General features: G+C 57.2%; 8 protein-coding genes across 8 annotated transcripts in view; 3 read left to right on the forward strand and 5 right to left on the reverse strand.

Moving 5' to 3' along the window:
- Positions 1-1569: 1569 nt before the first annotated feature.
- VOLCADRAFT_65912 (uncharacterized protein) lies at positions 1570-4229 on the reverse strand (the record flags this gene model as incomplete). The annotated part of the gene is made up of 5 exons (XM_002955400.1): positions 1570-1748; positions 1940-2105; positions 2558-2797; positions 3308-3437; positions 4075-4229. Coding segments are annotated over 5 exons (870 nt in total), but the record flags the coding sequence as incomplete, so codon positions are not given.
- Positions 4230-10078: 5849 nt separating this feature from the next.
- VOLCADRAFT_119051 (uncharacterized protein) lies at positions 10079-13007 on the reverse strand (the record flags this gene model as incomplete). The annotated part of the gene is made up of 5 exons (XM_002955401.1): positions 10079-10158; positions 10688-10811; positions 11463-11513; positions 12313-12443; positions 12746-13007. Coding segments are annotated over 5 exons (648 nt in total), but the record flags the coding sequence as incomplete, so codon positions are not given.
- A 380-nt stretch (positions 13008-13387) lies between these two features.
- Positions 13388-20128, forward strand: VOLCADRAFT_119052 (uncharacterized protein; the record flags this gene model as incomplete). Its single annotated transcript, XM_002955336.1, has 11 exons — positions 13388-13492; positions 13971-14035; positions 14583-14704; positions 15639-15762; positions 16381-17317; positions 17558-17818; positions 17849-18189; positions 18778-18887; positions 19126-19331; positions 19603-19762; positions 20073-20128. 11 exons carry the CDS (start codon positions 13388-13390, stop codon positions 20126-20128), a joined length of 2487 nt encoding a protein of 828 aa, XP_002955382.1.
- Positions 20129-22033: 1905 nt separating this feature from the next.
- VOLCADRAFT_106786 (uncharacterized protein) lies at positions 22034-29602 on the forward strand (the record flags this gene model as incomplete). Its single annotated transcript, XM_002955337.1, has 11 exons — positions 22034-22392; positions 25971-26107; positions 26324-26353; positions 26420-26524; positions 27200-27250; positions 27386-27443; positions 27804-28053; positions 28415-28493; positions 28711-28839; positions 28996-29180; positions 29581-29602. The coding sequence occupies exons 1-11, from the start codon at positions 22341-22343 to the stop codon at positions 29600-29602; spliced, it is 1098 nt and encodes a 365-aa protein (XP_002955383.1). The 5' UTR covers positions 22034-22340.
- A 555-nt stretch (positions 29603-30157) lies between these two features.
- VOLCADRAFT_96298 (uncharacterized protein) lies at positions 30158-40488 on the reverse strand (the record flags this gene model as incomplete). Its single annotated transcript, XM_002955402.1, has 15 exons — positions 30158-30556; positions 30932-31449; positions 32088-32364; positions 32939-33076; positions 33334-33438; positions 33842-33898; positions 34423-34585; positions 35504-35523; positions 36307-36381; positions 36513-36632; positions 36820-36967; positions 38491-38716; positions 38877-38945; positions 39600-39678; positions 39835-40488. 15 exons carry the CDS (start codon positions 40486-40488, stop codon positions 30158-30160), a joined length of 3048 nt encoding a protein of 1015 aa, XP_002955448.1.
- Positions 40489-42033: 1545 nt separating this feature from the next.
- On the forward strand, positions 42034-46267 carry VOLCADRAFT_96299 (uncharacterized protein; the record flags this gene model as incomplete). The annotated part of the gene is made up of 5 exons (XM_002955338.1): positions 42034-42066; positions 42765-42867; positions 43173-43312; positions 45232-45334; positions 46146-46267. The coding sequence occupies 5 exons, from the start codon at positions 42034-42036 to the stop codon at positions 46265-46267; spliced, it is 501 nt and encodes a 166-aa protein (XP_002955384.1).
- Positions 46268-54967: 8700 nt separating this feature from the next.
- On the reverse strand, positions 54968-56874 carry VOLCADRAFT_106787 (uncharacterized protein; the record flags this gene model as incomplete). The annotated part of the gene is made up of 2 exons (XM_002955403.1): positions 54968-55870; positions 56817-56874. 2 exons carry the CDS (start codon positions 56872-56874, stop codon positions 55398-55400), a joined length of 531 nt encoding a protein of 176 aa, XP_002955449.1. The 3' UTR covers positions 54968-55397.
- Positions 56875-62726: 5852 nt separating this feature from the next.
- The window catches only part of VOLCADRAFT_121422 (uncharacterized protein), a gene marked incomplete at its 3' end in the record, with an annotated part of 13764 nt that continues 6926 nt past the window's right edge, over positions 62727-69564 (reverse strand). Inside the window, exons 7-18 of the mRNA XM_002955404.1 lie at positions 68620-69413; positions 68091-68326; positions 67775-67869; positions 67126-67288; positions 66280-66458; positions 65819-66003; positions 65378-65509; positions 64680-64821; positions 64309-64387; positions 63883-64058; positions 63183-63281; positions 62727-62831 (exon numbers count right to left, since the gene is read on the reverse strand). Coding sequence (XP_002955450.1) covers positions 62727-62831; positions 63183-63281; positions 63883-64058; positions 64309-64387; positions 64680-64821; positions 65378-65509; positions 65819-66003; positions 66280-66458; positions 67126-67288; positions 67775-67869; positions 68091-68326; positions 68620-69413 — 2385 coding nt within the window. The remainder of the gene's footprint in view (positions 62832-63182; positions 63282-63882; positions 64059-64308; positions 64388-64679; positions 64822-65377; positions 65510-65818; positions 66004-66279; positions 66459-67125; positions 67289-67774; positions 67870-68090; positions 68327-68619; positions 69414-69564) is intronic.

Below are 69564 nucleotides of genomic sequence, written 5' to 3' on the forward strand. Positions count from 1 at the left end.
GCACCCGTAGCGGCAAGCCACGCGGTAGGTGCCTCAGGTCCACTCGGTTGCCGTACATGTCACGCGGCTCAACGACGAACGATGCAGGGCTCCCCACTGCAGCGATACGTCGCCCCGTGCCGATGATCGTTGTGGCGCGGGCACTTGGCTTGGCCCCCGCCACTCGTAAAATGTACGGCGAGTCTGCCACATGTCGTACAGCTCCTTCCTCTGGATCTGAGGAACGGGGAGTGGGGTCCTCTTCTGCGAATCCCGTCTAGGGCGCGCCTGTCTCTCGCCCATTGCCCCTTTGTTGTGCGCAATTTGAGCGACCGACAGGTCCGGCTTTGCTAGGGCTCCAATCGCAGACCGGAGGGGGAGGTCAGCGGATTGTTCCCAGAGGGCCTTATCTCATCTGGCGCGGCGTGTTCGGGGTAAAGGTGGGAAGCTTTACTCCCAGTTGCCCGTCTTCAGCCTTTTCTGACCATTTGCCAGTTCACACATTCACAACGTAAGTGCAGGGTCCCTTACCCCGGCAATTCGGCACACGTGTGGCCCTCATCAGACAACACTGCGCGAACCAGAGGGCACAACTACTCAGGGCCCTCTTCTCAAACTCACCCTCTAACAGGACGTGCAGCTCAAGGATGCCTGCCACACAAGTTGTGTACGACACTTCGTACATCCCGTCGCCGCGGTCCACTACTTCGCCGATAGCCACTACTGTCGCCGCCAGCTGCTGCGGCTGCTGCTGCTGGTCCCCTAGGGGGCCCGGGGAAAGGGCCGACAGCTGCAGCTCCACGCGGAAGTGATCACCGCCAGAAAGCCTTCGGTTGCCCAGGTCATCACGGGCCTGTAGGACGGAACGGCAGGATGCCCGAGCCACCCATGTGATCGCCCGTGTCTGTGTGTGTGTGTGTGTGTCTGTATGCGTGTCTGTGTGCATTAGTTCACCCCGCGCGCAGCGGCACGCACCCGCACCAGCTAGGGTCCCGAGGACGGAAGAAGTGTGATAAGGGGTCCGGGGCACACACGGGGGAGTTACGACTACCCGGACCCAGCATCCCCCAGCTCCTCCCTCCCTCCCCGGTTCGTATGGCCTTCATAAGGCCCTTTCCTCGAAGACACAAGATCCCGGCTCACCTCGATGATCAATCGTGCCGTCTCCCCTGCCACCGCTCGGTTAACACCGGGACCCGCCACTCGGCACAGGCCCGGTTCCGCGGCGCTCTGTTTGCCGTACACACATACAGGCGCACATTACCGTACACGACCATTTGAACATCAAATAGTTGGTACACGCTCCCTGGAGCTTGCGTGAAGGAGGTTATGAGATGACGAGTCCTAAGATTTGCGACCAACTCTGGAAGTGTCCAGAAGGATGATAAGACCCCGATGCAGCCTCTACTGCCGCCCCAAGCTGGCAAGTTTGTAGGGGTTCCTGGGCGAGCATGTGTGGCCTCAGGCGCGCATGGCACCTGGTTCGACGGCTACCGAGCGCGCACGGCGCTGGGTGGACGGCTACAGGGCGGTTACGACACCTCACAAGAGACACCGACGTTTGTGACAACCCACCCTATCGCGCGTAGACTACCATAGCAATGGAATCAACGGCATTGCATTTCCGTACACTGCTACCACCGTACTGTCGTACGCTGCGCATACCCGTACCTGCACCCAGCAATCCTCCTCCCAGCGACCTTGAAACCTGACGTTGTCCGCGAAGACTGCGGTGCCATAACCGTCCCGCTTGTCGTACCGCCATTCGCCTGCAATTTGGGTACATGGGGTAGTACGGGCGTGGTTGGGATGGATGAGGAGGAGCACCGCAGTCTAAACATCAGGAAAACGCGGGATCTAAAGACGGAAGATACACCGGTGCGGCCGGCACTGTCTCTCTTCTGCCTGTCTGTCTGTCTGTCTTTCAGTTTAAAACGGCACGCCTCCTTGAACGACTCACCCTCGTACTTGTCGCCACTGCCGTACATGCAGCTGCCCGTGCCGTGCCGAACTCCATGTGCCCAATCGCCGACGTACTTGTCTCCACAGGCGTACGAGCAGGATCCTTTGCCATGCCGTACATTGTTGAACCAGTCGCCGGCATACAGGTTGCCTTGCGAGTCGCGCTCCTTTCCTGTGATGGAAATTACAGCATGGCGGCGCATTGGCGGTGGCGTACTGTGACAGAGGTCGTTTTCCGAGGCATGCCGCGACACCGGCGGTCCACAACACACAGCAACCTCCTCTCCTCTCCTGCCCCCTCTGCCTGCATTTCAATCCAACGTTCCAGCTGTAAATGTCTGTCCACTCATTCCCGTTTAACTTCGTTCGCTGTTTATCAACTTCTAGCCGAACGTCCAGCAGCCCTAATGCTCCACACCCCGCCCGGCGCCAATGGACTCAACTCACCTTCGCCCTGCCGCAACCCAGATACGAAGTCCCCGAAGTACCAAGCACCACCCGCATCCACGTCTGCCGCCGCCATTGTACGCGCGTGCCTGCCGTTGCCGTTGCCGTTGCTGCCGCAGCCGCCAGGACCAGCTCCGGTCGCACCCTCTAACATTCCATGGCCATGAACGGCGGGGCCTCTTCCATCCTCCTCCTCCTCTTCTCCCTCGTCATCCTCATCAGATACAGCCGCTAGCGCCGCCCGCTGCCGCCACTCACCCTTGCCGTGCCAGCGGCCGTCCCGCCACTCCCCAACGTAAGCGCTGCCGTCGGCGTAACTGCACTCCCCCCAGCCGCACTGCACGTCATCCTTCCAGGCTCCCCGGTACCGCAGCCTGCCAGCCACCACAAGAGTGCCTCGGCCGTGGCGCTGCTGGCCCTTGAAGCTGCGTAAAAGAATACGAGACAGTAGACCAGATCGGGACACACAGAAAAGGCGGCGGCAGGATAGGAAAGAAGAACGCAAAAAGATCAGCAGCGCTGGAAAGTTAGCGGCGACGGCGTGTTGTACGGCATACTGTGTCGTACCATGGGTCGTATATACTGTTGCTCGTGTACTGTGCTCGGTCCTACCTGCCGGTGTATGTGATGCTGCCATCTGCGGACTTCCGCGTGCCCCGCACCCGGGAGCCCCTCGCATAGCGCCCTTCAAAGTAAGATCCGTCCGCATGAGTGAAGTGACCCAGGCCTGCACGAACGACAGCAGCAGCAGCAGCAGCAGCAGCAAGAATAGCAACGAGAGTGCATTACAAGAGCTACGAACCATCAACTATCCGCACAATGGGACCTTTTGGGCGGGACTTTTAACCAGCTTGCCGTGAGACGCTGCAAAAACGATGCTGGCTGTCGATACTGTACAGCACTGTATCGTACCATGTACGGCATCGTTTTCCCACTGGCCCTCGTATATTTCGCCACCCGCTCCGCGCATGAGTCCCCAGCCATGCCGCTTGTTGGCCCGCCACTCGCCCTCGTACTGGCCACCCTCGGGGAAGTGAGCCCAGCCGATCCTGCCGGGGCGATGGCGGGTGGAGGAGCTGGCGTGTGGAGGAGGTGCCATGTACCACCTCTCCCCAGACGCCGCCAAATGGTGTAAAACGCAATTGCCCGGACCAGGGTGTGAGTGTGGGTGTGAGAGCGGGCAAAAGGATCACCGCCACCAACGCCTGTAAAACCCACAGCACGTACTTCGTGGGCGCTACAGGTTGCCTGTACAACACGACACTGCCGCCACGTCTCAGCACGAACAACACCGCACAGCGGGTTCGCGGGGGTTTACGATCAGACTGCGTATCGCAATGTGAGCGCAGGGAAGGGACTCCACGAGCTGTTCCTTATTAGCGTTGCTGAACAGAGCTATTAGCAACGGCAACACCTGCTGGCTGCCATCTAGGCAACGGCATCTCCCTCCCAATCCTTACAAACGCGAACACCCTGGGCCTAGACTTCTAGGACAGCCAGTATCAATGGTCCGCATCTCGCTGGTTTGGCGTGTATCTGTAAACGTCCTATAACCTAATACGAGCCTGTAGCCTCTTCTATAACCTCCTCTTCCTTTTCTCCCATCTGTCTCATCACATCTCTAGTCAGTCCTAAACGCACCCAAAGGCTGCCCGCCTTTGGCTCGTGACATTCGACTCTCCTCACCCCTCCGCCAAATCCGCCACCCAGCGACCCCGGTACTGAAATCCGTTTGCGTTGGTGTACGAGCCTTGGCCGTACCGCCGGCCGTGCCGCCATTGGCCGTCGTACGTCTCTCCCGTGCCGTACACCATGCGGCCCTGTCCGTGCGGTCGGCCGAGATCGTCTGTTGCGCCCTGTGACACCAGATAGGTAACGGCCGTACGGCACGAAACACCTCAAGGGGTGGGGGCCGGGTTGAAAAAGGGGGGGAAAGAGCCCATGCATGCAAGCGATTTCCCTGGCCAAGAGACGCCCCCATTTCTTAATCTGCCACTTCTCCTTCGCTTCCTCTGCATCAGCGAATGTACGACCTCGTACCTCATACATATCCGTCCCGCAGACTCTGTTCTGTATCCCTTGGTGTTGCTGTCTTAGTTCTTGTGGCTGTTGCTGCTGCTGCTGCTGCTGCTGTTCTTGAGCTACAGCCAGAGGCGGCTGCTTCTTTGTCGCATCGGTCGGCTGTAGCAGCGGCGGGGTCATCCTGTTGCCTTCTTCAGAGTCAGAGTCGAAGATGGACCGTCAACACGCTGGTCTGATCGCTGATGCTACTGCAAACAGCAGCCCTGAGGGCGTTGAGGGTCAGTTGCACGTGCGGCTGCTCTCTCCTGTTGCTGCTGATGTGAAAAAGGGACGGGACCGTGAGAACTAGACACTTTACGAGAGGGAGCGGAGGCAGCAAGCAGCGGTAGACGGAATTCGCGGAGGCAGCAGCGGTGAAAGATATAAACGGATCGGGCCACCCAACGTTTTCCGCGCCCACACGCCTCCTGTGCTGCGTGGCTGCCTTGTTCCGCTTTATGCCCCCCTCCCTTACCGTAAAGCGTAGCGTACTGCGAAATGGCGAGTGGTCGGGTCACACCAAGTTTTGTGTGCCTAGTACCTCGTACGCTGCTGCAACCTTTGCAACCGCGCGACGGGAAGGCAAAGAGATACCGCCTGGCGCCCCAGTGGGAGGATGTTGTTGTTGTGGTGGTGGTGGTGGCGGTGGTGGTGATTTCAGTGATGCTGACGGGGGGCTCTGTCAGCCTGCCGGCCGGGAAGGCTATCTCTTCCGTTGGACAAGTGCAGCCTTGGTCGCGGGTGTGTATTTGTGTGTGTGTGTGCTTTGCGCGAGTTAGTCTTCTTGGTGATGAGGCCCAATCGATGCTGCTAGGATATGTATAGTACTACTCGTATTCCTCAACGACTCCTTGGCTAAAGTTTTCTGCGTTTTCTTCTCTCCTAAAGCACCGCATGCGCGTCCTCCGTGCGCAGCAGTCGGCCCTTCCCAGACTGGAGGGGGGACCCACACTCTCGGATGCTCCCCTGCCTCGGACACCTCCCGTGTGATAAACCCAACAAAACCGCCGAAATGCAGGAACCTGCCCTGTAAGGCGTCTGCTACCTAAAAGTAACACAAGGAAAGGAAAAGACAACTTTAGTTTCCGGAAAGCAAAAGATAATCATAGTTGGTTATGGCACTTATTATAATGCTATTAATTGGGAGGGCAGGGAACCGCTGTGTACACGCCCACCGTTTCCTCCTCTAGGCGCCTGTCAGACTGCAGTTGGGTCGCGGGCTGAGGAACACTTCCACCTCGCGCTCCCAAACCGACTTCCCAGAAGCTTTGGCCCAGAAGGCTTTCGAAAGAGAGGACTTGCGTGCCGAAAAGAAAGAGCCCTCTGGATTTGCTGGCGCACGAGGGCGCGCAAGGGAAACGGTTTTCAGTGCTTTTGATGACGGACGGGAGAGAGCGCCGGCGCTCCATCGTCCCCTCCGGATTCGGACACCCGCGACAAGCCCCTAATTGGGCGGGATATGAGCTTAAATAGGAACGGACTTCCGCGTTCTTAGTCTCCCGCGCGAAAGAGGTCATCAGCACCAAATCAGCACGACGGCCGCTTCACTGGTTAGCAGTTAGTACCGTTCGCAGGTTTTCCTCGTAACAACCGTCGTACAATACAACCGCCTTTCCTAACGAAAGAATCCTAACCACCACCGGGTCCTACCGACGTCCCGGTCGCAACCTTCGTTCCGGAGTACGGCAATATGAGGATTAAGACCCCGGGCAGTGCGACCACGTACCAGGGCGCCGAGCTCCTCCCTCTCTTCCCCCCGCATACACACGCATACAAATTTAGGCACGCTTGCCATCCTGCTGCATAAAGGGACCACCACCAGGCGCACACACACAGACACACACACACACGCAACGTGCACAGCCGTTCCCCCCCCCAACACACACACACATCAGCATCCTCCGTGGAGCCCGGCACAAGCGCAAAACACGTCGGCACAAGCGCAAAACACGTCGGCACAAGCGCAAAACACGTCGGCACAAGCGCAAAACACGTCGGCACAAGCGCAAAACACGTCGGCACAAGCGCAAAACCAACCGCGTGAAAGATAACACACAATCCCGCCCACCCCCCTTCCCCCACCAGCCCCAAAATACCCTCCCCCCCGAAGCCGCACGTACGGCCCCCTTCCCAATGCACCAAAGTGCTGTACGGGAAATGGCCCCTGGCCCCTCCCGGGACAAAACCAGCCCGGCCTGTGTCGGGCGCACTCACACACCCCAAGCCAGAGGGACACACGCGCACACGCACACAAGCCCGTTTGCGGTGCAGATCACAATGACGACCTCTTCTCTCCTCCACCACACACGCACAACCACACGCACACGCACACACTCAAAAAAGTCCTCCTGCCCTCTACTTCCGTCTGCTCTTCCGCTGCGGCTTCACCTCGTTGGGGTTGTTCTTCCAGGAGGTGGCCACTAGCCCGGGGGGCGCCTGCGAGGGCGAGCGGGGGCCCGGGGGAAGAGGGGGTTGGTTGGGGGACATGTGGCAGGAAGAACCACTGGGCGGGGGGTGGAGAGGGGAGACGGGAGAGGGATGAATGCGAAAGTTGTCTTCAGGGTCAGCTGCATGCACAGAATGAGGATGTGCAGAGAGGTGCCGACGGACGCAAGGAAGCGGGGAATCCTGAAGCTGTTTAGGAGAGGGAGAGGGAGGCGAGGATACGGGGAGAGGGGTTTTAGGGTATTTTCCCCCCCCACCCCAACCCCCCCGGGTAACCTCCCAAGCAAACCCCCACTCATCCCACACCACTCAAACCCCAGCCCCACCACGACATGTGGTGGTAGTGAGCCTGCGAACCCGGAGCTCACCGCGCCTCCACGCCCGCCGCCGCTCCTGCCGCCCTGCCGGTGCCCGCTCTCACTGCCAAACTCCGGGGCGAGTGGGTCCGCCGTCTCGCCACTAACCCCGGCCGCTGCCGCCGCCTTCTTGGCCGCCCCGCCAGCCCGGGGCTTCAGGCCGCCGGTGCGAGCCAGGAACACGTCCTCTCGGAGCACTGGATTGGAGCGGGCGCCGCGGCCGCCCTGGTTGGTGGGTAGGTGAGGTAGGAAGGCGAGGTAGGTACTGTGAGCGTGTGAGGATAAACGATGCGGGTGCGGGTGCGGGCTGCACGAGAGCTCTGGACTCGCAGAGACGTGACGGGAAGAACGCTGAGCGCAGCAAACCAACAACGGTGACCAAGTACAACCCCAACAACGAATGAGCAGATGTAAATGCAAATACACGTTTCACCTCCCCCTCACAATGCCCCCCTCACCCCCCCTCCCCCTTGGTTGTGTGGTGTGGTGTGGTGTTGCGGTGACATCCAACCGGTGTCTCTCTCACCTTGGGTTTGGGCAGTGAATACCGGGTGCCCCGCAGTACGAACTTCTTCCGTACACCGAAGAACTCGGCTCCCCCCGGCCCCACCGTCACCTCCACGCGGTCCAGGGTCATGTTGCCGCAGCGGGGGCAGAACAGCCGACCCGCCTCCTTGGTCACGAAGAAACACGCGGAGCAGCGGAGAGCCCAACGATTCACCCTGGCAGCAACCGGGGTCGGGGACGCAGTGAAAGGAGGAAGCGAGTCGGGGTTCGGCAAGACGTTTGTTTGTTTGTTTGTTTGTGTTGGAAGGTAAAGAGCTGAGGTTAAGGCCCACTCCAGGCAAAGTATGGGCGTATGGGAAAGCGGTCGGCGTGGCTGGGTAGGTGTTCTAGAGGGTCCAGAGAGACGGGCCTAAATGCACCCAGCACCCCAGCATGGAGGGTGAGGGTGACGGCTGTCAGCCCCTGGCAGAGGTCAAGGGGGCTATGTACCGGAAACAGCACGCTGGGTGTATATGTATGTATGTTGTTACAGGGTGGTTAACTTCGCCAGCGGCCCCCTTTCCCGGGGCAGTCCCTGCTCTCCCCTGCTAGAGGGGCACCCTAATCCGTCACCCCATCCGACTTCAGAATATATTCGTTGGGTTCGGCAACTCACCACCAGCATCCAACCAAATCTAGCGGATCAACGGCGCATCAACTTAGTTCCTGGTCAGCTCGCAAGTTGATATTATCACGTCCTACACCGTCCATATGATGGGGGGCCACCTCCCATTTCATCACTCCTCAAACACCCGAGGAGCCGGCAGGCGGATTTGAACCCGGGTCGACTGGGTCGACTGGGAGCAGAAGTCAGGCCTTAACTTCTGCCAGCCGCCTGCCGTATATGGCATATGTTTGGAGGCGAGATCCGGTTACCAGGAGCCCTCAGGACTGCTCTGGCTGCTAGCTCCCGGATGAGCAAGTAACCCCTCTTACTTCCCCCCTCCCCTACCGCCGGCCCCTCCCCCCGTTGCATCCCCCCTCCCCCCTCCCCGCTCCCTGCTCCTCAACCCCGGCTCTAAAGCCCATAACAGGTACACTCCAGCACGCGGCCTTTACCTCCTTTACCCTTTCCCCCTTCCTCCCCCTCCCCCCTCCCCCTCCCCCCAGCCCGAGGTGCCTCACCTGGTGATTTGCTTCCCGTCCCGGCTGACCAGTCTCAGACCCATCTGCAACATCACGTTCTGCATCGCGAAATCCGCGGTCACAGTGAACACGTTCGAGGTCGTGTTAGGGAGCAGCTCCAAATCCGTACCGGCCACTGAAGCTGCCGCCAACGTCTCCGTCTCCGTCGCCACCGTCCCCGTCACGTCGGTAACGCCAGTAGCTGTCGTACCAGCCTCGCTGACGCCATCTCCGTCTTCCTCGGCCTCCCCCAGCTCCCCCTCCCCCTCCTCCTCGTCATCGTACCCATCGTCAGTCACCAGCTCCAACCCCTCAATTTCCCCCTCGCCTTCCTCCTCCTCCTCGCCCTCCTCCTCCTCGCGCTCCTCTTCATGCACCTCCCCGTCAATCCCCTCCCCCTCCCCCTCCCCGCCCTCCACCGCAGCTCCATCCGGAACTGAGCCACCGCCACAACAGACCGCACAGGCGCCCTCATCTCCACCTCCTCCTCCTCCGTCACCGGCAACGGCCCCCGGAGACTCGCCTAAGCTTTGCTGCGGCTGCTGCCGCTGCTGTTGCGACTGCTGGGATGGTGCCAGAGCCGTCGTAGCAGCTGGTGCGGGTGCTGGTGCGGCCGGCGCCCGGTCCCCCGCCCCACCGGATGCCGAGGGCGCCTCCTCGGCCGCACTCCCCTCTGCGGCGGGAGGAGCAGGGCCACCTGCTACGACCTGCTGCTGCTGCTGCTGTTGTTGTCGATCAAGCCAGGCCTGGTGCCGCCGCGCCTTGCGCTGCTTCCGCCGCGCCACGTTACGGCTCTTGCACGCCGTCTCCCAGCCTCCGTCGTCCTCCTCCTCCTCCCCCTCCTCACCATGGCCACCGTGCTGCTCCTCCTCCTCCATCTCGCCACCGCCATCCCCACCCACACCAGCATCCTCAACACTTCCTGCCCCGCCATGCGTCTCAGCTTCTTGTTGTTGCTGCTGCGGCGGCTGCTGCGGCTGCTCCACAGGCGACAGCGCTCCGTCCGGTGCCGCCGCAGCAGCTGCCGCCGCCGCCGCGGCAGCGAAAGTCTGTTGCGGTTGCGGCTGCGGCAGTGGCAACCCCGGCAGCGGCAGCAGTTGCTGGAGGCCGTTGTGCCGCTGTGCTGCAGGTGCCGCTATCCCCCCTGCCCCCTCTACCCCTAGCCCTAACTCGAGCCCGTGTCCGGGTTCCCCCAGTGACAGGGACTGCACCGCTGCGATGATGCGGCTCTGACCCCCTGAGGAACGGGAGGTGGAGAGGGGGGAGAGGGGGAAGAGGGAATTACAGAGGGATGCAGAACTGAAAGGGGGGAAATCAGCTGCGACCGATGTCCCAAGCATAAGGAGTCCGAGACCGGGACCGGGGAGTTGGAGGGGGAGAGGGAGGGGTTTGAGCGGAGACCGAGAAGGGGGTGAGGTTGGAGACAGGCATGCGGGTGAGGTCGGTCCCAAGCGTGCGGCCGTGGGCCCCAAACACACACATGCACACACGCATGCACAGGTGGGGACCCTTCCCACCGGCCCCGTCCCAACCCGCCAACCCGCCTATTTTAGCCCAGCCGCCACACCACCCTCCTCCCTACCCGGGCCCCCCACACCGCCTAAGACACGCGCACACACACACACACAGTCTGCGGGCCCACTGAATTCCAGCACCCTCAATGCGACGCAAAGAACCCAGATATCAACAGCTCCGATAGCAGCGGTAGCAGCAGCAGCAACCGCTACATCTGTTCCGCAGAGAAGTGAAAACGCCGTACAACCTACCCGTCGCGTTCGTGAGCAGTTCCTCGGGCGCCTCATCCACCACCTTCCACTCCTCGGGGTTGGAGACGTGGCCCCAGCCGGGGAGGGGCCGGGGACGGGACCTGAGCTTGGGACGAGTGCGGACCTGAGAACCGCCGGCGCACAACCGCCGTCACGACAACCAGACGACAAGAAGAGAACGAGGTGGAGGAGGAGGAGAGAGCGGAAGACCGGAGCGGAAGAGAGGGAGCGAGGGCAGGTAGAGCTTTAAGCCAAGTGCCAAGTGATGGCGGGCGGGGTCAAGAGTGTGGGCGTTAGAGAAAGGAACTGCCCAACGGGACGGGCCTTTCCAGTCCGGGGGGAGGCGGGGGGAAGGGAGAGGGGAAGAGAGGGGAAAGACGAACCACACGCGATTTAAGCTGCTGCCAGAGTAAGAAAGTAGCAACCGAAAGAACTGACCGAAAGGCGTCCGTGGCGACTGTGACGACTGTAACCTCGGGGTGACGACTGTAACCTCGGGATGAAAATTTGACGTAGAAGTAGGAAGTCCTACCTACCTAAGCCGCCAGAAATAATATAGCCAAACCGTAAACTAGTAGGTGTAGAAAAAGTAGTGAAGGCGGCGAGAAATTTTTTTTTGACGTAGAAGTTGCGTAAAGTTGCTGACCAGGAGAGAAAGCTGCATTGCTGATACTGAAGGGCTGCCGGTATGCAAGTGTTCCTCCCAACCCCCCAAAAAAACTAGAACGCGCGACTGACCCGACCGACCCAAACTAAACTATTCCGGCTAGCCTACCGACGCCAACGCGAAATACCAAAGAAGCTCGAACCACCTTATTGGACTCACCTGGCCAGGCAGCAGGAGCAGCGGGCAAAGGCACATGCGAGGCAGAGAGGTGGCAAAATCGTGAGCAGCGAACGGAAAAAACAAAAACTCATGCAGATGCTGCTGAAAAGGCGTATAAAACTTGCTGACCGGGGAAGCTGGAATGAGAAAACCTAAAGAAACTATATGAAAATGGAAGAAAAGTCAGGAAGTAATAAAGAATTGCAAAGGCGGCGTAGGACGACACAGGTGGTGTCGTACGAGATGACCTAGTGACGCATTGGACGGGATGACGCATGGGACGGGATGACGCGTTGGACGGCGTATACGCCGGCAGAACAGGGTGAAGGCAAAACAGGGTGAAAGCAAAAAGGGAAGAGAGGGGAAGGGAAATACCGATGGCCGCCGCCGCCGCCGTCTGGTGGCTCCCGCTGGCTCCCTGCCATATGGCCCGGCCTGGTGACGGGGCGGGCTGCGGTGAACCCCCGTGAACCCTTCCAAGCCCGCGTATCGGACCTGGCCCCTCCTGAGTATTCAGTCCCACTGCCCGTACTGCCCCGCTTGCTCACCCGAAGCGCAATTGATGGGTGTCGGTTATTTACAATTACAAACTGTAAATAACGGTAATCGCATGTGTGGTCCTTCGTGTCGTAGAGCCCCCCGGTTCGCCTCCAGTTTGCCCCACAGCGAGTGGGCGTGGCCATTCCCCTCGCCTCCATCTTCCCCCCCTATACCCTCTCTCCCCCCCCCTACCCTCTCTCCCACCACGACCACCACCCCACACACTCCCCGTTCTCCATCTCTCTCCCCCCAGTGCTACCTGCACGGGGTGGTCCCGCAAGTGCGCGGTTCCGTGCGCCGCCACCTCCAGGGTGTGGGCCAGAGCCAGCAGCTTCACATCCACGGAGGACAGAGAGTGGATGTCGCCGGTCTCGCGGGCGAACCGCTGGACTAAGGATGCAGGTACGGGTACGGGTGCGGGTGCGGGCGGGAAGGGGAGGGGAAGGGGGAGAGGGGAGGGAGGCGGAGGCGTTGGGGAAGGGGCTGAAGGGGGAGGCTGCCCCTATTTCTCAGAGCCATGTGGATTGGAGGCATGATGAGATGCAGGTATGCAGGAACGGGCGTGTGGATGTTGTAAAATGGTGTTGTGAGCGAGGCTGTATGCGCCAGCGGGGAGTGTGTTTGCGTAAGGTCAGATGCACGGAGCGAGTTTGCGAGCAAGTGACGGTGAAGAAGTTGAGCTGGATGCTGACCTGCTCGGATAGATTCGTCGCTTGGTTCACGGATGTCCAAGGAGAAAGGCAGGGTCGACAGGAAGGTGCGGGATTGCTTGTCTCGAACCTCCGCGATGACCTCGGGGATGGTGCAGAGGCGGTCTGCAAGGAGCTCTAAGCGCAACCCGCTAATAATTGCGTTTGCATCTATGACAGCTATGCGTTCCGTTGCGCTGGGAGGGGGCGCCTCTGTCGGGGCGGCTGGCGCCGTCGCCGACTTCGCGACGGCAGCCCAGGACATGATAGGAAAGCACGTAGAAGCTGATAATGGTTTTTGCGATTGATGATACGAAGAACTTCAATACAGTGCCCTTAACCGGCCAGTCGCAGTCAAGGTACAGCCCTCCTGGGTAGCACTAAAACCACATCATACTAGCTAAACGAGGCATTTAATCCTTACACGAGCATATTCCTTAAGAAATTGATGCATACAGGAGGCGTTCGTTACGCGCTCCGAGTCCGCTCCGGGACCGTTTCTCACAGAGAGAACAGGTAACTTGCTTGCAGCTCAGAGCTTCTTGATGTATTCATAATTAACTGAGCATAACCTGTGCTCTAGCTGTGAGTGCTAACGACGCCTGCGTCACTGGCCAAAAGCTCGGATCGTCCAAACGGCGAATCATGCAGTCGGAGGCAGCCGGTGGAATTGTATGCGCCGTCGTCGCTGTCATTGTGTACTTGAACACCATCCCTGCGAACTTTGCGTTTGACGACAGCTTCGCTGTGGTGAGTTTATTTCTTGCGTTACATGGCCACCTGCAGACTTCATAATTTGGTAGTCATCAAGGTCAGATGTGGTATAAGGCTTTCCCAGGACGTTACGCATGTGCGGGAAGTTGGACGGTCGCAGTAGCAAGCCCACCATCACCGCATGCAATTGCCATACATAAAATCCATGAATTTGGAGGATTATGTTTTCACACTCGGAAACTTTCCGCAAATTCCAACGCGGTCCTGAGCTGTTACCTATCATTCGTTGACCGATGGCGACGCCGGCCGTCCGCGTCCAGCTCGCCAGACCCAGGGACAGAGTCCATCTGCGCCTCCGCCACCCGACCCATTCAACCTTGCAAATCTGCATACATACATGCATACAATTACTATTATGGCCGTCATGCGCGTCCCCCGGAGCCTCGGTCCCCCCTACCTGCGCCACACGGGCCGACATCGAACCAGCACCGTGCCCTACACCCTCCTCGGGCAGATTCATAATGGCGACGTCACCAACGACTCCAACTCCCTGTGGAGCCTCCTGGTCCATGACTTCTGGTGAGGGCCACACTGCCCCTGCCCTGAACCGAACTGCCCCTGTGCCGTCCCTGCCCTGCACGGCTCCATGGCTCCATGGCTCCGACACAAGCACATGATATCGTCATCCGTAGTGAGCGAGTCTCCCCCAACCCGCCTGATTGCGCCACCTCCCCACGCCCACCTCTTTACATCCAGCCATCCATGCATCCATGCGCGCATGCATGTATGATGTGTGGGACAGGGGGGCGTATCTTCACCCATGGCCGCTACCCGGCGAAACCCTGTCTTCCACGGTGTTTCGAGGCACCCTCATCCATTCACCCTAGTCAACTTCTCAGTGGATCGCTCAGGTTCCGCAGCCACCACCGGCATCCAACGGAATCTGCCGGATCGACGGCGGCTCAACTCCATTCCTGGTCAGCTCGCAAGATCACTTTATCCCAGGTCACCACCGTCCATCGACTAGGGCCACTTTACCTTCCACCATCGGAAGGATTTTCGACCCTGACAGGTCTCGATCCCGGGATCTATGTAAATATTCATGTATGTATGTATGTACGCACAGGGGTCAGCGCATCTCCTCCGAACAGAGCCACAAGTCCTGGCGGCCGCTCACGGTGCTCTCCTTCCGGATGGTTCGGAAGATCTGGGGGGCGCTGCCGGAGCACTGGCGGAGCAGTGTCGTAGGTGGGTGGTTAGCCGGTTAGCCGGTAGGGGTAAGGCCGGTAGGAGGTGGCTGGGTGGGTGGGGGGGGGCGCCGGCTGGAGGGGGCCCGGTAGCGGTTGGGCGTGGAAGGGGCGGGTCGGCTGGTCCATTGTCCGAGCCAACTCTTCCGCAAGGCCCTCCGGAGAAGGGGCCCCACAAGCCGTCATCGCCACCTCGCCTTCCGCTGTCCGCGGTGTGTGTTCGCTATGTGGCGGAACAGCCCCCTCTTGGTGGGGAAAGCGGGAACATGTGCATAGGGGGGGTTGGCCCTTTGGTCCGCCTCTGTCAGTGGACTGTCGTACTGCGGTCTCCCTTGTAACAATTGCAGGGGAGAGGATGGGGGAGCAGCACAGGGAGAAAACACCCACACGCGCGCACAGCAATGGCCGTTTAGACACCCGGGGGGGAAGCGAGGGGGCAAGACAGGGAGGCGGCCATATGGAAGGTGCTTCCGGGCAACAGCAGCAGTAGCAGCAGTAGTAGCAGCAGTAGTAGCAGTAGCAGTGGCAGCAACAGTAGCAGCAATAGTAGTTGCAGCACCAGGATTAGCAACAGCAGCAGTAGCAGCAATAACACCACCAGTAGCAGCACCAACAACAACAGCACTAGCAGCAACAGCACTAGCAGCAACAGCACTAGCAGCAACAGCACTAGCAGCAACAGCAGCACAGCACTAGCAGTAACAGCACTAGCAGCAACAGCACTAGCAATAACAGCAGCAACAGTACTAGCAGTAACAGCAGCACAGCACTACAGTTAGAGATCCGAGGGTCGGTCACATTTCCATAACCCCTTGTAAACCCCTGCCTATACCCCACCCCACCCCACCCCGCCTTCCTCCCAACCCTCCCCATTACGCCGCCCTCCTAACCTCCCCCCTCCGGGTGTGTGTAACCCCTCCCACCCATCCCCGCAGACCGCCGCCTTCGGACCCGGCTGCCGTACGAGGAGGACGAGGCAGCCAAGCGGGGTCTGGACCCGCTGCTATTCCACGTCAGCAATGTGGTGGTGCACGCGGTGGTGAGCGCGGCCGTGTGCAGGTGTGTGTGTATGTATGTAGGGGGGTGTTAAGGGGTAAGGGGAAGGGAGAGAGGACGTGGGGCATGGCAAGGGACGCGGTGTTGAAGAAAGTTGGAAGGAAGGGCGCGACAGGATGCCGAGGAGAGCAGCTAACTCACCCCGAGGACGCGATTGCCCGGGTGGGACGGGAAGGGGGGAGGTGGGCGGAGTAGAGCCGGATCGAAGTGGGGTTGCTGGCAGGTACGGACAGCTGGGTGAAGTGTACTGCTGTACAGGCAGCCAGGAACGAGGTGGGGAAGGAGGGGCCCCCGGGGGCCGTAGGGTGGCTTGTCGGGAAGCCGTTAGGGGCCGTTGGGCGGCTGTACGGGCCGGTGTGGGCCTTCGGGGGCTCAAGGAGTGAGCAGCAGAGCGGGGGTTGGGGCCTCGGCGGATGGTGGTGCGGTGGTGCGGTGGTGCGGTGGTGCGGTGGGAGGATAGTTAGCCCGGCGGATGGAACAGCGGCGAGGGGGGGCTTAAGGCATTGCGAACCTGACCCGCTACCAACCGCCATTTCATGTCGCCACCGTTGGCCAGGTCGCTCTCTTCTACCCCTACCTCCCCCGGCAACCCCCGGCCCTTACCCCCTCGTCCCCCACCAGGTTGTCGTACTACTTACTGCGGCTACGTTGGCGTCCGAGGCCGCTACTGTTACTGGCGAGGACGCCGGGGCCGCCGCCGGAGGAAACACGCCCAAGACGGCGGAGTTGGGAGCAGCAGCAGCGGGAGCAGCAGCAGCAGCAGCGGGTGCAACACGTGTCAAGACTAAGGGCCCAACGACCCACCTCCTCCGACGGCGACGCAGCCGCCGGAGAAACCCCGAAGGTGGGGAACAGCAGCTGGGCATTGGGGGCGGAGGAGGCAAGCGCTCGGCAAGTCGGTCTTAGGCAGCGCCGGAAGCCGGCGGCCGCCGCCGCGGCGCCAGGTGTGCCGCCGCTGCCTAGCGTACCCAGGAGCGAGCCACGTCATTGTCGCTGGGACGAAACTGCGGCAGAGCCGGAGACACGCGCTCGCCTCCAGCGGCGGCTGCACATCCCCGCCTGGTTCAGCGGTTTGGCGTTTGCCGTACATCCCGTACACACAGAGGCGGTGGCGGGAGTGGTGGGCCACGCGGAGCTGCTGTGCGCCGCGCTGGCCGTACCTGCCGTGATGTTGTACGTGGGCGCTGCTCAGGCCGCTGCGACGTCTCGTGCCACTGGGCGGTGGACCCGTGGGTCGGTGGCGGCGCACTGGGCCGCCGTCACTGCTGCCGCGGCGCTGGCGGCCGCTGCGGCGCTCGCCAAGGAGATTGGCATTACAGTGCTGGGCTGCATGCTGGCCGCGGACGTCCTGCTCGTCCCATTGGTGGTCGTACAATCGTATGCCGAGAATTGTACGACACGGCCGGCGGCCTGGCGACGGCTTCTTCGTTTGTTGTCTTGGGCAGTAGTGGAGGAGCCAAAATTGCTGCGAATGTCAATGTTGGCGGCTGTGGGGGCTGGCTACGTCCGGTTCCGTAGCTGGGTGGCTGTGGACCAGCTAGTCCGAATCTACCGTAAGGTGGGCGATGGTGTTGACAGCTGCTGCTGGCTGGCTGGCTGGATGTGGCCCCTATTACCTGCCAAACTACGTTTCTCCCCTCTACCTCCGTGCGCATCCTCCTTCCATAAGGCCTCTGTCCTCTTGCGTCCTGCCCTTCGCCGCTCCTCCTGTGACTCCGAAACCTTCCTGCCGCTGATCCAGAGGCGGCTCCCCTCTCCCTTTCACCTCTCCCCTTCGGCTGCGCCTGACGGGCCCCAGGTTGAGAACCCCATTGCCTTCTCCTCATCCCCAATGGAGAGAGTGTTAACCACCGGCTACCTACATGCCAGATACGCGGGGCTGTTGCTGTGGCCGCAACATCTGGCAGCCGACTGGTCCTTCGAATGCGTGCCCATGGTGGCGCAGCTCGCCGACCCGCGGAACGCCCTCACGACGGTGCTGTACGCGGGTATGACGGCGGTGGTGCTGGCGGCGAGACCCTGGAGTGTGCTGGCGACATGGCGCCGCGCCGCCGCCGCGGTAACGGTGGCGAGCTCGTCGGCGGTACAGCCGGCAGAGGCGATACGGCCGGCACGCGCCTTGCAGCCGCCGTCGGCAGCAGCGGCGGCGGCGGCGGGAGACGATGATGATGATGATGATGATGATGATGATCAGCAGCAGCAGCAGCAGCAGCAGCAGCGGCAGACAAGATCGTGTGAGGAAGGCGGCGGGGAAGTAGATGTTGGCACTGCCAAGGATGCTGATGCTGAGGGTGCTGATGCTGCTACGCGATTGTGGGCGGCTCGCTGGCGGCTGTTCGTGCTGACGGGTCTATTGGTGGGGCCTTTCTTCCCGGCCTCCAACGTGCTGTTCTATGTGGGCACATTCATAGGTGAGCGAAAGCTTGGGGGGTGAGAATAGGGGTGTTGTTTGTGCATCTGTGGGGTTGAGAGGGGTAAATAAGCTGCTAGCCGCGGAGGAACCCTGTGGGGGTTATGGGGGGCTGGCAGACGTGGCGACGGGGGGGGGTCTTCCACCGTCTTCCACCGCAGCAGGGAACTGAGCGGCGTCGGGGGGCTCGGGTGAGCGACTGGGCTGGACGGGCCGCGGTAGACTGGGAATGAGGCGTCCCAGAAGGTGAGGGGGGTAGGAGGCAGGGGCAGGGGCATCGGCTCCTGAATGCCGAGTGTGCAGCCTCAACTTGGATCTGAAGGCCCATCGGGTCTAGTTCATCTGCAATCCAGGGGTGTCAGCGCAATGCAGTGGTACCGGACGTCCCTCTCCTCACACTCCGTCAACCACATACATTTTCACACACCACGCATGGGCCCGAATTAGGGTAGGACTCCCTTGTCGCCGCGCCCTCCCCTGCCCCCCACCTCCTATCACTGCCAGTATCACATCATCACACAGCTCTCTTCGGGTTCGGACTTCCCCACCCCGCCCCGCAACCCCACCCCCTTATACTGGGTCTTACCAACCCGCCTTCTTGCCAACAGGCGAGCGGCTACTGTACCTTCCCTCCATCGGTTTCTGCCTTCTGGTTTCGGAGCTGCTGTCTACAATGCTGACGCGGACAGCCGAGGGCCGGGAGGGGGCAGAGGAGGAGGTGCGGGAAGAGGAGGAGGAGGAGGAGGGTGTCTCGATGGCCACAGAGCTGCCTTCGCAGCCACCAATGCCAGCTGCAGCTGCGGTTGCCAGCAGCACCACCACCCCGGGGCCAGCCCTTCTTCCTGCCGCTGTCCGGGACAGCAGCAACGGCGCCATCGCCTCAGCTTCTGCTGCGGTTGCGGCTGCTGCTGCTGCTGCTGCTGCAGTTCCAGCCAGCCGCGGCCCTGCGGTTGCAGCTGCACGGCTTTCGGGGCCGTGTGCTGACCGTAGGAGCAATGCGGGGTACAGCAGCCAGAGAAAAGCTGCCGTGACAGCGAGCAGGGCGGTGAGGAAACTCACCTACGCTTTCACGGCTGTCGTACTTGTGTTGTACGCCGTACGCACATGGGACCGAAACTGGGACTGGAGTACGGAAGAGGCGCTGTTCGAGTCCGCTGGCAAGGTAGGCTAGGATTAGCCCTCCCTTGGGCTGTTATTGGTGCGTGTGTTCGACCACATCTCCCCATAGTGCCGACCTTGGATTTCACAATGCGATTACGGGGTGCTTGTAACATTACTAGTTTAAAACACGAAGTGTGCTCACGGGAATCAACGGCTCGCATACCCTTTTCTCCGCATCCAACTAACAAATAGATAAGTGGCTGCTCTCTTTTCGTAATATGCTTCCTGTTGAGTGAAGCTCCCCATACATACCCTTCCGGTTGTATCTGCAGGTGTGTCCGGGCAGCGCCAAGGTGCAGCTCAACCTCGGCATCCTGGAGCGGCGCAGAGGCGACCTGCAAGCCGCGCTGCGGCACTTCAAGGCGGCCAAGTCCATCGAGCCTGGCTACTGCGAACCCAGCTACTGGATCGGAATTTCATTGATCAACGCGGGTGGGTGGGTGGAAATCTAGGGTTAGATAGGTATTTGGTTGGATTAAGAGGGGTGGTATCTACACGGGCAGAATAGGCGAAATTGGTTGGGGTAGGACTAGATGGGCGAGGGGAAGGCAAAGGCACCGGTGTATAGCACGTCAAACGGTTCATGTCATGTACCTGGCAAAAGATATCAACATATTTCAGTAAGTCAAGGGGCGCAGCGCCGGTGCCGATTAGCATGTCAGGATTAAAGAGACAGTATCAGTTTTTTCAGATGACATCTAACCCTCTATCTATCGATATAATCATGTACCTGCCTTTGCAGTACCGATGCTCGTACGGGGGCTCGAACCCCGGACCTGCGGCTTGCTCGATGCATAAGACCACCGCTCTAACCGACTGAGCTATACGAGCTTGCCGATATACCCTAGGACACGGTTGATTACCCATCCCATACGTAGGAGCAGGGACGATAAGGGGATGGGGTAAGGAATCGAGAACCCCTGGGGCGGGGGGGGGATGTTAAGTCCGTCTACAGGGGCAATGGAACCCCGCCCGGACATGCAGCTGCTCAAGCCACACCAAGCACGGCCAGTCGCCGGAAAGGCCATTCCTCGAATAACAGGAGGGTTTGATGCGAAGCGTGGGCCAGTCACGGAAATGCGGACGGGGGGTTTGGTCGTGGCTGGAAGATGCGTTCAGTCGATGACTGAAGCGTACCCAAGTATGCAAAACTTGATCCGTACTGCGTACCTCTGATTGAATGTACAGCCAGAGATGTGAGCCTGATGGCACCTGAGGGCTGGTGCCTGAGGGCGCGTTGGTCGGTCATCCAACCACATGCCAGTGGACGTTTTTGAGACACTGGCAACCTCGATAGGGAGCGATTAATATCGACTAAGACACACGCGGGTTAATGGGTCTTGGAGTAAACTTTATTACTGCACAACAAACAGTACAAGCTTAAAAGCACATTGGTCGTTGTCCATCCACTTGCAACTTTGTCAAATTCCTGCCTTTGTATGTATACTGCTTGTATTTTAGTAGTAGTAGGCATTACATCGGGCCCCAGACCCCGAGGGAACACCCCAGGGCAGTAGGGCCATCGGACCACAACGGACTGGCTTGCACTAGGAATTTATATTTCTATTTGCCTCGCAGAAACAAACGTGTTATTTGAGTTTTGGGCTAAAGTCTTGGGAAGGAGGGAGAAGTGATGCCGGGAGGGTGTGCGTGCACAAAGGTATTACAACGTACGGCGGCGGGAGTACGACATCAGATACCCTCGCATTTTCCTTCTTCGAAAGGTCACATTAGAGTTCGTATGGATATCTACTTGGGTTATTACATATCTATTATTACTTAGGATATTACAAATTTATTATGTTAGTGATAGTATTCTTATCAGTTATTGATATGAAGATTCCTCTCTCACGATTGTGTCTATCCTCCTCTCAAGCCTCGGAGATAACAAGTACGGATGCTCATACGGGGGCTCGAACCCCGGACCTGCGGCTTGCTCGATGCATAAGACCACCGCTCTAACCGACTGAGCTATACGAGCTTGCTAAAACAAGGTTGAGGGCACTACAGTTCCCAAAGTAGGAAGCATGAATCCCGTTAAGGGGATGGGGTAAGGAATCGAGAACCCCTGGGGCGGGGGGATGGATGTTAAGTCCGTCTACAGGGGCAATGGAACCCCGCCCGGACATGCAGCTGCTCAAGCCACACCAAGCACGGCCAGTCGCCGGAAAGCCATTCCTCGAATAACAGGAGTTTTGGTGCCAGGTCCAAAGTTTAAATCGGAATCGGGACACAAATGGTTTCGGGAGTGCAGCAGCTTAGGGTCCGAGTCCATCCCTGGCTGGTTAGTGGCCCGGTGCCACAATTGAATCAGAGTGACGCAATAGGGTTTATTGCGAAGCGTGGGCCAGTCACGGAAATGCGGACAGCGGTGGCTGGAAGATGCGTCCAGCCCATGACTGAAGGGCACCCAAGTATGCAAAATCTTGACCCGTACCTCTGATTGAATGTACAGCCAGAGATGTGAGCCTGATGGCACCTGAGGGCTGGTGCCCGAGGGCGGGTTGGTCGGTCATCCAACCACATGCCAGTGGACGTTTTTGAGACACTGGCAACCTCGATAGGGAGCGATTAATATCGACTAAGACACACGCGGGTTAATGGGTCTTGGAGTAAACTTTATTACTGCACAACGAACAGTGCAAGCTTAAAAGCAAATTGGTCGTTGTCCATCCACTTGCAACTTTGTCAAATTCCTGCCCTAAGCTACAAGTTACAAGTTACAAGTTCCGCACACAAGTGCGGGTGTGTCCGTAAAAGCCGGGGGGCCCATGGACGTTGTATTGGTATTGATGCGGGTACGCGGGAGGTCATTTTCATTCTCCCTAGTCCGCTTCAGGGCGAAGCGCCTCAGCGCGACGTGCCTGGCCTCCCAAATTTCCGAGAGGTACCTGGCCAATGCCAGGGGTGGCGCCTCAGTCATAGTGGTGCGCATGCTGCGCCCCGTAAGGACTAGGTCACCATCATACTTAGCCCGTATGCTCTTGTAAGCGGGACATTCTTCGAAAACATGCAACTCATCTTCAACCGCTCCACAGTCACAAAGCCTGTAGGTACGCGCGGTGCGCTCACGCCCATTAGGCCTATTAACCTCTAACTCCCAACAGCCTAACCGAAAACGCATGAGCACATGATGAAGTCGCTGGGGCATGGTCCCTTTAGTGTGCTCCAACCAATCGAGACGCGCACCCCTTGACGGGGCAGCTCACATCCAGTTCATATAGCGACACGCCTTGGCTCCGGTAATTCCTATGGGGAAGACGCGGGGGTCACCCAAGGTATTCGGGCACTCCCACCGTGCATCAAGCCGCTTGGCAAATACCTTAAGAATGCTCTCAACTGGAAATTTAAGGGTGGTGTGGTACGATATAAGATCATTACCGCGCGTATTAGTGGGGGGTTCCACTCCTAAGCTAGTAAGAAAGGCTAGTACCTTGCTTGCCCAACACTCAGTGACGCCCCCAAGTGCCAACTCCAGGTCAGCGACAAATGCCCGGTGACACAGCGTTCCCGGCCTCTTAACCACAGAGTTCCAAAACCTAAGTACAAGATTGGTCCAATGGAACTGGAGTGGCCTCTGTGACAGCTCGCGATATAGGGAAACCATAGTCGGGCTCCTCGCCCCAACTACGGTTCGCATGTAAGCACGCTGTTCCTGGACCATGGGATTAGCCATAGCACCTTCAAAATTCACATTAATGAAGTCAGGTCCCCAAACTTGCGCTCCATAAGAAAACACCGGTACAACTAGTGTATTGTAGAGAGACATACATAGCTTGGGGGTGGTAATTTTCTTATCACGACACAGGGTGCTGAGCCCTAACGTGGCCCGCCTCCCTGCTGTGAGTGGTTGCTTGGTACATGCTGAGAACTGCACTCCTGGGCCGTAGTGCAACCCGAGATACCGTGCCGTCTCGTTGCCGGTCAGCACCCGCAACCCCGCCCCACCTAACCGGTACTCAGCTTCAATAAGCCGCTTCCGCTCACGCGTAGCACCCCCAAAAATGAGGACCTCGCACTTGGCGGCATTCGCGGCCATACCCGTCGCTTTGCAGTAGGCTTCGAGTAGCCCCAGAAGGCATTCAGCTCTATCGTGCCCTGTCGCTACCAGTGACACATCGTCAACGAAAAGTAGATTAGTGAGTTCACCGCCCGCCAGGCTAACACTCTGCTCACGGAGGGTGCTCCATCGGCTAGGGAGGCATACACGGCAATTAGCATCATGGGCATCAATATAATGAGCGAATACTTCTATGAAGAGTCCAAAGAGGGTTACGCTAAGGGGGCACCCTTGCTTAACCCCACGCCCCACCTTGAATTCAGGTCCCAACTTATTTCCTAACTTGACCCGAAACTTCACGTCAGCTTAACTAGCCTTTAAATAATCGAGGATGCGCCCGTGTAGCCCATACGACATTAGGAAATCCCAAAGTGTCTCATGGTCAACGGAGTCGAACGCCTTACTAAAGTCAATTTGCATGATAATAAGCGGCCTGGCTCCGGCCACAGTGTGCTTCGAGATAAGATGCCTTAATGTAAACAAGTGATGCTCGGTGCCAAAACCATGCCTACATCCAGCCTGGCTAACGGCACGTAGCCTATTGCCCTCACAGTAATTATCTAATCGCCTTCCTATGATATTGGCATAAAGTTTGCACAGGGGACCCCCAACTGCGATTCCCCGGTAATTGTCACAGCATGACACGTCCCCTTTTTTGAATACGGGGGACAGGGTGCTAGTCGTGAATTCCCTCGGGTATTCAGCTCCGTATATGCGGTTGAATAGCACCGTTAAGTAAGGCGCCAATACAAGCACGGGCTGCTGCCCTTCAGTTTCCCTGATAGCGTACTTATAATACTCGGCCGGGGTTCCCTCCAGGCCCGCGGACTTATTGTTGCGCATAGCCTTAAGGCCACTAGCAATTTCATCCTCCGTAAAATCCTTGTTAAGCCAAGCAGCTAATTCCCGTCGGTGCGTCACCTGGTCCTCGTCCAGCCATCTAAACAAATACAGATCGTCACCACGGGTTCGCACGTGGTCCCCCACCGTACTACTGATCTGGCCCAATGTTGCTTATGTGCCCAGTGCTGATGGGATGGGCAGTGTTCGTCTGGTATGAAGAATCCATTATTCTCGTTATGGAGGTAAAGTTAGAGTTATATGGTATCGATGATAACCATGGCTCTCGCTAAGTAATGTATCCCGTCCACACATGGCCCACAGGTTAGGTAATGGTACGAATGCTCGTACGGGGGCTCGAACCCCGGACCTGCGGCTTGCTCGATGCATAAGACCACCGCTCTAACCGACTGAGCTATACGAGCATGTCAGTACAATATTTGAAAACCCTATAGTTCCCAAAGTAGGAAGCATGAATCCCGTTAAGGGGATGGGGTAAGGAATCGAGAACCCCTGCACGGGGGTGGGAGATGTTGAGTCCGTCTACAGGGGCAATGATACCCCGCCCGGACATGCAGCTGCTCAAGCCACACCAAGCACGGCCAGTCGCCGGAAAGGCCATTCCTCGAATAACAGGAGTTTTGGTGCCAGGTCCAAAGTTTAAATCGGAATCGGGACACAAATGGTTTCGGGAGTGCAGCAGTTTAGGGTCCGAGTCCATTCCTGGCTGGTTAGTGGCCCGGTGCCACAATTGAATCAGAGTGACGCAATAGGGTTTATTGCGAAGCGTGGGCCAGTCACGGAAATGCGGACAGCGGTGGCTGGAAGATGCGTCCAGCCCATGACTGAAGGGCACCCAAGTATGCAAAATCTTGACCCGTACCTCTGATTGAATGTACAGCCAGAGATGTGAGCCTGATGGCACCTGAGGGCTGGTGCCCGAGGGCGGGTTGGTCGGTCATCCAACCACATGCCAGTGGACGTTTTTGAGACACTGGCAACCTCGATAGGGAGCGATTAATATCGACTCCTTTTACCGCGGATCCGCCTTAGACACACGCGGGTTAATGGGTCTTGGAGTAAACTTTATTACTGCACAACGAACAGTGCAAGCTTAAAGGCAAATTGGTCGTTGTCCATCCACTTGCAACTTTATCAAATTCCTGTCCCTGTATGTATACTGCTTGTATTTTAGTAGTAGTAGGCATTTCATCGGGCCCCAAACCCCGAGGGAACTCCCCAGGGTAGTAGGGCCATCGGACCACTCCAGATGCATACTCAATGGTTTTCTTATTCTGTGGATACAAGTTTCCCCATTCCATAGAGTATGGGGCGACTGTCTACTGCTGTAACCCATCCATCACGTCAGCAAGAATGCTCGTACGGGGGCTCGAACCCCGGACCTGCGGCTTGCTCGAAGCATAAGACCACCGCTCTAACCGACTGAGCTATACGAGCTTGATGTACGAGTCCTACAACACAGTACTTATACGACTGCGTACGTAAGAAGAGGGACGATAGGGGGATGAGGGAGGATTGTAGAACCCCTGGGGGGGGGAGATGTTAAGTCCGTCTACAGTGGCAATGATACCCCGCCCGGACATGCAGCTTTGCTCAAGCCACACCAAGCACGTCCACTCGCCGAAAAGGCCATTCCTCGAATAACAGAATTTGTAATCTGACTGTAACCTATCCCACCTCACCCGGGCCTGCAATCGACCCCACCTATCCTAACATCAGGCGACCCCCACACGGGACTGATTCACTTGGAATCCGCCCTGGCCTGCAAGTATGTGGCAGCGGAGGCGCTCAGGTCACTGAACAAGATCTTCGCCGTCATGCTGTCAGCCAGTCCTCGGGATCCCAACCCAGTCATGGTCGGTGGGTTTGGAGAGAGGCATGGGGCCGGCAGAGACTGGGTGGCTGGCTTGCAACCATCATATCGGTATAGCGGGCAGATCACCACATGCGTACTGAGGAATATGCTGCGGCTGCAGTAAGCACGCATGTCCTTCCGCGCTGTGTCTAATTAGCACGCGGCCTCATGCGGCTTTCAGACGTCCGAAACGCTTGAACACCTCGCCCACCTGCAGGTCGAGGTGGTATCATCTGTCATCGACAGGGTCCGTGCCAGCTACTACACCATTGCTTGAACATGCACACACACACACCCTCCCTCTTTCCCTCAGCGCTGGGGCCTGTTGCTGCTGCGGCCGGAGGTGAACCAGCTGGGTCATGGCTGCGATACACTAGAGCAGGCCGCGCTAATGGCGGCGCAGCTGGGCGACCGGCAGGTATGTAGGTGTGCGGTGTGGAGTGTGGGTGTGCGGGAGTTCCTTGCATTTGTTAGGGCAAACGGTGACTTCCTATGTGTTTTCAGCAATGGCGGTGCTCGACCCGATAAGGATCACAGTGGTGCTCAAAGCAGAAAGGGCCTGAAGCAAAGGGTGGGCTGCGGAATAAGGAGCAGTGTATAGGGATACGGTGTGTACGGAGGAAGAGAGGTTAAGGCGATGTAGGTCATACGCGATCATCGTGACGTGCGCAGCATGCATGTCGAGTATATCCAAGTGTTCAGCTAAGGGATTTTGCCGTCGATGCGAATGAAGGCTTACTGCTCCTGACCAACAGCAAACACCGCCTAGGGAGGCGAAGCTGCACTCGCGGGATGCCAGCAGGCAGGGGCTGAGGAAGGGCAGGGTGGAGGTATGGGCTAACGTGGCACATTGGGCGACGAGCCCCAACGTTGACCCCAGTGAGGCGAACACGCAGTCTGAGGTTGAGGATGGTTGGCGAGGCCCAGGGCAGCAGGAGCGTGGCTGTGGGTGCGTGTGTGGTTCCGGAGGTAGCAGGAGGGCTGATGGAGGTATGTGTGGATTTCCATGTTATCCATACATCCCGCGAACTGATTATCGTTTTCCATCACCTCCCTCACTCCCTCAATTCCTTCCGCCCTTCCCTCCCTGGAGCCCATGTCGTTATTGGCGCTGCTACGCCTGGCGGGTGTCGCTATCCGCTGCGTGTGTTACGTACCGCGCTCTGGTCGGCTCTGCTCACTCCTGATGAACCTCACGCTGTCATTCATTCATTCAGGCAGGCAGGCAGGCAGGCAGGCAGGCAGGCAGTTACCCACTCGCCGACCCGTGCCCATGCAGGGCTCCGAGGGTGCTGTGCGGCTGTGTGTGGAGGCGCTGAGGCGGCGCCTGCCGGAGGGTAAGGGAACAACCACCAAGCGCAGGTGGCTAGGTGAAGGCTGGCGAGTAAGTATAGGCAGCGAGTGGAGACAGCAATCTTCTTTGGCAAATAACCTTGCTATTACTTTGTTTTTTCTTTCGGTAGAAGGGCCACAAAATTCATCAGATGCCCATCATAAATTACTTCATAAAGGCTATTGCTGGTCCGGGCTGGACTAGGCTGGACTAGGCTGAACTGCTTATTGCAACATGTTTTACCATTCCTAGTAATCCAGATTTCAAATATATGATTATATGTACTATATAGCTCCCTGAGCCCGACCCCCGATCAACTCCCCCGATGCTACTGCCACTGCTTTTACTGCTACTGCTTTCGCAGGTGGCACACCCATTGACCCTATGGAGCCATCCCAGCAGTTGCGCTGTGTAGAAGCACGTGTAGCTGTGTACCGGGAGATTGCTGCTGCCGCCGGGGCGCCTTCGGGCCGTGACCCAACAAGGCGCGTTGCGGCTGCGGTGTACGACTACATTCGGCAGCTAGATGCTGCGCCGTACTGCCGCATGCAGTTGTCCGCGTCTGCAGAGCAGGGCTCAGCCGCAACACCGCCGCACATGCACTTGGTGCACATGTAAGTAGGGTTAACATATCATTTGGTCCTCCGTTGGTACGACAATTATGTCGTACATGCAAACTTTGGCGACTTCATTGTGTGTTTGATAGAAGCCAAGTTATAACTTGGTTGGTTGAACGTTTCAACGTCAAAATGAAGAAGCGTTATGATACTCTCAGTTCCGCAATTCGAAACACCTCGCCCCGGCCGCGGATTTTCCTTCCCGCGAGCAATGATCCATCCCCTCTCTTAACTCAACCTAAACAGGCATCATGGAGCACCTAGCACCTAGCACCTAGCACCTAGCACCTAGCACCGCACCTAAACATTCCAGGCAGTGAAGCCGCTTACTTTTGAACCTTTTACCCCGGCCTCTTAGGATTCAATCCGCCGATCCGGAAGACCCGTGGCTCCAAGCCGAGTGGGGCCGTACACTCACAGCTGTGGGTCGTACACAGGTACGACGGTACGAAATTCGCCTGTGCAGGGACAACCCTGCACCCCTCGTCAGCGCCTTCAGGACTCCGCGATAGCTTGCTGGAGCAGGGTCCGCAGAAAAGTGCGGCAATTGCGACAGCAGTACAGCACCAGGAACGCCACGACCTGCCACCACCAGCCTACCCACCACTCCTATCCAACCCGCGTCCCTTGCCTTCCTCCCCGGCCCATCATTAGGAGGCCGTCCTGCATCTCTCCGTGGCTGCCATGTTGCTCCAGTCCCACATCTCCAAGCTCCAGAGCGGCCGGCAAGTCGTGCCGCCTCCCTCGTCCCAAGCCCCGCCAGCCCCACCAACCAGCAGGCAGGTCCGTAGCCTTGCAGCCTCCGGGCGAGTGCCGTTGGGCTCAGTCGAAGCGTTGGAAGGAATTGCATCCGCATGGGAGGACGCGGCGCGGCTGCAGCAGGGGCTGGGACGGGGGGACAGCACCCAGCATTGTGAGATGTGGGCCCGGGCAATGCAGGCGAGGAGGATCTTGGTGGCGATGACGGTGGCCCCGGGCGAGGGAGGGGGGCCGGCGGCGGCGGCGGCGGAGGTAGCACGGCAGAAGGCCGCGGAACGGGTGATAGTGGCGGAGATGCGACGAAGGGGATGCGGCGGCGGTGGTGAGGGAGGAGGTGGTGGGGATGATAGTGGCCACAGAGCACGGTGAGAGGTAGGTGGGGTTGGCCGTCTGCCTGACCCGCAAAGTGGCGCGGAAGTTGACACCTTTCTTCCAAATGGCCATCATGTGATTGTGGGACGCCGTGCCAGCAGGCCCGTTTTGGGTTTCGGATGCGTTGTCGGCATCTGGGGATGGTTCCCCTGCCCCACCTGCCTTCATGACGTGTACAGCAGCTGAGCACGCAGGAGCTTAGGGAGCGGCTGTAATGGATGTGTCGTACATGCTGGGAGGTCATGTCTTTCGGTGGGCGGACATATGCAGCTGCCCGACTGCTGCCGGACAGATGAGGACCTCTTCTTTCGCTCCATCTCAGGCAGTGAGGCTGTAAATATCTCCCGTGATGGTGACCAAATGGTGCTATTTTCGCCTTCCTCCCCACCGCAGTCGGAGCATGGCGAAAAAGTAACTGACGAGGGGGCTAGCTAGCGTGATTTTGTCGTTCGAAAAAATGGGAAAAATGGAAGGTCGACTCAAATTTCGCAGTGTAACTATAGAAGTCCTCGGGTTTAACTTGCCATTTCGTGTACGTGTGTGTCTGTGTGTGATATGTGTACGTATGTGTGCATGTGCATGTGCATGTTTGTTAAATTACATCCGCCGCAAATGTCCGGGGGAGTAGTCCGACCTAAACCCCTGAACCGTACTACATGATGAATGTGTAAACTAAATGTGGAGGATAATTAACAGCGTGCGGTAATTGGCGGCAGCATCAAGACGGACGGGCGGACGGATGGTGCGCGGCAGTGAGCCGCTCACCGCAGCGGTGTCCAGCCTACCAAGACTTTGCGGAAAGCGTTGTTGGAGTGGTTGCGGCAGGTTGGGCGAGGAAGCATGAAAACAAGCCGGTCGGAAAAGGCCCTACCCCGAGGTATGAGGGGTGTGTGAACGGCATATGTCCGCCCACCGGAAAAGGCCCTACCCCGAGGTATGAGGGGTATCCATTAAAAGGGGACTTACAGGATTAAAACGCCGCAGGGTAGCGTTGTGCCAGCCCGTGAAGCCCCAGGGCGCCACCCCCGTGAAGCATCACCACATGCGACCCCGCCACGGCTTCATTCTCGACTCCCCCAGCCACCCGTGGGTCCACGTCCAGTTCCCTACCATTGCTGGCATCGCCGCCGTTGCTGTCACCTCCACCATTACCACAGCTGATGCGACATCCACCCTCACCACCCTCACCACCACCATTACTACATGTAACAGCCACGTCCTCCCCTGATCCATCCTGGTGACCCACGGGTCGCAAAGCACCGGGATGTGCAGCTTCCAGGTTCGTCTCCGCGACTGCTTCCCTGGATGCCACCTCCCAGGCCGCCAGGCTGTAAATCGGATCCAGGCCGATACCGTACAACTGGGCAATCTGAAGGATAGAAGGCATATGACATATGACATATGACGTAGGAGAGGTAGGGAGGGGCAGGGGTGGGCACTGGACGGCTGATCAGATCACTGCATGGGGGGTCCTCTGAAGGGCAATCAGACAGGCAATCAGGATTATAGCTGATCAGCGCAGTCATTCAGCACGAAATGTATCATCGTTGCGACTGTAGTCAGGCGGGGGGATACAGCTCTGGACTATTTGGTCTTTTTTGGGGCACAAGCCGGGGCGGGGGAAGAAACAAGCACAAGCCCTTTCCTCGACCCCCCCGTCTCCTGTACAGGTCTCTACTCACTCCCCTCACTCCCACCCCTCCTCCTTCTCAATCCTCTCCACCCAATAGCCTGCTAGCTGTACCTGCTTGCACGTCGCGACCTCACCCTCCTGCACCCGCCCGAACCGGCGGGGAACCGGTCGACACACCCAACGAAGAGGCAGTGCTGCCGCCGCCGCCGCCGCCGCCGCAGCAGCAGCAGCAGCAACGTCCCCCACAGCACCGTCAACAGCGCCAATCCCTGACACCGACACTGGCACTGGCACTGATAGAGGTGCAGAGGCCTGCGCTGCCTCCGCTACCACCTTCAATGCCGGCCGTGCCGGTGTAGACACATCTTCAGATCTTGCCTCTTGTACTGATGACGCCGTACAACACCCCGGGTCTCCCTCCAATGCCATGGTGTTGATTGGATGACAGACGGCCACCTCCGGGGTGCTGTTGCTGGTGCTGGTGCCCGTGAACAGCTCATCGCCGTAGCGCTCTAAGAAGCCACGGACAAGCTGCTCCTGCTGGGATGTGTAGTACGACTGCTCACCAGCAAGCCTCACCGCATGAACTGTCCAGGGGAGCCCCAGCAGGGCGATACCCAGTGCCAGACCTGTGTGAGGTGTGAGGTGGTGACGATAATGATGAATTCGGGAGTTATGACTGCAGGACGGCAGATGGATAGAAGTGGTGAAAGGAAGAGCGAGACCACCGAAACAACCTGGGGTGTCTCACAGCCCCAGTCCCCAAACACACGTGTTGTGCCGTGCTGCGCCTTCCTCAGAGGGCGAAGACCAGTAATCAAAGAGACTAGACGCAAGCTGAGACAACAGCAACAGGAATATCTAATGTGTAATTGTTTGTTCACCTACCTGTTGCGAATATTAGCTTGTGTCTAATACCTCTCTCTCTCGGTGTGTATGTATGTATGTATGTATCTAGATACTACGAACATTATACCGCAAATTGTGCGGTTATGCTGGTGTACGACAAGGTGAGTGGATGGGCGCACTGTACGACATCTCTGCCAGGCTTATACACAGGCCGTGTTGATGTACACAGGAATGCCGCGGGCGTGATGATAGGTGTGAGGTAATGCAAGGACAGGGTTGCAGGGTGGGTCGGCGACCAATAGCCGCCCCGGGTGCGTTTCTCAATTAAATACTGAGGGGTGCGTTTCAAACTTAAAAGGGGGATGTCATTTCACATTCACCTCAAGGGAGGCCTCCTCCGACCTACGGCATCACGCACCGATAGCCGTAGTCCCAGTGCCTGAATCCACCACCAACTTGTACGGTGTTGTACTCGGATACGGCAGCTGCTGTACAGTGGCCAGTCGAGGGTTCAATACTCTATGCCCGTACGCATACTCCTCGCCATTGCACCTTGGCTGCGCTCTATGCACCGTGCCGCTCAACGAAGCACCGTCACAACTGCTCTCTCCATTGGCGCTCGCCAGCCAGTGCACGAGGCGCAGAAGCCCTAGAAGCGCTGGTGTGTCGCCGCCCCCCTCCGACACTACCGCCACCTGCGATGCCATCACACATGGCGCGTTTGCAATGCACGTGCCCATGTCCCCCCGCCCCCTTTAGTTTAGCGCGTTCGAGGGGTATTGAGGCATGGCTTAGGGAGGAGCGCAAAAGGGGGCGGCTGAGAAAAAGAAGTATATGCAGCCAGTCAATAAGAGGCAGCAGCTGGCGACATTCACGTTCGCAAACTGCCGACGGGAAACCCACCTCGGGAGAAGGGGGAGCGAGGGGGAAAAACCGTCTACACAGCTCAAGACGCGCAACACGCGGGTACGTGTTCCAGCAAACGGGGTCCCCAGTCCCCTTCGCTCCACACCGCATCAAACGCATGACTCACGGCTCCCACCCTGCCAGGTGCGACGCCAGGTGGACACACCGAGAAGCTGCGTGGTGGTGGTGGTGGTGCGTTAATGCCCCACCGTAACTTCCCGCAGCTCCACGTTCCACCTGCCCTACCTGCCCCACATTGCCCCCGGCCCTGACGTGCCCACAGAAGGGAATCGCCAGAAGGGAATAGCCCCTGACATACATACACACATACATGAGCCTCTAGGAATGTGTTACGAAACGGACCTGCGCGCCAGGTGTAGTCTCTTGGACCGTCCGCGCACGGGCGCTCAACATCGCGTGTCGGTCCGCGTACTCGGCACGGGAAACGTACGACACATCAGTGCCGTACATGCGGGTGACGAGATGATAGCCGGCGGGCACCTGTGGGCCCAGGGAGGCTGTGTATGTGTGTGTGGCGCTCGCGATTTCCTTCATAATAATATGGAACTATATAGAACTGTGCATCAACCATCCACCAAACATGCACACACGCACACACACATACACAGACACACACACAGACACACACACAGACACTGGCACTGACCCCCACACTAAGGGAACATCACATATCCCCCTCCTCCTTCTCCTCCTCCTCCCCCCCCCTCCTCCTCCCCCCTCCTCCACCTAAGCTCCACCTGCGGTGCCTCCCCCCGGACCAGCAGATGCGACCTCAGCCCCGTCTCCGCCGCCACCAGAGCCACTGCAGCAAGGTGGGCGCTCTGCACACCCCCGCAGGTCACCTGCGTAGACCCCCGTGCAGTGCAGTGCAGTGCAGTGTAGCCACCGCCGGTACACGATAGCGCATGACATAACGGACCACGGGCCACACGAGGGGTAATGTGGTGTATCAGCGCATCTTCCAGGACAGCCCACCGAGCAAATGTCGGCGAGGTGGAGTGGCGGCATGGCGCGGGTGGGCCCTATGGCAACATAGCAGGGCTTTCAATGATATATTGCCGTTAGGGGGACTGCAACTAACCTATACCAGTGCGGGGCGCTTCCTTCGCAACACCCGCCAGCGACCCTCTCCCCTCCACTCGCGGAGGCCAACACGTCGCACTACCGCACTACCGATCTGCTGTGCTGCGGCATTCCGTACCATGCGATGGTACGACAGTGTGATAGTGACACATCCTGCCTCACCAGGTCGGTGGCCCCCGCCTCCAGGAGCTCCGGAACCAGCGCGTCCAGCTTGCGAACCTGGCCACGTACCGGCCACCGACGTTGGAGAGGATGTGGCGGAAAGAGGCAAGGTGAGGTTACATGCGCAGGGGGGTAGTTGAAGGAAGGCGATGAGACAACTGTGGGAGACCTAGTTGCAGCCTCTAGTCGCTTTGTGGTTGGGTGCCCCTCCGGGGGTTTGGGTGCCCCTCCTGGGGGTTGGGTGCCCCTCCTGGGGGTTGAGCGGCGGCAGAAGGTGGCCGGACCGGTCATTCCGGTGCTGTCGTGATCCCGGGTGTGTGGGGTTTTCACACGGCTCCGCGGGCGCTGTTGCCTCCCTACACAATACATACACACCAGCAGCCCCCCCCCGCAGCCCTGCTGATATGGCCGTGGGCCTACATTACCTCCCTTCTTCCCTTTTATCCGCTTTTGTCCCCCCTTTTTCCCTCCCGGGCCCCACCTTTGTGTTCCCCTTAATTCCCCGCTCGACCATGCAATGAAGCTCTATCACCGTTCGGGTTTACGCCCCGTGCCCGGCCCGTGCCCCAGGCCCCCCTCACCTTGTTGCCCCCCAGGACGGGGTGCAGCAGGTCGTCCCTGATGAGGTAGAACGAGGGCACCACGGGGCTCAGCTGGGGCCCCGGGTCATCTCCCGGGTGTGCTGGGCTGTTGGAGCTGCCGCCACTACCGCCATTGCGGTCCGTGGGGCCACTGCTGCTGCTGCTGCTAGTGGTGGTGATGGTAGTGGTGGTGATGGTAGTGGCGGTGTTGCTGCCCTCGCTGCGGCTGAGGCCCCAGAAGGATGTGGCGCGGCAGCTGCCAGAGCCTGGGGGACTCGTGCTTAGGGTGTTGCAATTGTTGTTGCCATGGGTGCTGCTGCCGCTGCTGCTGCTGCTGCTGCTGCTGCTAGTGGTGATATTCGCGGCATCACGACCGCTGCTGTTCATGTGCATTGCGTTATCGTGGGTGTGGGAGACTGAGGTGGAGCGACTGTTGGGCGGAAGCTCTGACGGCTGGGAAGGGAGAGGCGGCGGGCGGTGCTGTGAGGGTGGGCTGGTAGTGAGTGGTAGCCGGACGAGCTGCAGCGGTGCTGCGGGACTGGGTCGTAGCCATTGCCGCCGCCGCAAGAAGGCGCTGAGAGCAGCTTCGGCATCTGGGAACGTGTTGGCGAGGCGCAAGCTCCGAGTGGCCACATTTTGGCGGCGACAGCCGCTGCTGATGCCTATGCCACGTACATCGTTAGTGAGGTATGTATAATGACATCGTGTTGATTCAGAATTGTGTGAATTTATAAGCGATTTTGCCATAAACCTTAGGCCTGGCATTCTTCCTTGAGGAGAGCATAAAGAACGGGCAACTGCCGCGTAGCTGCGCAGTGCAGAAAGCTGACACTGAATCCAGCGTTAACACGCGAAGTGAAGTACGCCACCGATGCTGTAAGGAGTCGCTGTCAAGTAAGGTTCCCGCGGTGCCTTCCTCGACGGGGCCTCTGTGTCTTGAAAATGGCTTGGTTGCTACTACTGCAAAATAGAGACAAAATTTGTTAAAGGTTATAAACTGATCAGAGGTTACGTGGAAAAAATCCCAAATGATTTGCCTTACTAATTGATTACTGATAACTGACCTGACGCACGGCCCTACCGCTCAAGGGTTCCTCCTCCCTGAGCAGAGAGGCTAGCAGCCCTCAAGATCGAGAAACAACGAGAAACACTCGCAAATGAAGACTGCGTCAGGCGTGCGCTAACTGCCGACAAGCTGCCGACACTACTAAAGCGACAAGAGCTCATCCATAGGGTCACAGGCCTTGGTGCGAAAGAGTTTTCACCTTCTGTCTGCATGTTTTTTCAGTTAGCGTTGAGGTGTCAGGGGTTTGAGGAACTGTTCGGCATCATAAAGGGCCTGTACGATCCGAGAATATAGTCGTCAACGCGAATTATCACCAATCGGTGCAATCGTAACCCAAGTGGGTCTACCAGTGACAAGTGTCACGATTATAGCAAGAGCGCTATAACCCCCCAGTATCACGCGTGATAAAAGATAGGCAAGTGCCCAATGGTTAACCAAGTAAGAGCGAAGATAATGCCAAGTGGCGAAGTGTCAGAGTCTCGGGGAAAATCCGAAGGTAAATATGCAAGTATGCCACAACACTGCTTGAGATGGACGGCTACAGCACCCTTGTAGATGGGGCTGTGATTGGGGTACTCAAGTTGCCAAGGATCACCGACAAAGAGGCCAGGATATCAGCAAAGCAGCTACCTTGCTGTGTACCGAAAGCAGGATCCACATCAGAGCGGCCATGGTGGACACGCAGGCAAGTTTTGGCCAGGTGGTCCAGGGAGCATGTGCTGAACTCAAGGATGATGCGGCGCACGCCGGTCAGGTTCCGGGACACGCACCGAGGGGTTCCCCTTCGGGGAGCACTTCTTCCCCTATAGGGGACGGACCCAGCGGGTTAGCTGGCTGTGGGCTGTCATGAAGAAGGTGGTGATGCTGATACCAGCATTGGCGGGGGTTGTATCCTGTGGGTGGGAGAGGAAGTGTCGGAGTGGGGGTGATGTGAAGGGTGGGGCAGTGGGGCATCCAGTGTGGCAGTGCAGGAGTGGGGGGCCCTGTGTGAGGTGTTTTAGTGCAGGGCACATGGAGTGCTCACATGGAGGGCCACACACCAGGTGTAGCTGACGATGGTGATGCAGTGGTGGCAGTCATCCTGGAAGGCGAACCATAGGAGTGTGAGGAGGAGTGACTTGGCTTTTGCAAGTGCCAGGCTTGCCTGTGCAGATGGAGTTGAGGGGGGGAACTGCCACGGGCACCGGCCTTCTCTGTGAGGTGCAGCTGAGCAAGAAGGTGGAATGGCACGGCCTGGTCCGGGGTGAGTGTCCAGATGCAGATGGCACCATCGGGTGAGTGCTCCTGACCCACTGGAAGTCGGAAGAGAGGCGGCATTTTGCCAGGCTGACCTGGGGGCCACACAGTCGTGATGCTTCCCTTGACAATCGGAAGTTTGGCACGGGTGGTCGCTCGGTCAAGCAAGTGGGCAATGTATTCTGGGTAGGGCTCCGGTGAAGGTGGGAGTGGTAGGGTGGAGCTGGGGCTGTCATAGGAGTCCTGCAGCGCAAGGAAGTACATGGGCGTGAAGACAGCGGGAGGGTGGCAGTGCTGTGTAGCGGGCTGTAAGGTATGCTGTGAGGATTGGGGTTCCGCTTGCGGGATGGCAGGCATTGCGGTGAGGGCGGTTGGGATGTAGGCGTGCTCCGTTGGGTGAAGGTGGCGAGCATCTATGGTGGGGGCGACCATATGCTGTCAGATGCTGTCAGCTGTGGTGCTGTCCAGCACAAGGTTCTTCCAGAGGTCCAGGGTGGGCCTGCACATGGGGCATGGGACATGGTTGCAGGTATGGTGGCTATGGAAGGTGTGGTGGCTGTGATTGAGTGGCAAGGCAGCGGCAGGGTACTGAAAAGTGGGCATGGTGGGGCCTGTTGGGACAGAATGTGTATGGGTTGGGCTGCTTCCTTCTGTTGTGGATCATCGTGGGGTGCCTCATCGTCATCGTCCAGGGGGTCATACTCCTGGGCATCCATTTCTTCGGTGCATTTCAAACATGATGTCGTTATGGAACATCGTTCCATCAGCATCTCCTCCAGGCTGGCAGCAATGTCTGCTTGAAGTCCTGCGTTGGTCTGCCCACATGTGGACATGTGCAAGCATGTCGCTGTTCGCCAGGAGGCGGTTGGTGATGTGGACATGGAGGGTGTTGGAAGCGAAGTATTGCTTGTATGTGGCCCAAAGGTCACCAGCGGTTGGAAGGGCTCCATAGCTGTAACACAGCAAAAGCGTAACCCGGGATGCTCAGATTGGCCTTGCATCGTTACATTGCCCCTCGCTTAGCAATGGAAGTCCTCGGCAATTATAACGAGCATTGGAGCCATCCCAACTCACGCATTGTGAGGTAGATTATCCATTATCATTATTATCCATGAAATCGCATGCAATTGCTGGGATGTGTACAACGGATGTTGCGTGGACCCATCTCGATACCATTGCAACACAGCAAAGGCGTCACCCTGGATGCTCAGATTGGCCTTGCGTCGTCAAAATAGCACTGTAGGTGGCAAAGTTGCCCAGTGCAAATGCTGCATATCACTGTTGCAGCAGGATGTCTCACAGTTGTCAGGGGCCCGGTGTGGTGGGTCAGAGAATGGCTGTGGGATGGCAAGGCATTGCCATGGCTCCACACATGGGTGCTGTACTGGGGGTGTCTTGGGGCAAGATGTCATTCCGCCGGTGCTTGGCTTGCCAGGCGAGTGCTGACACAGTGTTGTGAAGGGGTGGGGTGGGGGTGCAGGTGTATGGTGGAGGGGGAGATGTGGTGAGGAGGTGAAGTGCAGGGGGAGGTGTGGATGGATGCTGGTGAGCGCTGGGGACTAGGTGTGCTGCTGCTAGGTGGCGCCGGTCTGCTGGGGTGGCTGCAGCAGAGGTGAAGTGGCTGCTGAAGAGACAGTAGTCATCCAGCTGCATTTTGTGGGACTCAATGGCCACTTTGTTGAGCAGCATGAGCAGAGCTGCGGCCTGCATGGAGTACATGGTCTGCACTGTCTGGATGTTGACGGTGTGCACAAGGTTGTACTTACCCTCGATGGTGACGCATGAAGGGCGTGGGATGCTGTATGCTGGAAGGTGCTGGATAACTGGAAGGTGCTGTATGCTGGAAGGTGCTGGCTGTGATGCTCAGGGCAGGTGGTTTCTCAGCATCATCACTGGGAGGTGGGGCAGGGCCAGCAGCATCAGTCGGAGGTTTGAGGATGGTGCTGCACTCCTGGATGGTCATGAAATCCAAGGGTGTCACTGGTGATGGGCCTGGTGCGTGCATTCCAGGAGTGAGGGGTCGCTGCGTTGGAGGTAGGCAGGTGCCTGCAGTGCCTGGCATGCGGGGCTGTTTAGTGATGGTGACAGGCTCCTGCTGTGAGTGACGGAGCTGCTTGGCCCGGAGGCGGTACTTGAGGCTGGCAGTACGCACCACCCTGGCCACCCTCTGCCTTGGTGGCGTAATTGAGTGTGAAGTCAGCAGTGCATCTGTGGCCGACTGCTCCAGCATGAGGATAGGAGGGCGGCGGTTCAGCAGTGGGTGTCCCGGTGGCAGGTAGGAGTGCTTTTCATCCCACAGCTATCGTGTGCACATCCAGCGGCTTAGTTCGCACGTGAAGGCCACTGTGTGGTTGCTGGGAAGGGCCAGCAGCAGTGCAGTGGTGTGCCTGACGGTCTGGCCATAGCGCTTCAGATGCATGGCACCGGACAGCTCAGCATCCAGTGTGGTGAGGACATGCAGGAGGCGTGGAATGCACATCCGGCAGTTGCTGTCTGTAGCCTTCACGTTGGCTGCAGTACATGTGCTGTCCGCGTGGGTGTGCAGTAGGAGTGTGAGGATGGCATGGCTGGCAGTGAGCACAAGGTGTTCTGGGCAGTTGGCATCATGGTAATCCAGAGGCACCACACAGGCCTGTGGTGGATGCAGCTGTGCAAGGCGTGCCTCCACCTCCCGCAGCCGCAGCTTCAGGACGTCCTCCCGTTGCTTGGTAAAGCGCTGAACAGGAGGTCCTCCCGTTGCTTGGTAAAGCGCTGAACAGGAGGTCCTCCCGTTGCTTGGTAAAGCACTGAACAGGAGGGCCGGCAGTTTGGATATGTTGGAGTACCTCGGCCATAGGGCTGTCCCTGACCTTCAGCGGGAAGACAGGGTGCTGACCTGCACTGAAGTGTATGGGCGATGGCAGCGACTGCTGCTGGATGGGCTTCACAGGATACAACACCATGAAGTCCAGGACCTGTGGCTGGGCCGTGTGGTCATGGAGGGCAGTGAAGAGGCGGCTTGGGTGGAGGCCGGGCTCCAGAGGACACCATGCATGTGGAGCTCACAACTGTGCTGCATTTCGAATTTGGAGGTATGCAGACACACGGCTGAAGAGGCAGCCGGGACACACCTGGGGTTCATGGCTGACAGGCCAGCTAAGGAAGACATCGCAGAAGGTGTGGATGAATCCACGCATGAACTCCGCGCATGATGTTGGGCTGGATGTTATGAGGTGACAACATTCCGCTGGTGGTGGCCGGTCCATTGGCTGGCCTGTGCTGGGGTTGAAGTTGTAGCTGCATCCTATGAGGCGGTACACAGCTTGGGAGGACAAGGATGATGGATTGAGGATGAAGGATAGCGTGGGCGGGCCAAAGACAAGCCACAGACCATTGGCATGGCTGTGGAGGCTGGCCAGTGATGCAATTGAGCCCAAATCATTTGTGGATGTAGCATGCACTGCACAGACCAGGTGTGTGATGGCGGGTTGTGTGTCTTGCAGCCGCTCGATGTGGTCTGGTAGGCCTGCAGCAACGAGGTCAATGGTGTGTATGATGTCCTCAAGGTGCATCTTGCCGATCTTGGTGATGACGTGTGGATGCACCTTCAGGCGGACTGCCACCTGTGCATTGATGATGTGCCACTGCTGTTGAATGCATCGAGGATGTGGTGCCTCCATATTTTCATCCCGGCTGCCGTCAGGCATGGCTGGCTGCCAGCGGTGCATCTGCAGGACCAGCCACAGGGCACGCACCAGTGGCAAGGAAGGAGGACAGACATGCATATTGCGTGTGTTCTCCTGTAGCAGCTGACCGCTGAAAAGGTCTCTCGAGTTGCTGGCGGTCGCGCTCTGCGCGTATTTATAGCGCCGTACTGTGTACCGGCTGCTACATTCCCCCCCCTTTGAAGGGAACCGTCCCGGGCCCTTAGAGCCTCGTATACCGCCAGCCTGTGCCTACCTTCGCCTACCCTCGGGCAGTGGGTAATTACTCCACGTCACGTCATGTGCCGGATCACATGCGCCTAGCCGTCTTCAGATTTTTCAGGCACAGAGACAGTCCAGTCGGTTCAGCTACTTTTCATAATTTGTGCGACATTCGCTCTCTGAGTCGCCAAACCCGAAATACCACTCAACCGTGATGGGTGGGGGTTGAACCGACGACTTCAGGATCGTAAATTTTCATGAGGTCTCGATACCAAGTGTAGCAGCTGACCGCTGAAAAGGTCTCTCGAGTTGCTGACGGTCGCGCTCTGCGCGTATTTATAGCGCCGTACTGTGTACCGGCTGCTACATCTCCGTCATGTGGATGTCATGTGTTGCCTGTGCTGGTAAGGGGGGTTGCTGCTGCTGTCACAACAGTGCTGTGCTGCGGGGTGTACTGCTGCTGCCATGGCAGCTTCCTCCTGGGTGCCATACCGAGGACGTGAATAGTGCTCTGCATTGGTGCGGAGCAGTTACGGAAAACTGTTTGCCTCACCGAAGTTGTGAGCATAGACAGCAGTGTGCAGGAGTGCCATCGATACACCTGTGCCGAGCTCCTCCCATTGCTGCATTGCATGCTGCATCATCATATGTCTGGGCTGATGAGATCGGGGATTTCAACTGGCGGAAAGATGGATGCAATTGCAGTGGGTCCCTGGGCCACGGAAGCCGAGCACATGTGTGCAAAGCATGCGGTGTCCTTCCCGCGGGGTTATTTCGGCTGTTGCTGGGCGGTAGACCACCACACTGCGGATGGTGTGGATGAGGGTGAGCACCCGTCTCTCCCCTATGGTCAGCTGCGGCAACTCAGCAGGGTGTACACCGTTATCCACACGAGCCAGGGGTGAGGTGGCACAGTGTTGTTCTGCAGGTGTGTGAGGCACTCCCCACACAAGTCCACCTCATGGTGGTAAAGTTGGCATCATGGGACAGACAGATGCATACGGCGGCAGGATCTTATTGGAGGAATAATGGTACATGAGATAGCCTGTGGGTGTTGCTGCTGCTGATATCTTCTTGTTCTTGTGTGCCTGCCAGATGTTCTGCAGCTGCAATAGCGTGCTGAATGGGTGCATCTGGTGGCTGTAAGGGAGGAAGAACCTTGAGGGCTGCTGCCAGCACACCTGCGAGGTAGCATCATGGCGGATAGCAGCGTTGCCGAGGGTGGTCCTGATACATGTATGAGGTAATACAAATGCTGTGAAGTTACGGCAGGTATCGTACCAGCCGTTGTAGCTCAGTGGTAGAGCGTTTGTCTTGTAAACAAAAGGTCCCTGGTTCAATCCCAGGCTGCGGCAATGGCAAGAATCTCGGCACTGGTGTTACAGCTGTCTAACTATTAGTTATATGTATATGCTACTTCGGCTGCTTCATCTGAGGGTGAGTAATGTTCAATTGGAATGCAATTTCCCATCATACAGACGGTGTAGGATGTGGAGATAGTAAATTGTCAGCAGGCCGGAAACTACGGTGAGATGCTGTTGAACTGCTGAATTAGGTTGGAGGCTGGTGGTAGGTTGCTAGATCCAACAAATACATGGATTAGGGTACCCCTCTTGCAGGGGAGAGCAGGGAATTGCCTTGGGAAAGGGGGCAACTGGTGAAATTATACCACCCTGTAACAACATCACAGCAGCAGCTGTTTCTGCCTCAGTCAGGGCTACCCTCAGTGTAGAGGCACCCACAGCATGCTGCCGTCACGTAGACAGTCTGGCCTGCCTTCATGGCAAGGTTGACCTAAGTTGCATGCAACAGCGGGCCGTCTCATGGTGATATCATCAAATATGTTATATATAAATAGTGTATAAGCTCCAAATGGTCAGCTTTATATGAGCAGAAGGCATTTGGGGCGGCTTATGGCCGAAGTAATGAACCAGTATGGCAAACTGACCCAACGATTCCATTTCTTTCAGGCTCAGACCCCCATTTATTCCCAAAAAAGTAATATATTACCAAAAAAATCACTGCTCGTGCACAGCTCATTCTAGGAAGACTAACCCCCACAAGTACAGGCGAGAGTGATGACCAGAGTACAGTACAGCAATTGAGGACCCGCCACCGCCATGATGTACCTACAGCACCTATCGACCACTCAGACAGCACCCCAGCAGCTGTCCATAGCAGCTGTACAAGGTGCCATACGGCAGCAACAGCAACTGCAGCAGTATTTGCTCGGTCCTGGTGAGCTTTTTGCTTACGGCCAGCAGGTACTGCTTGCAAATGCCATACAACCTCAACTCCCAGGACGTTCTGCAAGCAAGGTACGACCCCCGCACATTGGCCGAGTCATGAACAAACCCACAAAGTACAAGAGCAGATGTCATACATACCATGTGCAGGTTTAGGAATTCACCAAGAACCATGCTGTGAGGTTCAGCAGCCCCGCCACAATGTAGTATCCTGCATATCACGGGATCCGACATCCACCGATCGGTTCCTATCTGCAAAAGACGTGATACTGCACACAAAAATACCTCCTGACGTAGATGTGAAATTCGCGGAAATTGCACACTCACAGGGTATCACTGCAGCACCTGGTGCCACAGCACAAGCGGACTTAGAGAGATGGCAGGAGCGGGAACATGTGACACTGCTGGGCAACGTCACAAAAGTCCTCAAGGCGAAGGTACGGCCACAGTACTGCCAGCTGTACATGACCAGTGTGAGCAGGTCATCTACATGGGGTGCTGTCTGAGTGGATAGGTGCTGTACATGAGAAGGGGAACCCCTAAACTTCCCCTTTAGGGGAAGAACTAAAGAACAGGCCCTATGCCACTGCAATCCTTACACAGGCATCATGGGCACGCTGTCAGCATTGAGGAGATAGGCCTAGTTCAGGATGATGATGAAAGCAAAGATGCCAGCAGATTCTGGGCGTCCCTGGCAGGCCATGTACCTACTGCTGTCTGTGCATGCTGCAGTCGGCACCATCTCCCCTCCCAAATCAGCACCCATAACTGCAATGACCTCAACAACAAGTTCATAACCCACCTTGCCATGAAGGCAGGCCACACCAGACTGTCTACGTGACAGCAGCATGCTGTGGGGGCCTCTACACTGAGGGTACCCCCGACTGAGGCAGAAACAGCTGCTGCTGTGATGTTGTTACAGGGTGGTATAATTTCACCAGTTGCCCTCTTTCCCAAGGCAGTTCCCTGCTCTCCCCTGCAAGAGGGGTACCCTAATCCATGTATTTGTTGGATCTAGCAACCTACCACCAGCCTCCAACCTAATTCAGCAGTTCAACAGCACCACAACTCAGTTCCCGGCCTGCTGACAATTTACTATCTCCACATCCTACACCGTCTGTATGATGGGAAATTGCATTCCAATTGAACATTACTCACCCTCAGATGAAGCAGCCGAAGTAGCATATACATATAACTAATAGTTAGACAGCTGTAACACCAGTGCCGAGATTCTTGCCATTGCCGCAGCCTGGGATTGAACCAGGGACCTTTTGTTTACAAGACAAACGCTCTACCACTGAGCTACAACGGCTGGTACGATACCTGCCGTAACTTCACAGCATTTGTATTACCTCATACATGTATCAGGACCACCCTCGGCAACGCTGCTATCCGCCATGATGCTACCTCGCAGGTGTGCTGGCAGCAGCCCTCAAGGTTCTTCCTCCCTTACAGCCACCAGATGCACCCATACAGCAGCCAGTTGCAGCTGCAGAACATCTGGCAGGCACACAAGAACAAGAAGATAGCAGCAGCAGCAGCACCCACAGGCTATCTCGTGTACCATTATTCCTCCAATAAGATCCTGCCGCCGTATGCATCTGTCTGTCCCATGATGCCAACTTTACCACCATGAGGTGGACTTGTGTGGGGAGTGCCTCACACACCTGCAGAACAACACTGTGCCACCTCACCCCTGGCTCGTGTGGACAACGGTGTACACCCTGCTGAGTTGCCGCAGCTGACCATAGGGGAGAGACGGGTGCTCGCCCTCATCCACACCATCCGCAGTGTGGTGGTCTACCGCCCAGCAACAGCCGAATAACCCCGCGGGAAGGACACCGCATGCTTTGCACACATGTGCTCGGCTTCCGTGGCCCAGGGACCCACTGCAATTGCATCCATCTTTCCGCCAGTTGAAATCCCCGATCTCATCAGCCCAGACATATGATGATGCAGCATGCAATGCAGCAATCGGCACAGGTGTATCGATGGCACTCCTGCACACTGCTGTCTATGCTCACAACTTCGGTAAAGCAAACAGTTTTCCACAACTGCTCCACACCAATGCAGAGCACTATTCACGTCCTCGGTATGGCACCCAGGAGGAAGCTGCCATGGCAGCAGCAGTACACCCCGCAGCACAGCAGCAGCAACCCCCCTTACCAGCACAGGCAACACATGACATCCACATGACGGAGAACACACGCAATACACAGGTCTGTCCTCCTTCCTTACTGTAATACCCTGGGTATCACGGGATCTGGCATCCACCCATCGGTTCTTTTCTGCAAAAGACGTGATACAACACCTACGATGCATCCCCTGCCTGCCTCCCCTGCTTTATTGCACACAGGCACATGCATTCCCCTCCTGTGCCCCATCCATGTACTCGGTATCCAGCCCAGGAAAACGCGGCATGGCAGCACCACCGGTAGCAGAGCCCAAGTCAAGCCGCGGTGAGGACATACATCGTATCCACCATGCCTTCCAAGACCTACCTCTCTCCATTGCCAACACTGTCCTACTTCACCTCACAAATAGGGAATGGACGGCCGGCTGCTGTAAACTGGCTACCTGCCCACCTGGATGAGGCTGTACACACCAAGAACCTTCCTAACTACAAGTAGTCATGCGGACGCCTTCAAATGGGTGCATACCACTGGCACAGGCCATCCTCCTTACAACAGCAACCCACCAACATCCTCCTCTGCCTGCAGACTCTCCAGGACCACTGCATACTACTGCTGCAGCAGGAGGCCACGCCATCCAGCCAAACTGTACCATGGCCAAAAGTGCCCTCCACAGCTGCCTGTGCTACTGGAGTCCTGCTGTCCCCTCCTGGAATGTGTCACATGGACCCGGCCAGGCAGCCTGCCACTGCACTGTATCCTAAACGGCAACATCCCGAAGTACCGCCTCTTGGCCTGTTGCGGCAGCGGGTGCCTGACATTGCAGCAACACCACGTAGCAGGGAAGGCACATGGCTACCTGCACTATGTATGGCCTGTCATGCAGGCCCCCCTCCACATGACGACACCACCATCACATCCCAGTCCACGACCTTCCCTCAGCACCCCACCGCATGCACTTCAGCCGGCACCCTCACATCCACACCCACCGCCCCCAATTCACTCCACTCTCGACATGACCATTCCACCCCGCAGCCTCCTCATCCTCAGCCCTGACCAGCCAGCAGCACCACCCCCGTACCCCAGCCTTCTCAGCAGCCACCTGCACCAGCCCCCCTCCCTCACCACCCGTCACCAGCCAATGCACCCACTGCAGTGCAGCCCCCACCGTTGCTGCATGACAGCACGGCCCCCACTGGGCCCATGCATGGCACAGACGAGGTGTCCTTCCTCACCACCCACGCCACAACACCTCACTGACAACCATCTTCAGGCAGGCCATCCGTGATCCACAGGCCTTCGTCAACCTTTGCAATGGCTGGCCGCTGGTGGCCTCCACAGGGCCAGCCCATGAATGGCTATGTTGTAGCGAAGTATAGTGTTACAGAGCTAAATCACAAAGCGATGAAAATTAATATAATACATGACTGATCGAGACTGGTCTAGGAACAGTCTAGAAATGTCTTGGAAGGACATCTCGAATTGAAACCTCAGTTGGAACAACCGTTGGATGTCTAGGAACAATCACTCTGGAATGACACCACGGGCAGGTGGTCTGAAAGGGATACCGTATACTACAAGTTGTTGCGGCCTTCTAGGCAACGAGTATTTATACTCGGGAGGAAGCCCATGTTCGATATCACTAATTGATTGATCAATCAACAGATAGTGAGAGCTCAGAAACACATGATTCTGTTCTCTTTCCTACAAGGTGCCCAGACCTTGATGGAGCGAATCTGTCCTGTAATTAATTGGTCAGTTTTCACCATATTACATGCTACCAGACTATGACCCCATGTGGCTCCTCCTTGCACACCCCAACCGTTTCCCCAATGCCACTGGTGCGTTACATGGAGGAGGCGGAAGAGCAGTTCATCTTCACCCAGATGACGGACGCCCGCCTGTACATGGCCATGCACGCCCTACTACCCGTGCTGCGGCGCACCAACTTCTTCATCAAGCTCTGCCAGAGCCGGCACCTGTTCATCAGCTACCTAAACATCGAGCTGGAGCGCCTGAAGGCTGACCTCAGCCGGATGTATCTGGACAGCGCCATGTGCTATCAGGGTGCGGATTTTGTGGACTACACCCAGCTACTCCCCACGGGCCCTGCGGGTGACAGCCTAGACGGCACTCAGTGGGAGCTCAGCCCTGAGGACGAGAGCGTCGGCCTGGTGTTTGGCGACCGCTTCATTGCTTTCCACGCGATGCAGCAGCGGCGGGTCAGAGGCGGATGCATGGTCAGCCTAACGGCGGAGCTCATCACGTCCACTGCCGCAGCAGTCCAGGCGGAGCTTACTGCCGCAGTGCAGGTGCTGGCCGACGAGCTGGAGGCCCACTTCCCCCCCACGGCCCTGATGGACGCCTTCCAAATCTTCTACAGCGAGTACTGGGAGGCCAGGCCGACAGCAGCAGACTTCCGGTCAAAGCTGAAGGTGATCAAGACCCACTACGGCAAGGAGTGCGAGCTGGACGAGAGGAGTAAAGTGCCACCAAAGCTCAACATCGCGGCATTGGATGCCAAGGCCACAGAGCCCGGATTCGGGGGCAGACCATCAAGCTGCGTGAGCAGCTTGAGGCGGAGCGGGCGGCTGCTGGTAACAAGGTTGTGCAGTGAAAGCTACGTGAGGAGAAGGAGGAGAACCCCACCATCCAGCTTTGAAAGCAGCTGGAGAACGCCCCTGTCAATGCGGAGAGCCTAAAGGAGTACGTGGCTTTGGCCAAGCTCGTGGTCATGATGGTGCCGGGGTCGGTGGAGGATGAGCGCCGGTTTTCGGCCATGAACTTCGTGCAGAGCAAGGTCCGCAACCGCCTGGACGAGCACCTGGCGCTCTGCGTCAGGATGTTCACGCAGGAGCTGTACAACCTGCACACGTTCCCCTTCGACGTGGCAGTTAAGAAGGTGCGTGAGGCCGTGATCAAGGGGCGGTACCGCATGAACGACTAGCTTCTGATGTGGTGCAGAGGCCTAACCAGCAACTGGCCGGCGGCTGGTGCAATGCCGTGGTGTTGATGGTGCCGACAGTGTACATATATATAGCTTTGCCTTCGCGTGCTCACGACGTTTATGGACAGTCAAAGTGGCTCCGCGCCCTGCTCACAGAGACACTGGCGCAAATGCAGTTAGGTGCACAGAACGATGGTGGTACGGCATGTGTGTTTCCAGACGTCAGGTGTTGTTTACAGCACACCGTACGGCCTTTGAGGGTGGGTCTGGGGGGGCTGCAGCCCCCCCCAGCGACTATACAAATAGGAACTGTAACCACAAGAAAAAACCAGTTTATTACTCTAGGGTACTAGGCCTAAAACGAAAAAAAAACACTGTGCATGAGCCGCCCAGTCTGTGTACTTGTAGGGTGTAGAAGCTGTAGGAATGGCGGCGGCAATGTGGGGATTGGCCTGGATGGCGCTTGTTATGAAATGGATTGTCAGGATTGTGTACCTAGGTATTGCAATACAAGCCGCTGGACGACCCACCAGCTGAACTCTTCCGCCCGGTGCACCTGTGGCAATAAGACGTCACGTCAGTAACGGAGGTCCTGCTGGTGGTATAGACGGTAGGCCTCATGTCGCACCTTCATACAGCCGGCGCCTCATGTCGTCACGTAAGCCGGCCGTTAAGTTTATGGCCTGACTTCTCTTCATGCCTCAATTGTTGCAAATAGGTAACACTCAGACTGTACAGGACAGTCCCTAAATTTCCTTTACACAGATGACCGCGCCAGATGATGGACAAGACTGCTTGTGCGCTGCCATCCACTGCGTCAGGTGCTGTTCCTTTCCAGCTTTTCCGTTGTATGTTCTTGGGGCCGCAAAGTTATGTACAGATGCTCCTAAAATCAAGTACATCTTCTGCTGCAAAGTGGGATGCTATATGAGCGAGTATGCCCCTGCTGCGGCACTGATAGCCACATCGAGGATGAGGAACACATTTTGCTGGACTGTCCGGTTTACGACGGAATCAGATCTGATATAGGCTTTCCACGCTTCGAACATATGAAGGACGCTATGAAGTGGGAACCTGAACGCCTGGCAAGGATGCTGGAACGTATATGGTCTCACCGCAACTCTATCGTCCCCTTTGGTCGTTAGTATACTTCATCACTTGTTTCGTTGGAAGTGCGAGGTAGGATGGTGCTTATAGGCGATTTGGCAGCCCTTGAGCCCTCGGCTCGTACTAGGGTGGTTTGCAGGTATGGGGAACGCACCCACGACCATGTAACAACAACAACAACATATGAGCACGGCCGACGTTTCGCGAACACGCCGGATGTTACGATCGAGCCTATTTAAGAAGCTTTCCACTTGTGTGGTGGGACCGAAAGACCCCGAGTGATGGGTGGTGAGCCGTCTTTTCGACCGGCCACCGACGGAAGTACAGCAAAGTGCATCAGATTAGGTGAAGGCCCTATGGCGAAGGCCAAACTACACTGACGAACGATAACGAATAGGCGAATGAGAGTAATGTAACAGCTCATGCTCGTTACATACTCCCCCCCCTAATTGGCTGGTCGTCCCGACAGCCGACTTATCCACGCCGCCACGCTTGCGCATGGAAAAGCAGAGTCGCAGGCACCCCACTGGCAGTAGACATAGTCCGAAGAAATGCGGAGAAACGAGAAGGCTTACGAACGCCTCTTCCAGATCTGGTTTTATGAACGTCCGAGACGGAGGACGGCGAGACAACAGGCGTGACCCCCTGGTTTAGGTTGGGACGCGAAGGCAGCAGCTGTTTTACGTGTCTGCCAATATGAACGCAGCAAATCTGCACGGTTAGTCAGGTTCGACTCTGGTTCCCACGAGTCGTACTCTGGACCTTGATTCTTCCAACGCATTAGAAAGAACCGAGTGCGACGACGCTTCTGTGTCACGTCACGATGATCAAGGACTGCCTCGACTTCGAATTCCAATTCACCATCCACAATCTCCGGTTGCGGAGGTTTCGGAGCATGATCACTCTCATAGTAAGGCCGAAACAGAGACACATGGAATACGTCATGAATACGCGTTCCATTAGGCAAGTCCAAACGATAAGCGACATCGTTAATCTTTTCCTTGATTATATACGGTCCAATAAAACGAGGAAGCAACTTGCGCGGACCTTCCAGACGCATGTGTTGAGTGCTCAGCAACACGACGTCTCCAAGCTTGAACTGACATTCCGAACGCTTGAGATCAGCAAAACGCTTCATACGATCACGTTGTGCAGCCAAACAACGCTTAGCATGCTCAAGCGCACCTTGCATGTCAGATGCAAAACGTACGGAAACGGCGTTGCGAAGAGCACGCGCCTTCTCCCCCCCCACTTGGCGAGCCAAGAGAGAACTAGGAGTCAGAGGTTCGAAACCGTACATCAGACGAAACGGAGAAATACCGGTAGAGGAATGCACCCAGGTATTCATGGTGAACGCAGCCATGGAAAGGAAACGAGACCAGAATCGATAATCACCGGCAACATAGTGGCGCAAAATATCCTCGAGGGTACGATTTACACGTTCAGTTTGACCATCAGTTTGCGGATGATAAGCCGAACTGAAGCGAAGGTCGATAGACATATCCTCGCACAGATGCGTGAAGAAAGCGGAACGGAAACGCGGATCCCGATCACAAACAAGGATCGCGGGGGAACCATACCGACGAACAACGGTATCAACGAAAAGCTTAGCAGACTCCACCGCAGAGATTTCCTTGCGACACGGAACAAGGTGAGTCATTTTGGTAAGCTTGCAAACGAAGACATAGATTGCCGTATACCCATCCGAATCAGAAGGAAGATCCGTAATGAAATCCATAGTGACGATTTGCCATTTCCCTTCAGGAATGGGCAAAGGAAGGAGCTTCCCAGCGGGAAGATCGTTAGAGCACTTAACGCGCTGACAACTGTCGCACGTACGAACGTATTCTGCAACAGCAGAGCGAAGTTTCGGCCTCTAAAACTGATGACGCACAGGTCCAACGATTTGACCACCCCACCATGACCCGCCATCGGATGATCATGACAGAGATGCAGGATGTGCGAACGAAATATGGAATCATCAGGGATCACGAGAGCATGTTGTTTATACCAGAAACTACCAGAAACGATCATGCTTTTGCAGAGACGCCGTATTGGACGGATCGGCGAACCAAGGATCAGACGAACACCCTTCGACAAGCGATCGCTCTAAGTCTGGAAAAGAGGTCGATATCTCTTGAGATGACGCCAGCGGAAGATGTGAAAGCATCCCCACTCGGCGTGGCGCGAGTCGAAATTGACATCATCAGACACGCGTGACTGTGGCCCGGAAACCGAGACAGAGGATCTGCGGGATTGCAAACTCCTGCGCGATATTGCCAGTCGAACGTGAAAGACTCAAGAAATTCCAACCATCCCGCCGGACGTCGAGACAGTTGAGCTTGTGTCGGGTAAGAAGGGTTGGGCATATGGTCGGTGACGACAGTGGACTTTGCACCTTCCAAGTAACAACGCCAAACCTTGAGTGCATGCATAAGAGACAGCAACTCACGATCAGAAGTGTGGTAGGTACGTTCAGCTTGCGGATAGCGGAACATACACTGAGCAGGTGGACGAGAACCAGGCTCTAGTGGAAAGACGGAAAGCAAACCACATGAACAGGCGGCAAATCAGCTGGCAGCTGGCAGGAAAACAGACTTTCCTTATCTAACAGCAAAACACGCATTCGTAGCTCAGCAGGAGAGTCGCTCGGAACCACAGTGCAAACCTTTCGAGCAAAAGACGACAGCTTGGGCGAAACAGAGGGTGGAGACGCGGAAGAAGCCGAGTCGACGGTAGAGACCATGCAGAGAAGAAACTCATAACCTTCACGAATGGCCTGCCTGCATAAAGCCGACATGACAGGGTTCTTCCAACGGGGTAGGTCAGGGAAAGGGCTAGACTTCAGTACAGGCTGACCAGGATGGCGAGTTAAACGCGGGTGCAGGCATAGGGGGTAAGCACAGCACCGACAGACGTAACCCAGGGGTCACCCAGCACCAAGTCATAACCAGGAGCGAGATCAAGCACAGCACACTGCAACCTAGCTTTGTAACCCTGCAAGCGAATAGGTACCTCTGCAAAGCCTACCGAAGTCATAGTACGACCATAGAAGTACGTTGTCCGATGGTTGAATCATGATGGTGATTGCGTGCGAGAGGTTTGCAGTTCAAGTAGTGCGACAGATACTCCCTAGCGTGAGCGGGAGGCGGATGAACGAAAACGTGATGTCCGACACAGCTGGAAGACAGAAAGCTGTTCGGAGTCAAACTGAATTCGGGGCACATAGCTGATCGCCACGGAGGGACAAACGAATCCCAAGTAAAATGCCGACCAGTCAAATGCTGACGCTGCTCGAATTCGGAAGTGCGAAGTATGCAAGCCGATAGAATTAGTGCAGAAGCAATCGGAACGCTCGAAATAGTCTTAGTATTACAAGATCGACGAGGCTCAGCAGTAAGAGCAGCAAAGACAAAAGCGTCCTGATGCACAAGTTGCACCAACAGTGAAATCTGTTTAGACGAAGTAAACTTGCCATTACCAAACGAAGCCTTACCCAACAAGGTAGGCGATAGCAAAGCAGCAACAGGCGAACGAGACGAACGAGCCAGAAGCGGAGGCTCACAACTGGGGACTCACAACTGGGGACGGGGCAGTCTTGCACACAGGATGTACTAACACCAGCAGATGTGCCCAACTGTTCACAAAACTTAGCCCCCCCTTAATTGTCCTTATGATAATAAAAGAACTTGCCAGAATTAAACGACGACTGCTTCAGCAGGCAGCCCGCCACCTTATGATCTCACCCCGGCAAAGCAAACACTAAGCTGAGTTGAAAGCCCATCTACAAACAGGCCGAACTGCTTTTCCTGACCTAACGGAGGCGCGATACACTTATCCTGAGCAGAAGAAGGATGGCTGTTGTATTGCAGGGTGGCTTTATCCCGAGTCTTGAGTGGTTGGAGGACTGGTTTCTCAATAACTGCGGCGAAAATCCTATGCTGCCGTTGTTGATTGGCCTACAGAAGATCCGGAGTACGAAGCCCGGTGATTTTCCTACGGCTGACCTCCTCATTCAGCATGTGGAGGACATCCGTACTCTGATGCCGGAGCTTCCTGAGTGCGTTCTCGTCTACTACGCTCTCGAGTTAAGTCCGGAGTCTCTGTACACTTCCCTCCGGTGGCAACAAGACAATGGAGCCTTGAAGCGCTGGGCATCTTGGGAGCTGTTCAAGCAGGAGGAGCTTCCTACCTTACTGGTCTTAACGCCGAAGTCGAAGTTACCTCGGCGCAGAAGCAGCTCCTGCTTGAACAGCTCCCAAGATGCCCAGGGAAGTGTACAGAGACTCCGGATTTAACTCGAGAGCGTAGTAGACGAGAACGCACTCAGGAAGCTCCGGCATCAGAGTACGGATGTCCTCCACATGCTGAATGAGGAGGTCAGCCGTAGGAAAATCGCCGGGCTTCATACTCCGGATCTTCTGCAGTCCAATCAGCAACGGCAGCGTAGGATTTTCGCCGCAGTTTTTGAGAACCAGTCCTCCAACCACTCAAGACTCGGGATAAAGCCACCCTGCATTACAACAGCCGAATGCAAAGCCAAACGAAGACGAAGGGGTTCCAGCGCCGCGATGAAGGCGACCGCGACGTCCTTCGATTGGATCGGTAGCCCGCAGCGTTGCAATTCATTCTGGATGGCTATTTTCTGCAACGTCCAACCCTGCGCCAGGGTCAGTTGCTGCTTTTCGAGGGACTCTGGAGACATCTCCAGTAACTTGTCGAAGCGTGGGTACGTAGGCGCCTTCTCCATAATCGACAAAGAAGAAGCGCGATTAGTTACTTCTATGACAGTATTGTCGCGGTCGGCAACGGCCGCGACAGGAGGATCAGGATCAGCAGCAGACATGGGATACGAAGGCGGAAGCGAAGTAGGCTAGGATCGAGAAGTCTCAATCCAATGTTACGATCGAGCCTATTTAAGAAGCTTTCCACTTGTGTGGTGGGACCGAAAGACCCCGAGTGATGGGTGGTGAGCCGTCTTATCGACCGGCCACCGACGGAAGTACGGTAAAGTGCATCAGATTAGGTGAAGGCCCTATGGCGAAGGCCAAACTACACCGACGAACGATAACGAATAGGCGAATGAGAGTAATGTAACAGCTCATGCTCGTTACACCGGAGCTGTTGGCCGGTAACGGTCGCAAAAAGCGGCCGCTCATCCGCACCGCCGTTTCCGACTGGGAAGTAAGCACGAAAATGTCCTGATGTAAATTGGCCTGAGATAGCTGCGTAAATAGCTGCATCGAAAGGCCGCCCATCGCGCGCCGCCGCGTCGGAGCGGTTGCGGCTAACGGTCGCACACTTCTTGGGAGGTCCACGCTTTTCTCGGCTGCGGCGGGCGGCGGCCCGCCCGCCCGCCTTCCGCCCGTCCTTCCTCCCGCCCTTCCTTCCTTCCTTCCTTCCTTCTTTCCTTCTTTCCTTCTTTCCTTCTTTCCTTCCTTCCTTCCTTCCTTCCACGACCTCCATTCCCCGCCATGCATGGAAGTTCTTTCTGCATTATCCACAAACTTTTAATTGCAGTCGGCCCAACTGATGCAGTCCACTTCCTTTGCACCAGACAATATTGCAGCTAGAGTTTGAGACACAAAATCACGCCTCTCCAAACTATACACCGCGGTGGGCATGTAGACATCTGCCAGATGTATATGGTGGCCGCCCCATTGAAACGAGAATGGTACTAATCTCCCCGCCGTTGCTGTATCCGTTTGACTTGAGCGATCCGTTTGACTGCGGCGGGTGAATGTGTTGCAAGATCCCCGTCCTAACCAAAATAGCTACTCCCGCAGTTTGGGAGTTGGTAGTGAGGGCATGCGCCAATTTGTCCCATCCCGATTAGGGATGCGAATTTACGTTTTACGTTTTTACGTTTTAAGGAATTAAGGTTACGTAATTACGTAATTAAGATTGGACCTGGCCGTAATTTACAGAATTAAGGGCTCGCCGTAATAAGGTCCCTCAGGAGGGGTAGAAACCTTAAAAGCTTAACAGACCCATGGGTCTTACAGGTTCCGCCGGTCTGCAAACCAGGGTGCCGCTGACCCGTCCACTCCTCCGAACACACCACAAACCCAGCCATGGGGGAAGCGTGAAAGAGTCCAACAATGCAGGTTGAAACCCGCGATTCCCTCCGCCCAACCAAGCAAAAGAGCAAGTCAAGTAGTCAACACGACAAGTAGTCCTGGTTTGCAACGGTATTAGGTGTCGTGGTCGAGTATGTATGCACGGCTTTCAATGCTTAACGAAATCCCCATGGGCCCAACCATGAGCCCATCATGCTGAGCCAACAAGCAAAAACAGCCGGTACTGAGGAAGGGAAGCTGCCAGGACTGAAATCGTTTACTGCTCCGGCAGCTCCAGGCCCGGCTGGGCCTCCATCCACCGAATGAACTCCTCCCAGTCCAGCTGCGAGATGGGCGCCTTCTCGCGCTGTAGCACGCGGTAGTTGTAGTACACGTACACCAGCAGGCCCACGCGGCTCGACAGCAGCCGGTTGCGGTCGTTGGACCACATGCGGCTGAACACGCTCCAGTTGCGCTCGCCGGCACAGGCGGTGGCCGGCATGTTGAACAGCATGAGCGCCACCTCGCCCAGCACCGGGAAGGCGGCGATGCCGTACTCCTTCCACCACGCGAGGGGCCCGTAGGTGATCATCGTGGCCTCCTCAAAGGCGTGGGGCGGGATGCCGACGCGGCTCTCGAAGTCCGACACCGAGTAGGTGCGGAAGTTCTTGAACTGGATCAGCAATGACGTCTTTGTTCGCCCCGTGCCACGAGGTGCCCAGCTTGAGCAGGACCTTCTCGGCATCGGTCCTGCAACGGAAGGCAAGGGAATTAGGGAAAGCGAGGGAGGTTCGAGGGTGTCCGGGAGAAACCCGTTGCGAAACACGTCCGACCCATCCACCCATTCCCGTTGCGAAACACGTCCGACCCATCCACCCGGGATTCCCGATACTCCCGGTGTCCCCACAATGCCTATCAAGCTTCCCGGAATAAGTCTAATTTGATCTTTATAAACATGATGCATCTCTTGAATGCAAATAATAACTAGTCTAACTGCAATCTAGTCCATATGACGGCGGCAGCCAGTAGGTTTTGCCCCCTCAGTGGTAGCAGCAGGCCCCTCAATATTGTGCGTCCCAATGCGTGGCGGCCTACATGCTGGCTGCCTAAAAGATCTAATTCGGGTACATGTATTCCGTTTGCGTGCCCTGGGCCATTTTCTTCTAGGACGTTGAACGGGTTAGTAATTACGGGGATTGCGAGTAATGACTGCAGTACTGCGTTATCAAGACCAAGTGCATCAGGTGGTTGTAGTACTGGTCGTACATGCAGTACATTGAAACGGTTTTTACTCTAGCGTCATGCATAACGTTGTCTAGCGTTCTATCTGTTTTGTTCCCGGTCAGCACATGCGCAACTAGCTAAGAGCTATGAATGAATCAAGCTGCGTGGGGTAAACCCTGGCCTCGGATTTCCACTGCCAGCAGTCTATAAGGCCAGCCGCTTGGGCAAGCAAGAAGAAATACGCAGGTAGGAAAGGCCCCACGGGGCTGGAGCGGCTTAATTGGCTCGGATGCAATTTTGCAGCCCTTGAGTCCAGCCTCACACGCCAGCCAGGAAAGCGCGCTCCTGATAGCTGGCAGGTAGGATGGAACGGCCCCGGCGGCCCATGCATACTGCAGGAAACAAGACAATATATACAGTAGAGCAGATTAAAATTATTTTTCCCAGCTATAGATTATCCTCCAGATCCCACCCATCACAAGGCAGGCTGCAGGTGCAGGCGCAGGTGTGCACGAAAAAGGTGTCTGCATGTATGCGTGTATATAATGCAAAAGCGTAGCATGCAGCAGGGCATTACACGCATTTATCGGTACATAAACAAAGGACTGACTGCTGTATATGTGACTTGACACACCGGGAAATGTCGGTAGGATCTGCACACGGTGCGGCACGCACGAGACCTGAGCCTGCTAAATAGTCAGCATCGCACCTGCGGTGCGCAGACTTCTTAGAGGGACTATTGGCGTTCAGCCAATGGAAGTATGAGGCGATAACAGGTCTGTGATGCCCTTAGATGTTCTGGGCCGCACGCGCGCTACACTGACGCGACCAACGAGCCTATCCTTGGCCGAGAGGCCCGGGTAATCTTGTAAACCGCGTCGTGATGGGGATAGATTATTGCAATTATTAGTCTTCAACGAGGAATGCCCAGTAAGCGCGAGTCATCAGCTCGCGTTGATTATGTCCCTGCCCTTTGTACACACCGCCCGCCTGCTACCATAGACAGCCCCGCCTTCGTTGCAATATGGCGACGCATACACCGCAAGCAAGCTGCATTTGCCGCGGAAGTGTGAATATGGTGAAACGCTGTGAGCAGTCAAACATGTAGTACCTACGATATCATGCTAACCTTAAGTCACTCTAAGTAACCCGAAGTCACTAGGGGGCCCCGGGATAAGCGGACTCCTACCGGCCCACGCGAGCCAGCAGCAGAGTCTGCTGCTGGCTCGCAGACGTTAGCAAAGCTAGGATTTGCGGCTTGCTTTCGCGGCCCCTGGGCGACTAAAGTTGAATGTGAAGCATGCCGCTGAGGAGACTATAATTATATGGCGAAGTTCATGGGGTCCCCCGATGCCTTAAAACGGCTTATCTGCTGCAACTTTCGATCAATCGGGGGTAGATTGGCACCAGAACCAATAAGGAACTAGGAGAAAAGCCACAGCTATGTAGAATACGCTTACTTAATAATGCCGCAGCCCGGGTTCGAACCAGGGACCTTTTGTTTACAAGACAAACGCTCTACCACTGAGCTACAACGGCTGACTTTTCTGAAAAGTATAAATAATATATAGGGCCGACAGACATGACGTACACGACCACAAGCCCACAAGACGTGGGCACTTAGGCCTGAAAAGGTGGATTGGGTTGGGCGCCTTCAGAAAAATTATTCCACGCGGCACCTAGGTGTTAAGTGTTGCCATTCGGCTGCGGATTGTTACCCAACTGGCCCTCGGCAGCACTTGCTTGGGGCAAGGTCCAACGTTCCATTGCGTGGGTAGGCGCAGAGCGTGTGATTTAGGCGGGAAGCAGGGGTTTCATGGTCGGTTGTTTGCTTTCCAGAAAAGCGATGGCTATGGCGTGGCTGAAATATCTTTTGAGTTGGGTATCCCGCTCTATGTGGAATCCGCAAGAGCGTTGCACGCGCGCATTCGATGGTGCCCGCCGGTGCCTCTCTATTGTTCTGTGCCGTTGAGTAGCTAGCTCATTCACCCGCGGTGGTGGAGAGGACTATATGGGTTAATAGCCAAGATATACCACAGCAGCAGCAGGTACGCAGGCAGAGGCTTGTATGATAGTAGACATCACCATGGGCTAGGGAGTCAAACATGCAAACAGATTCCTTTGATGTGAATTCATGATAAGCGCGAATTGATGTTTCTTGTATTACAGCAGAAAGTGTAAAGAAGGAGTCTCACATTTACCCTCTGTCCCAACCGCTGTCCAAACCGAAAGAAAAGCATCCATGAGAGAGTCATAAACCTGATGCCACTTACTAACCATCTTGAGCGATGCACCAGTTTGCGATGGAACACATAGGGTGTCCACACGGTGACGACCGCGATTGCACGTTCACGTGAGCGCTATCCTGGAATAATGAAATGCAAAGCCGCAGCTTTTGGGTTATATTTGGGTTGGATATATCCCTCCGACAGGAGGTCTGCCGCGGAGATTCGGAAATCGTCCTCATGATACGCGGTGTGCAATGAAGAGCACACCACGCAAATCAATTTCAGTTCTGCATTCAGTTCTGCATGTCAATATGCATACTACAATGTGCATAATGCTTGCGGGTTGGTCGCGGGCACTCGCCGCTCCGGAGCCCAAATTGCCTTCCGAAATCAGGTCAACAGAGCATTAAGGGGTAACGCTTTAAACTCCTGCCCTTTGACGTCCTTTTTATAAATCGCAAACCGAATGGCTCCCAAAACCGTAGCGGCGGCACAGGCCGCACCGGTGTCAAAGATTCCAGCAGGAGCAGGCCGTGCGTTAATGACAATATTATTCTTTTCTGCTCTTATGGTAATTTAAGAAGAACGTGCTTCATGTTTTCACTTGCTTAAGGTGTACGAGCTCTGCTCATTTTCGCAGGTTTCCTGTCCTTTCTTGCTGTACTTTGGCTCTTACGAGGGTTATTTTGACAGTGAGCTACCTTGATCGTTTCAGTTTCATGCAGCCACGCCGTGCTGCACACCGTTAGTAACCGCCGCGGCTGCTGTGTCACACGCAGAGCTGTACGCACTAACCATCGGCATCCCAGCACCGGAAAACCGCGCCGTAGCAAGCGCTATTTTGGCTGTCCTTGGAGTAAACCTGGTGGGTTCATGTCGGAGGGCCGCACAGTGATACACTGGACACCGTCTTGCTGCCACCAAGAATAATAATGTATCTCTTCAGAAACCTCCCGCGGTCAAGATTGCGCCGCTAAAGGTAGTTATAACCGCAACCTCATCTCCCTCCGCCAACGCCCATCCAACGCCAGGTGGTTGGCAGCTTTATCTTTGTGGCCTTCAAGGAGGTTACCGACGATTCGGATACGGCACAGACGAGGGCGAGGGCGAAGAAGAACGACTGACCCCGCTTAGCTTGGGGCATGGGAACGTGATGATGACTTCAATTGCTGGCGTTCCAGGCAACTCTGTCCCGGTTCTGCTGTGGAAGGTGCAGAAGCCAAGAGCAGATCCTATCCGGCAACGCCCGTACGATGGAGATGTACGGCATTCTGGGGAGCTCGTGTATGCCCGTCTGTACCCCTCGTCGCATGTCGGCGGCGGCCTGCAGGCGACTGCATTATCCACCAGCGGAAGAGGGCCCGGGCGGCCTCCGCTGGTCCGGTTTTTTGAGTCGGTGGTGGTGATGGGGGACGGGCGCTGCGTCACCAAGAGCGACACTTAGCGCGGTTTAGATGTGCCCCCTGGCTCGCTATGAAGAGAGCCCCCAACACACACACACAAACTCATAGATGTATTGTTTGTTGTAGCGGTGACGATGTCAGCGGCCCGCGCCCTGACAGCGGATGCATGGCACTTCCAACTTTTCGTCTTTCGTTCCTTCTTAATCAGCTTCCTGTTTCACAGCAGACACAGACGCAGCAGCAGTAGCAGCAGTAGCACCACATCTCTCAACATCCCTCTTGAGGGCGCCCCGGGAGACGGCCATTTCGGCCTTTACATGTTTATGTTTCGGCCTAATCTACCTGTACGGACAACGTTTTGGCACACGCACAACATTGCAAGCTCATTACCGCCGCTGTCGTAACAAGATTCCCCGTTACCCTTTTCGGGTTGCGTTTGGTAAAATAGGCAATGTGCCGCGGATGATGAACAGAGATAGTACTTAAACTTTGTGTATTTCATTTCTTCGGGTATAGTTTCGTCAGGTTTATGGGATAAGACTTTTTGGCAGTGTGGCGGATGTGTGTGTGTGTGTGTGTGTGTGGCGGGGTGGAAACGTGTGTGAGGGGGGGAAGTGTGTATGTGTGTGTGTGGGGGGGGGGGAAGAGAGCGCAGACTCGTATAAGTAGCCCCATGCTGCGGGGATGGAGATGGGGTTGCCTGACTGGCATGTGGTCTCTCCCCCGGGCAGTATGTGTTTCCCGCCCGCATGTGGTTAACCTCCCTCCTTGGGAGCGCGGGGGGGGGGGGGAGGAGCGGAGGTTCGACGAGCCAGATATGGTCGACGGATATGGTGACAGTCATTCGGTAGCTTTACGTTGTTAGTTAGACCTAACTGTCCTCCTGTTCCGTATGTTTATTTGTTTCGTTGGTAGAGAAGCGACAGGGAGGTGGAGGGGTAAAACTTATTAAGTGGGTCGATGCCACCCCTGTCTGGTCCCGATGGGGTTCTAATTCTTCCCAGAGGACATGGAGATGTCCAGAAGCTGTTAGCAGCAGCTGCAGATATAAACAGCGTTGGCATACCGGTTTGCGCCACTCGTGTACAGCGCTGTACAGCCCTGCATACCGACCGTGCTGCCACTGGAAGCAGCAAGGCGGCCTCTGGCTGTCTCTTTATACTTTTAGCCTTTAGCAAAATAACAAAGAGTTACAAAAGTTCCGCACGAATGCGGTGGGGGGTGTCCGTCAAAGCCCCGAGGGCTCTCATGGACGATATATATAATGGAAGTTAACTCCGCCGTATGAACTGAACCTGAACCAGGGGTGTGGTTAGTTTGCGGACCGTAGAAAATGTCCTCGCCTCGGCCCCCACTACATGCCACCACCCTCATCACCGCCGCCAGCACCTATGGTGGTACTCCGGATGCGGAGCGGCCCGGTGGGGTTTTCAGGAGCCTTAATACGTGCACCGCAATTCATCACTGCCCCAGAGCTGCTACATCCTGCTCTGTCCTGCTACTTACGCATATGCAGACAACTGCCGTCCTCCTGTAGCCCCCCCCCTTCGCTATCTCCCCCTCGTGGCAGTGAACAGACGGGGCCGCGCCAACATATTATTCTCCCCGCCCCGCCGCACACTGACTTTCGCACTGCCTACTTAACAGCTCAGCTCATTCCCTTCCGCCGCCCGCCGCCCACCGGCAGCCGCAAAGGCTCTCCCTGCTCCCAACTGCAGCAGCGGCAACTGCAGCACCGGTCAAGGCCCAACATTCCAGTCAAGTCCACGAGGGAGAAGACTCCCACACCCGGGAATGAGAAGCCCTCCTCCTCCTCCTCTGATACTCATCACCACCAAATCCCCAACCCCGCAAGCCGCTAGACATGCCCAAGGGTGCGCACACAGGACCTCACACGCTTCCGCAATCATCCGGTCCAAACTGCTGATCTGAAGTATCAGTTCTCGTATGCTACAGTAAAGCAGTGAAAGCGGTTTCCGACGCCCAAAACAACGCGATGCAGCCAAAGCCAACTCTTTGCAATGCTGATGCACAGACACACACACGGTTAGGACTCTGACCCGATATAACGCCCCTCCAATGACGGAATGCTTCAACGGTCGTTCCCGTTGGGGTATATACGGTTAGGTGCCCCTGGCCTGTGTCAGACCCGTATCGACATGTAACAAGCATACATACACATACACACACATAGAGACAACTTGTCAATCCTGAGCTACAACACACAAACAAACCCATCACCGCCGGGGCCCCATCCTCCTCCTCCGCCTCGCCTACCCCCGCGACCTCCCTCATCTAAAACAAAAGAACACCACCCGGCCCCTCACCCGCACCCTCCGCCAGACTCAGCTCCCGAAAGGAGCCCCCCTACCGCATGCATGCAAGGAAAGCGCAGCGCATATCCCTATGCGTGCCTTTACGGACTCTGTGTGCCTACCAGTCCCCCCAATCAATTCGCACCTCTCTACCCCACCATGCAGCGGCGGCCCCTGCAGCAACCGCGACGGCCCGATTAGCTGCCGCACAGACAGACGCACATATCAACCCTGCACAGACCCCGTTCCCCCATCCGGGCCCGGCTCCAGCATCGCACTCTCTCCGACCCCCGCTGCCCCTCCTGCGCCCCCCCACCGACCTGACACAGGGTCAATCCCAAAAGGGAGGACTGTGGCGGCGTTGTGTTCCTCCTCGCGCCCCAAGCAACCAACCTGCATGGCACCAACCACCAGCCCCGTCTGATCTCTCCCCCCTTCAGGCCAGTGCGAAGTGGTTGGCCTCCTCCTCCATGACCCGGTCCACCAGCTGGGGGATGCGGTGCGACCAGGGCACGTTCACCGGCTCGAACATGGCCTGTACCTGTACAGAGGGGAAGGGTGTGTGTGTATGTGTATGTGTGTGTGTGCAGAGGGGGGAAAAGGTGAGGGATAAAAGGGCAAGACAGGACAGGACAGGGAAACACAAAGGACATCGCAGCACGCACAGCGCGAGTCACGGTTTCCGAAACGGCACAAAACACCGGAACGGTCGAGTGTTAAAACAACACTCGGCGCAGACAGCAACGCAGCAGCAGGAGGGGCAGCAGCAGGAGCAGCGGAGCGGACGTCAAGAGGCCAATCACCACCACGCAAGGCCGGTGCTACCCTCCCCCCTACCACCACCCCCACCACCCCCACCCCCACCACCCCACCACCACCTCCTCCCCCTCACCTGGGTCAGCACCGAGTGATCCGGATCCAGCTTATTGGACCAGCCCTCCAGTACCAGCGTGGTCACCACCACCGCGCATATGTGCCCGGGAAGGCTCACCTGCCGCGGAAGAGGGGGACGGGGAAGGGGGAGGGGTAAGATGGGCCACTGGCGAATGGAGCAGATACCAAAAAGGGAGGGAGGGAAAGGAATACGAACCACGAGCGAGTGAAGCTAATGCCAAGGAAAGACTGCTGCGGCAGATGTAAAGGACGGCATAACTAACCAGTCGGCGGTTGTGAGGAAGCAGTCCGAGAGGAGGGGAGGGGGAAGGGGCGGGGAGGGGAGGGAAATACGAACCACGAGCGAGTGAAGCTGCTGCCAGGGCAAGAGTGTACCAGGGAGGGGAGGGGAGGGGATCACATGGTTGTGCAACAAGCAACGGGTTATCCTGACTGTCTGCTGACGTCCGAAGCCGAGGGGAAAGGCGCAGGAAGGCGGGGACGGGGAGGATGGGTGATTCAGTTGAGGTGCTCGCAGCCAGGTGCGACCAGCCAAGAACAGCTGCATCGATGCAAAATGCAACGCATCAACTAATCAACTGTCAACGTCCTCATGTCGAACGACCAACAGCGGGGTGACGTTGTAACGGCTACCCCGCGGGACCCGCACAGACCACACCGACAAACGGCCCCGGGCAAACACAGGGGATCACCAACACCTGATGCTGCCGTACAAGCTCCAAAACCGACGCCAGCGCATCCGCCCCGTTCTTGAACGAGCCGACCTCCTCCCCCCTCCCCTCCGCCGCTGCCAGATCCATCTTGTGCAGCTCCTCAAACGCCTCCTCCATAGCCAAGCGGAAGGCCTCCGGGTCGGGGCAGGACTGGGATTCACCTGTGGGCGGGGGAGGGAGGGGTAGCGGGGTAGGGGATGTAGGAGAGGGGGAAACAGGGGGACACATGCGCAAGGTGATTGAAGGAATGAACTGCCGGCGTCCAAGGTTCAAGCGGAGAAAGGGGGAGGGAAAGACGAACCACGAACGAGAAGGGAGAAGGGGGGGCCTCCGCAACAACAGAACAGTACCCGGTGCGGGTGGGTGTGCGGGTGAGTCCTCCCGCCCTCCCTCCGGCTCTAAGCACCCCACCTGAGAACCTCAACGTCCAGTCCCCACACGCCCGGCCATCCATGGCGGCGAAGGAGCGGAACAGACCAACCATATTGACCTGGTAAAGAGGAAGGGGGGGCGGAGGGGAAGGCGGAGGGCGGGGAGTTCTAGCAAAAGGGGGGTGGAGGGGAAAGACGAACCACGAACGAGTGAAGCTGCTGCCAGGGCAAGGGCAAGGAGGGGAGGGAGCACTGCATCAGCAAATCAACATGGCCCAGAAGCCCCCTCCCCGGGGGCGCCCAAAGGAGTAAGGCTGCTGCCGGCTAGGAGGCGGGTAGCAGCGCGGGGCGGCAACCCCGCACGTTTCCTTTCCCTCCTCTCTAATCCCCCCCCCTTCCCTCCCCCTTCACCTGGTCCGTGGGTGACAGCTCCGTGGCCATACCCACATCCAGCAGCACCAGGGAGGGCTGCAACCACCTCTGCTGCAGCAGCTCTATCCGCGCCCTGTTAGCCGGGGCTACCGCGGGGAGATGACGGACCTTGTCCAGGGCGCTAAAGGGGGGGTGAGGAGGTGAGGGGATTTCAAGGAAAAGGAGGTGAAGGGGGGATAATGAAAGTGTAGTACGGGACAGAGGCATGGTTTCAGCAGCGATAAAGGTGGGGGGTGCGGTAGTGTGTGTGTGTGTGTGTGTGTGTGTGTGTGTGTGAGGGGAGGGTGTCAGTGTTGGGAGAGGATAACGCTTAACGAGGTGGATATGTGCGCGGAGGCCATGCTTTACGAGCGCAGCCGGGACGTCGAACCCATAAGACGACGACGGGACATGGACAGGTGAGATTTCTGCGACGAGAGGCCCCTTAAGGTGAGGGGAAAGAGAAGAGTTACCCGCGGGCAGTGCGCCCCGCATCATTCTGCGGTCGAAGCGGTACCTCGCACTAAAAGGAAGGGAAGGGCAACAAGTGCCGCTTCCGGAGCTGAAGGCCTGAAGGAGCCCCCTTCCACTGCCCCCCCCCTTCCTCACAAACGACTTGGCAGCCCACACCTGGCCTCCCCCAACATTCTCTACATCTACTCCAACCCCCCCCACCCGACGCCACTCGTCTGCCGTACCTGTACAGCAGTCCCAGCAGCCCCCCCGGTGGATCCAGCCGTACAAGGATGTTCCCCGGGTGCAGATCCGAATGGATGAGGTTGTCCACCAGCATCATCTGAAGCATGGTGCCACTGCCCAGCTCGGAGAGCCTTTGGGGGGGGGGGGAGAGGGAGGGGAAGATGGAAGAGGGAGGTGTATGTGTATGTGTTGTGTTGTGTGTGTGTGGAGGGGGGGTGGACAGCGGAGGAAGGAGGGGTAAGGAAAGAAAAGGCCTCCGCCTGCAAGTCCGCAGAAATAAAGACTCTGTTCTGCCATTGCCCCAACCGCTGCAACCACCGGGCACGTCACGTCCCCACCCTCACACACACACACACTAACACACACACACCCTTGTTGGCAACACGGACATATGCCCCCTCTGGGTGCAATACACACATACGGACGCACGCACGGACTACCTGTGGTTGTACGGGTTGTTGTCGCTCTGTATGTATGCCGTGATGTGCTCCCCTGTCTCGAACGTCTCCACCAGCACGTCCGGGGTGACCAGCGGGTAGAGGGGGACGGGGAACGACACGTGACGGGTTTTACGGAAGTTGTGGTTGAAGCGGCGGAGGTTGTTAGCCTCGCGGGACAGATCCACCTGCGCAAGGGCGACAGAGGGTTGGAAGGGGGGGGGGAGAGTTGGGGGAGGGGTTAAAGACGGACCACTGGCGAATGGAGCAGGACAATTGAAGCGGGTAATAAATGAGATCGACGGGTACTCTATACAGGAGTACGCAGACACTGCGCGAAAGGGATGGGGATGGGGGTGGAAGGTATTTAGGGAGGTCGTAACACATTCACATATACACACACACACGTTTTCCCTCCCCACACACATCCTACCCCCCCACACACACCACCCTAACCCCCCCACCTGCTCCCTGAGCGGCGCCGCAAACTGCGACAGTGTTTGTTCCAGCCTCAGGTGCTTCAGGGAGGGCGCCACGGAGGCCAGGTGCGCCACCGCCATCATGGTGGCGAAGTCCCGCAGGATGGCGGACCCCACACCCGGGTGCCGTACCTTCACGGCCACGGTGGAGCCCGCGGGCACACCTGGCGGGGGGGTGAGAGGTGCCCCGTGGGGGGGTGGGGGGGAGAAGGGGGGAACACGAACCACGAACGAGTGAAGGGGTTTTGGGGTTGTGGGTGTGGGGGGGCCCCGTGAGTGGGGAAGGGGGGAAAGACGAAACACGAATGAGGTAGGCTGATGCCAAGGAGGATAGACGGATACGCCTGTAGGGAGCCCGGGGCGCGGAGGGGGACAAGAAGGGAGGAATGTGTATGTGCCAAGTCCAGAAACCTGCAGCCGGCCGAAGGATGCTAATGCAGTGGCCAGGAAGGGTGCGTCGAAGGGTACATGCCCCGGGGGCTGAGGGGGCTGAGGGGGCCGCGGTGGGACAGAAACCCCAGCAGGACGCCCAGGTGGAGGTGGCGGTGGCTGTGAAACCACCTCGGGAGTGTGGGGGGTCCTGATGGACACCGCAATGATGGTAATGGAGGGGGGGAGGAGGAGAGATAGTCCCCAGTCCAGATGCCGTCCTCATCAATCTACCCCCCCCAGCCCTCAGCCCCCAGCCCCCCGCAACATTCCCGGCCAAGATCAATCCCCTGGCACACCTCCCCCCCCCTCCCACCCTCTTCCGGCAGTGGCGGCAGCATCACGTAAACCCCCGGACTCAACCCCGCCTCCCCCGGCTTCTCCCGCACCCCCTACACGCACCCGTCATGGCTGCTCCCTTGTCGCTGAGTACGGCACGATGGATCTGACCGATGGATCCAGAAGCCACTGGATCTCGATCTATGGATTCGAACAGCTCGTTCACAGGCATACCGAATGCACGTTCGATTGCGGCTTGTGTATATCGAAAGCTGTGACCCGGAGCCTGTTGGCGGGTTGGCAGTAAGCGCGGGATCGGTTGGTTGGTGTGTGTGTGGGGAGATGTTGGGTTTGGCCGTGCGGGGTGTCGAGAGGCGGGTGAGGGTGGGGGTGGGGGTTAGAGTGGTATGATTGTTGAAGGTGAAGGTGAAGGCCGCCCCCCAGAGGAGGGGACTCGGTCTGGGAGGGTATGCTCATGAAGACGGGGAAAGGGCTAGCGGGGATTGTACGGCTTTCGCGATACACATGCACATAAGAGTCAATTAAGAAAACACGTGGTATCGTTGCCGTACAACCAAGGAATACGCGTTCTAGCTCGGGCTTGCTAGTTCCCCGAACATGCCAATTCACATATACGCACACATACATACATACAAACACAAGCACACGCACATACACGCAAAGGAAACGAAGACAGTCCGTGTCGTACTCGCCCCGGTCCCCTCCACTCCCACCCACCCCCCAATCCCCCAACCCCCCCAACCCGTAGCACCTGGGTGTGCAGTCGCTCCAGCTCAGCACACATATCCGGGGGGAAGAGGTCGTGGCGGGTGGCGGCCCACTGGCCCCACTTGATGAAGGCGGGACCTGGACCCGGAGGACGACGACGAGGAGGAGGAGGGGGGGAGGGGGAACAAAGACTTCGAAACCCTACCTAGGGCAGTTGCGTGTCGTCCACCTAGAGCTGTGGCAGCGGTGGCTGCTTTGAACATCGGTAGTTGCTCCTTCGACATCTGCATATAACAATTAAATTCCCCCGACACCCGGGCCCCCAAACCCGGCCGGCCCCCCTCCCCCCCCCCACGCACCCGCTGCCTCCAACGTCCTCCTCAGCAGCTCCATCCACTCCGCCCGCCGGAACTGCAGCTGCAGGGCCACGGGGGCCGACAGCAGCACCGGGGCGAAGAGCAGCAGCAGCCACAGCGAGCGGCCCAGGCTGACCAGCAGCGAGGTCATCTGCACGGGCAGGGCCTGCCACCAGGGCAGGTCGGAGGGGTGCGGATGAGGGACGTCCAGGTAAAAGCTGAAGGCATCCGCGCGGGAACTGCGGAATGGGGGAAAGGGGGGAGACAGGGGGGGCAGGGAAGGGAGTTGTGTGCGACGGGGAGGAGGGTTTCATAGTACGGACGAGAAGTACGGCACCAGCTGAGGACCTAGGCGGGACACAGATGGGACGTCCGGGAGCGACAAAGGCAACCCCCTAAAAACTAAAAAGACGACTTTTGATAATGTAGATATGCAACTTGCAACGAACAACCGACAACCAATGCCTAATTAAAAGCTGTGTTTAGCTGTGTTTATATTCAAGTTGGTTATTACCGTTTGTCCTAAACTCACTTTCGGGCGTTGCGCGCCAATTCCGCCACAGTCAGCGCCAATGTAACCGGTAGGTTGTTGGCAAGAACGTTGATGGCGCTGAGGAGGAAGAAGTGGAGCTGTCGTACGCCAGGCAGGCCCCAGCCGTACGGCAGCCATGCATAGGACTGCTTCGACAATGCCACCAGGGCCCCCCAGCTCAAGCTACCCCAGTACGGCGCCATGGCCTCCAGTAGAGATTGTTGAACGGACTGTCGTACATTCGCCAGGTAGGCCTGAGAAGCGTGCCAGCCAATGCGGGTGCGACGGGCAGCGGCGGCGGCGGCGGCGGCGGCAGCCGCCGCGGTGTGGCTGTGCGGTTGCACCGGCGCCGCCGGGCCCAGCCGGACAGCGGAGGCAGCGAAGGAGCGGAAGAAAGCCACACTCCGGGCCCCGTGCGCCGCCGCCGCCGCCTGCCTCCCCTGTGCCGTTGCTGAACCGGTCTGGCAGTACACTGCTGCGCCATGCAGCCGACGAAACACGGCCCCCGCGGCGAGGCGACCTCCTAACAGGTTGGCGGAACTGGATGCGCCAGAAAGCGCCGATGATACTGTGGCCCTGTTACCCCATCCGCCGCTATCGCCGCCGCCAGGGCCCTCAGTCCTGCAGGCCCCGCTAACGCCATTTCCACCGCCGCGGCTTGGCGCCCCAGCGGATCCCAAAGTCAATCCATTCGCCGTGGGCGGCGCTGCAACCGCCGTCCCAACGGGTCGTCCACCGCCAGCGGCGGCGCTGGGGGTGCGGACATGGGTGTTGGCGGCCGCTGTGCTGCCGCTCTGCGTGACGGGGGCGTGAAGGTCAGGAGAGCGGGTGGGATTCCCGTGCAGAGAACGAAGTGTTTGTTTGACCAGAGCCCCTGGAGCGGCGGGGGAGAGGGTGGAGGAAGCCGCGGGAAGCGGCGAACCGGCGCCTGAGGATGGCCGCCCG

The sequence above is a fragment of the Volvox carteri genome (assembly GCF_000143455.1).
Source record: "Volvox carteri f. nagariensis unplaced genomic scaffold VOLCAscaffold_51, whole genome shotgun sequence".
Lineage (NCBI taxonomy): Eukaryota > Viridiplantae > Chlorophyta > Chlorophyceae > Chlamydomonadales > Volvocaceae > Volvox > Volvox carteri.